This window comes from Lissotriton helveticus, chromosome 8 (assembly GCF_964261635.1).
Source record: "Lissotriton helveticus chromosome 8, aLisHel1.1, whole genome shotgun sequence".
NCBI lineage: Eukaryota > Metazoa > Chordata > Amphibia > Caudata > Salamandridae > Lissotriton > Lissotriton helveticus.
In genome coordinates, this window is record NC_136069.1 from 32,203,666 (window position 1) to 32,275,754 (window position 72,089).

Sequence of the window (72,089 nt, forward strand, 5' to 3'; positions counted from 1 at the left end):
TTTTGGGTGAACTTTTCTTAGCTGTGTTCTGCAGGGCTTTAAGTGGGATAAACAAACTGGGGGGGTCTCTTAAAGGGGCGTGGCCAATGTAATTAAGGGCGTGGCTTCAAAACACGTTAACTAAAAATCCGTGCTTAGCATAGTGTGCCGCCCGACTTGTATTTTGCTGTTCCGGTAATTGCGTTCAGATATATGATACAACAAGTCACATCATACCTACAAGTCAGGACTATTGGCTTTGTCAATGGTTGCTAGTTGCATAAGATAAATAAGCAGCAACTTTGGCTTGTATATAATATTGAAAACACTTCCACTTAAAGCCCTGGTAACACCACAACAATGTTGCTGCTCCTGAGTTTCAAAAAGAGAAGGGAAATATAGAGAAATAATGACTCTCTTTAAAGGATTTGCCTTCCCCTACAACACTCACCACGCGCACATCGATGTGCCTGCTGTCAATGCAGTCCGCCTGTGCCAGGGCACAAAACAGAGCCCGATAGAGACCCGTTTTAAGGCCCCCTTTAAAAAAACTGCTGGTGCTCAGACCCGGTGAGACCTGGACCACTTAAAGCCCTGGTGTACGGGATCAAGAATAGTAAGGGTTTACTATGCGGTAATCATAGGGGAAAAGTAAGGGACTAGAGGGTGGACTATTAAAATTGTATTCAGGCAATGTAAACGTTGGTTTGTCCTCTGTTGCTTCTTATAGGCTGTACAACTTAGAGCCTGAAAATAATCCCAAAAGAGTGTTCAGCAGATGCTAACCCCTCTGGGCAAACAGCTCCCTACCCCCTGACTAGTAGTTTGATGCTTCTTGGCATGCACCCCACTTGCTTTTAGGTGAATAATATTCCTCGATATTCGATAAAAAGTGGATATAAGTTAATTGGATATCACCTTATGGCTTGCTTTGTAGTAGACAATGCAAGCCCAAGTTAATGTGAAATATCTGGACCATATGTGCAGCCATCCAATGTACTGTAATTGTAAGCTAAGGTACCCCCAATATAATTTTAGGTCTAGAGGAGGGGGAAAATACTGCTATGTACTGCCATCCTGGGTAGGAGCGATTTCAAAGTGCTCAATCTTATAAGTACTACTATAGAGGCCTGTGCATTGCTGTCCAAACTGAAAAGACTGCTTTGGAATAAGTTGGGAGTTTAGGTTTAAGATTTTTTTTTTATATTAGTCCCAGCTGCTCTCTGTAGCTTATTAGTCTTTACTTCTTCTAAATCAGTGTTATATGTATATAAGTATTCTATGTTCAAGAGAGGAAGATTGTGTGTACAGCACATTAATTTTAATCAAATGTGCAAGGGCGCTTTTATTCCCAGAGGACTTGCACATTTTGAGACTGCCCTTGAAGTTTCCAGATTACACTTACATTTCTTCATCTTTTTTTCATATAAAAGGTCAGTCTGACATGTGTTATATGCGCATGCGCAAATAACACGTTGTCAGTTGCTTAGGAAAGTGCGCGCAGGGATAAGACACTGCTCATTGGTGCATGCGTAGAGAGGCGGTCTGCGCATGCGCATGCGCGGGACACCACACTCTACAGCACGCCTAGTAACAGCATATCATCCACCGAGTCCTGTGTCTGCGCATGCGCCAGTGAGCCTGGTGCCATTGTTGTCCTTCTGTAATGTCTGCATTCATCCCTGCTCTGTCTCAGCTGGAGGATGGTGCAGTCTCTCGTCTGTGCAGCGCCACCAGACATGCTTCTGCAGCTGAGGTACATACGTCTTTATGCTGCTGATGTGACACAGCTGTACGTCCGTAGTGTATAAAAGTGTGGCATGTTTATGCCTTGTGTGCAGGGGTGTAGCTTGGTCAGTAAGTTTCAGGGGGTGAGAGCTTCAGATTTCCCAACAATCACACTGGTTCAAATACATTATATGAGAAGCAGGGTAGGAGGGGGGGGGGGGTTAAGGAGCAGTAGGAAGGAAGAGGAGGGCACTTAAAACAAAAACATTAGTAAAATAAGCATTTTTAAGACCTTTAAAACAAAGGTGACAATGTGTGTGTGTTTTTGTCTGCATGTGTATGTAAAAGTTCCAAGTGAAACACGACAAACCCCTTCGCCATACCCGAGATAAAGCACATTTACCCAACTATTTACTACATAATCCATTTCTTAGGGGGGTGTAATATCCCAAACCCCCCCTGAAACTACTCCCCTGTATATCTCAGGGACATAAAAAGATTCTATGGTAGTGAAGAAGGACGAAAGAGGTTGGCGAGGCCCAGACACCTCTGGCTTTTGGTAAAATAACACAGTTTTATCATGTCAGCAAAACGATGTCATTCGTAGGAAAGGAGGGAGGGAAGAGGCCGAGGACAATTCACTAAATTGCCTGGGGTACCGGAAGTGACATCACACACCCTCTGACATCATATGAAGTAGTATATGATCTTCGACCCTGTATCCTAGGAAGTATGCCACCTGATCTTGACCCTCAAGACATAACACAAACTGACATCACTGAAGCTTAATGTTAACCTAACAGAAAAAAATATTGTTAAATCACAGGAAGATGCACAAAATTTAGATTTAGGAAACATTAGGGTCAGGTACACCTGTGAAAGTTTATATTGATTATAGATCTTGAGTGTGATTTTTTTTTTGGGGGGGGCTTTGTTTACACGTCATCATTGTTTATAGGTTGTGATGTATGGTCACTTGTACAATCTGAGATCGAGGTTTTGTTAAAATGCATCCTTTTACATGCTTTCATAATAGGGTAATATGGATATTATTAAAAATGTGCATTTCTTTAACTTGGTTTCCCTTTAAAGGCACATTTTAGTGCACATTTGGATGTTAGCGCAGTATAGCTCACTGAGAGTTATACGTGTGCACCTCTTCCTGCTCCAGTGTGTGACTTCCAATGTACATGTGTACAGTTCTGCTGTCTCCAGAGTGCAGGATTTCTCCAGGGTTGGTTGTTCCTTCATGTACCAGAAGCTGCTACGGGTTGAGTCACTGGACCTCTCTGGGGCCCTTGAACCAATCTGTCGGGTGCATTAAATAACATTAAAAAGAGCCTGCTGGGCCAAGGGGTCGGGGGGGGGGGCTCGGGTCAATCATGTAGGATCTCGCAGGATGAGGGGCGCCAAGTCTTCTGCAGACCAGAGACTTTTATGGGGTCTTAGCTCGAGCCACCAGTGGTCTGACAGCCGGGCAGATATCCACTTGCACTAGTATGTCGAGGGCATTACTCCTGCGGGCTGCCAGCCTTCAGAGGGTAGAGGCATGAACGGCAACCCATTTTCTAAAAACAAGCCAACACAGCCTTGTAACTGTTGTGTTAGGGGCATTTTATATTTCTGAGAGGCAGGAAACCGCCCATTGTGAAAGGGGAGACCAGTAGCATCCAGAGCTGCCAGAGAATACACATCATGAAAAGGAACATTAGCCACACTGTAGCATTCTGAGCTGCCAGAGATCACACATCATGAAAAGGAACATTAGCCACACTGTAGCATTCAGAGCTACCAGAGATCACACATCATGAAAAGGGACATCAGCAACACTGTAACATTCTCCCACATCGTGAACGGGACATCAGTAACATTTAGAGCTGCCAGAAATCACACATTGTGAAAGGCTCATCAGTAACATTTAGAGCTGCCAGAAATCACACATTGTGAAAGGCTCATCAGTAACATTTAGAGCTGCCAGAGATCACACATTGTCAAAGGGACATCAGGAACAGTAATATTCTGAGCTGCCAGGGGTCACACTTCATGAAAAGGGCGAGCAGTAACACTGTAACATTCTGAGCCTGTTCAAGCACTGCGGCTGACCCTGAAGCAGAGTGGGTCTCAGTGCGTGCTTATCCCGCACCCAATGAAGGCCTAAACCCCCTCCCTCCCTCCTGACTATTAAGCCTCCTGGGGCTCCCCTGCTGCTGCCCCCTGCTCCGAGGGGGTCTGGAGCCTGGTGTGGGCCCGCTTCCTGAATCGCGGGATCCCCGGATGCAGAGGTGCTCACCCTAGGCCTGGAGGACTGGTGAGACCTAGGAGGGGAGAGCAGAGCTTTGACTCCACTGAAGAAAGTAAACCAAATTCACCATCCTACTGAGCAGCAACGCGGGACGACACCTGAACGCCTACAGGTAGAAAGATCGGTTGCAAATTCGCGCAGTGGTGGGTTTCTGTCCCCCCTCCCTTCCCAGCTGGGCCCCCAGGATTCTGCTCTCTGGCCTCCTCACTGAGCTACGGGGTGCACTCGCTATCCCACCCAGTTACTCCATCGGAAAACCCCAAGTGGACTCTGGACGCCTGAGGGAGACCGAGTGCATCACTTCTGCGCCACACAGGTGGTGGACCTTAATCCTGCCACCCTACATACTACGGGCAAAAACCACCAAGGAAAACGGAATACAGGGTGATCACCTGACTTAGCCCCACTACCCTACCAACCTGATCTGCCCTGCACATGACGTATCAGGGAGTTGAACGAACTTCGAGCTGAAGTGGCCGTGTCCCAGGGACTTGCCTACCCTTGTCACTATTGTGGCTCTGACGCATCGACGGTGGAGCCATGCTCTGCCTGAAGTCGAAACCTATCTCGACACAACTAAGCGACCTGGCCAGAGAGATACCGAGACTCCCCCGTGCCGACCCAAGGAATCAACAAAGACACACATGAACCTGTGGAATGTCTGGATAAAGCCGACCACAGGAATCCTGGTAAATCCTCTATTTCAGAGAAAGAGACTTGATCCTACGACAGGCCCGCATTCAGAAAACCCTACCCTGCCAAAACCACACTATTATGATATTCCCGGACTACTCAAGGGGTGGAGAAGTGTGGCTCACTGGTTAGAGGAGGCAGACCTGGAAGCAGAGGTCAGCCCGGGACCAGGGTTCAATTCCCGGCTCGGCGGGGTCTTGAGTCCTAAAAAATGTCCATGGACTCGACAATTCTCGCTCCGGTGCCTACTCGATTCACAGGTTCACACTCTGCGACTCTGGGCAATAGCTTGCTTAATCTCCACAACGGCCCCTCGCGGCGGGATGCCTGGCTTTCACCTTGCGGATACCCTGCTGGGGTTATCTCACAGGGAATACCAGGACGGGTTCCCTAAGCAAGCGCTTAGAAACCGCTCGGTGATTTGCGCTATATAAATTCCTGTACATTTACATTTACATGTCCAGACCCAAAGACGTTCATACACGGAAGTCCTCACACCTTACACCAGCATGGCCTTACACTCAAACTACATACCAACAGGTGAGGCCTCCATCCAACACTAACCATCACCCAAACACTCCCACCACATGGAGGGTTCCCGGGATTCCGTGGGCTTCTCACACCGACCATGACACAGACAATACATAGAGGAGACTTTCTCCGGGTAATGTCTTTGAATGTCAATGGCCTGCTGGACAGAATCAAGCGCACCGCTGTTCTGCGGCATGCCCAAAGATACACCCTGACATACTCCTGCTCCAAGAAACCCATCTTATGGGTAATCTCTGTCCATTCCGCGGAAGATACAGGTTCGACAGATCCTGGCACTCAGGCTTCACACGGGGATCACGCGGAGTGGAGATCCTACTGAAGTGCAACTTGCCCTTCGTACCTACTCAAATCACCAGGGATCCCCACGGTCGCTTTGTTGCTCTCTCCGGAACAATGGGCGACAACGCCCTCTCCAATTATACTCCTGGTGCCATGCATACACAGACTATAGGCAGCATTGGGGAGGTGATTAGCTCCTTACCGCTGGGAACAACGGTGGTGGGAGGAGACTTCAATGCTCTCATGCAACCCTCTCGACTCTCCTTTTTGCCCTGGCAATGGAGCCCCTGGCCACCCTCATTCGTGCTGATGACTGGGTCCAGGACTGGAAGTGGAAAGGCTCTCATGAGGACAAAATTGCCTTATACGCACACGATGTCCTACTCTTCCTCGCAGAGCAGACCCAATCCGGCCCCAGATGCCTACAAATACTCCGTACCTTCGAGCGAGTCTCCAGCTTATGCTGAAACGCCGCAAAATCAACCCTGGTGCCCCTGCATCTATCTAGAGAGTGCTTTGATTGGCAGTCTACCATCCCCATCAGACGACAATCGTTTAAATACTTGGGAATCTGGGTCGCTCTGCTCCCTGAGCTGGCCTGGGCATATAATATCACCCCACTAGTCACAAAAGCCAAAAAGACCTCCAGAAGGGGCAAGCCCTGCCGCTCAACCCATTAGGTAGAGTAGCACTTTTTAAAATGATGATTCTTCCCTGATTTCTCTACATCATTCAAAATACTCTATCCTATATTCCCCGGCGTTGGTTCAGGGGGTTGGGCAGTTTAATCGCGAGGTTCCTCTGGAGTGGTTCACGGCAACGCATAGCCCTCTGCCGCTGACAAATTTCGCCCTTCGACGGAGGCATGGGTATGACAAACTTGTATCTATACTACTTAGCAATATGCCTCCTAGTACTGCACGATTGGTTCAATGGAGGCTAGTCTGACCTCGCCTATAGGACCGGGTTGCGGGATCTGGGACTCTCTCAGGTCCAGACTATGATGTACGGGGACCCCTCCGTACGGGGACCCATACCCAAGACCTTACCTACAGTAACCCACGCAGATCTGCTAGCCTGGCGTGCCTCCCTGCATCATACCCAATGGGGGAATAGGCTGACCCAGCAAACACCCCTCTGGCAAGGCACATGGCTACATGAAGTGGGGGGCCTAGAGGGTTTCCGGGGCAGGAATCTTATTGGTATCTCGCAACCCGTGACATTTGGATCAGCGTCCATATATGTTCCTTCTCGGGCTTTCAAACCAGACACTCACTCCACCCGTCACAGTTTTATAACTACTTACAAATCCGCCACACACTCAACGTACATCTAGTAACAGCCATGTTGCTACCAGAGCACAGCCCCTTAGAAGCTCAAATCACAATGGGGGACTTGGGGAGAGGGGGTATCACCCATTTATCGCTCCTTAACTAACAATGGTCCCACCTCCCTTGACCCACTGAGAACTAGATGGGAGGCCTGGCTAGGTGCTCTGGAAGACGATGACTGGAGAGATGCCTTGATGGCCCCCAAGACCATCACTGTCTCAGCCACACTCCGCTTGGTCAAACTATACTACCTACATACCTATTATCTCACCTATCTCACCCTATCCGCGTACATAGTGCAGGCCTAATGCCACACCCATCTTGTACACGATGTGGGGCTGAGCCCACTGATTTTTTCCCATGTGGTATGGTCTTGCCCCCTCATAGCTTCCTACTGGGACGTACCTCACAACCCCTTGAATATACTGCTAGGGGTCACAGACGGGCTGTATGGACCTAAAGCAGACAAGATATTCTTAGGCACAGCCCTTGTGGTGGCCAAGCGATACATTGCAATGGCATGGAAGAATCCCCTCCCGCCTTACATAACCAAATGGCGCAAAGGTGTAGACTGGTGCCCACACAAGAACTGCCACTGTACGAGGCCAGTGGATGCCCGGCCGAGCATCAGAAAATTTGGGGCAAATGGTTGGGAATGGTGGGTTAATCAGTCCCCCCGTCTTTTATGGATCCATTCTTATGTATCATACGGAGGGCAGAGATACGGCAATGTCTACCAGCATAATAATCTTTTACTCGCCTAATGTCATCTGTAAATATGCTGGTGGAAATGCTGTGCTGTTTATACTCTGGTTCTATTATTGTCTTTTCACAAAATCGATAAAATTGACTATCAAAAGAAAAACCGGCAAAGGGACTCCAGGGCTTATCATAGCCAGGTTACGAAGAATTGTGCCTTTGTATTGGTTTAAAAAGTACCATTGCTAAATGGTTATATACTCCAGTGCATATGTAAGAACCGGAGGGATATTTACTCTGTAAATTCTACTAAGTGTTTAAAATGTCTCCCTCCAGAAAATTTATACACAGATTTAATGCTGCCATATACCCTAAGACCTTGTTTCCTAAATGTTTAAAATGAATATTATTGAGGCTCTGGGAGTCTTTTCCTGAATACATGTATGATTTTACCATTTCAATTGGTGTTCTACCTATGTACCAACTTTCTTCCCTTAAAATCCCTTATTTTGGCCTTAGTGATGTTAATTTGTAAACAGTTTTTTCCTGCATATTCATTCAAAGCTTTACATTTATTTTTAAGCCTGCTGATGTAAGATCAAATAAAACCTCATCACCTGCATACAGTAATACTAGTAGATCATAAAATGTAACCCGTGGAGGAAAATTCCTAATATTTACAAATTGAGTGGGGAGATCATGAAGGTATATCGAAAAAAGAATTGGAGGCCAACAGACAGCTCTATTTTCGGCGGTTATTTGTCTGAATTGTTCGTGTTAGTCCCTTACTCCTTCCCATTAATGCCCTGGAGTAGTGGAGGAATGCAATCCTAAAAATAGTTTTAATAAATCCGACGGTATGCTCGGTGAGATCTGTTTCTCCCAAAGGGTCGGCGTGTCCACTTTGCAAAAAACGTTCAAGAAGTCAATGAAAGCGCTATAGAATTTCCGATTTTCTAACCACATATAGTATATATTAAGGTCTGTATAATTGCGATGGTAACCATTGCAGAGTGGTTTGGTCGGAATACAGCCTGTTCACATGGTCTAATTCCTTTAGAGAAAGCCCAGTCCCAAAGATGTTTCTAATTTGCTGGCTGCGAAGATCCTTCCTGATGCATCCAGAAGAGTAATATGGCGATAGTTGATCAAGAATAACTGAGAATCTTTCTTTTGGAGAGGTATTGCAGTCCATGATCCAAAGATAACTTTTACGAATGCTTATGTAGAGATGAAAATGTTGAAAGATTCAGATTCCACAGATAGAACAGTAGACTCTGCTCTAAATAATTATACACAACTAAGGAGTATCTATATATGCAATTTTAACAATCATCAGTCATTTGTAGACATAGTTCATGCAACAAAAGGGACAACTCTTTATAGCAGGCTTGATTCTTCTTTTGTATTTTATTGCCTTTGTTCACTACAAGCGTGATTGTTCAAATGATATTTCTAAAGGAAGATTTAAAAGAATGTATCCCATTCAATTGCCGGTTAAATACATCACAAAACAGCCTACGCGTTTCGTCCACATTTGGACATCATCAGGGCTGTAGAGATAAAAGAAAGAAATGTAACTAACCAATCCGAAAAAAATATATTATAAATTTCTAAATTTGTAAAACAACTAATAAAGTACTTCAATCTGTAGCAAAATGCTAGTCCTACCTATATAACAATCTACAGACAATGCGAAATAAAGCCTGCCTATTTAACATTCTGTGCAAAGTATTTGTCAGAACAACTCATTCTAAGTGTGACAGTGGACTTTTCATCCTTCCATTCTAATTACGAAATAAAAGACTTTTCACCTTGAGTCAAAAACAATCTAAGTTCACATTGACAGTAAATGTTTTAGCCTTCCATTAAGATTTGTAAGATGAAAAACAATTTAACCACACGTCACAATGATCGAAATCAACATTGACCCTGTAATAGATATAGTGACAGTAGTAAAATTCTTTCAATATGGTCAAGTCTCCAATTTTCTCTTAACAATCCATTCTTTAATTCCACTAATCAAAAAGGGGAAAAGATAAACAAATTATAATGAGGTTTAACAAAATGTGAATAGCAACCTACTATGTTTAGAAAAACTGCACCTAGTGGAGCCTATTATTATTGTGTTGCTCCCTGGAGCACTCGATAATTACCCCAGATCAAGTGTTAAGTTATATAGTCTAAACGCTAGGTGAGGTATTTTAACTGTTCTATTCAACAAACACCTTTTTAAATAAAAAAAAAGCGTCCAAAGAAGTCCTAACCTTTTAATCCTGTTTAAACTGTTAGATCAATTAATTTTTCAAAATCAGCGATTTGTGCGTCCCAAGCACTATTGTTATAGTGCTAAACGATTCCCTATAAAACAAAAAGGCAGAGGGAGACAAGGAGACAGAGACAAAAACAAGCATTGAAAATGCAATAGGTCTCGCAATAACGCGAGTCTGAACTATTAGCATTGTAAATGATTATGCCCTTTATTTTTGCGTTCTGGTTTTTGGAACATAAATAAAAGGCTTTGCCATTTACAAGGCCTATAGCTTAAATTTGCGTTAAAACGAGACCTATTGCATTGCAATGGTGGTGGTGCTGCTGAGTTTTCTCTGAATCTGCACCCACAATCTGCACCCACAATCTGCACCCACAATCTGCACCCACAATGTGTGAGTGGCATTGCGTGTGTGAGTGGCGTTGCGTGTGTGAGTGGCGTTGCGTGTGTGAGTGGCGTTGCGTGTGTGAGTGGCGTTGCCTGTGTGAGTGGCGTTGCCTGTGTGAGTGGCGTTGCATGTGTGAGTGGCGTTGCGTGTGTCAGTGGCGTTGCATGTGCGAGTGGTGTTGCGTGTGTGTGGCGTTGCGTGTGTGTGGCGTTGCGTGTGCGAGTGGCGTTGCGTGTGCGAGTGGCGTTGCGTGTGCGAGTGGCGTTGCGCGTGTCAGTGGCGTTGCGCGTGTCAGTGGCGTTGCGCGTGTCAGTGGCGTTGCGCGTGTCAGTGGCGTTGCGCGTGTGAGTGGCGTTGCGTGTGTGAGTGGCGTTGCACGTGTGAGTGGCGTTGCGCGTGTGAGTGGCGTTGCGCGTGTGAGTGGCGTTGCGCGTGTGAGTGGCGTTGCGCGTGTGAGTGGAGTTGCAAGTGTGAGTGGCGTTGCGTGTGAGTGGCGTTGCGCGTGTCAGTGGCGTTGCGCGTGTGAGTGGCGTTGCGCGTGTGAGTGGCGTTGCGCGTGTGAGTGGCGTTGCGCGTGTGAGTGGCGTTGCGCGTGTGAGTGGCGTTGCGCGTGTGAGTCGCGTTGCGCGTGTGAGTGGCGTTGCGTGTGTGAGTGGCGTTGCGCGTGAGTGGCGTTGCGTGTGTGAGTGGAGTTGCACGTGTGAGTGGCATTGCGCGTGTGAGTGGCGTTGCGCATGTGAGTGGCGTTGCGCGTGTGAGTGGCGTTGCGTGTGTGAGTGGAGTTGCGTGCGTGAGTGGCGTTGCGTGCGTGAGTGGCGTTGCGTGCGTGAGTGGCGTTGCGTGCGTGAGTGGCGTTGCGCGTGTGAGTGGCGTTGCGCGTGTGAGTGGCGTTGCGCGTGTGAGTGGCGTTGGGTGTGTGAGAGGCGTTGCGTGTGTGAGTGGCGTTGCGTGTGTGAGTGGCGTTGCGTGGGTGAGTGGCATTGCGTGGGTGAGTGGTGTTGCGTGGGTGAGTGGTGTTGAGTGGGTTAGTGGCGTTGCGTGGATGAGTGGCGTTGCGTGGATGAGTGGCGTTGCGTGGATGAGTGGCGTTGCGTGGATGAGTGGCGTTGCGTGGATGAGTGGGGTTGCGTGGGTGAGTGGTGTTGCGTGGGTGAGTGGCGTTGCGTGGGTGAGTGGCATTGCGTGGATGAGTGGCATTGCGTGGATGAGTGGGGTTGCTTAGATGAGTGGGGTTGCGTGGATGAGTGGGGTTGCGTGGATGAGTGGGGTTGCGTGTGTGAGTGGGGTTGCGTGTGTGAGTGGTGTTGCTTGGGTGAGTGGGGTTGCGTGGGTGAGAGGCGTTGCGTGTGTGAGAGGCGTTGCATGTGTGAGTGGCGTTGCGTGCGTGAGAGACGTTGCGTGTGTGAGTGGCGTTGCGTGGGTGAGTGGCGTTGCGTGGGTGAGTGGTGTTGCGTGGGTGAGTGGCGTTGCGTGGATGAGTGGCGTTGCGTGGATGAGTGGCGTTGCATGGATGAGTGGCGTTGCGTGGATGAGTGGCGTTGCGTGGATGAGTGGCGTTGCGTGGATGAGTGGGGTTGCGTGGGTGAGTGGTGTTGCGTGGGTGAGTGGCGTTGCATGTGTGAGTGGCGTTGCGTGGATGAGTGGCGTTGCGTGGATGAGTGGCGTTGCGTGGATGAGTGGGGTTGCTTAGATGAGTGGTGTTGCGTGGATGAGTGGGGTTGCGTGGATGAGTGGGGTTGCGTGTGTGAGTGGTGTTGCTTGGGTGAGTGGCGTTGCGTGGGTGAGTGTGGTGTTGCGTGGATGACAGTGGGCTTGCGTGGGTGTGAGTGGCGTTGCGTGTCTGTAAGTGTTGCTGTGTGGGTGAAAGTGGCACAGAGCCTTTGATGTGGCCTGGCGCAGGAGAAATGCTGCTGCTGCTAATTAAATACAAGAGCGGCCGGGAAGCGGCCAGGAAACACAAGTACGGCCGGCCACATAATTAGGGGAGGAGAAGCCGCACAGCACACGCTGGGAGAAGCCCTTTGATGTGCTGTGCTGCCGCGATGCGCGCTCTGTGCTGGGGGAGGGCCATTAGCCTGATCTCGCGGCAAGATCAAACGAAGGGTGGGAGGGACATTGAGGAACAGGAACAGATGGCCATGAAAGTGTATGGGCCAAAAGCGCGTGCCTGTACGTGCACTCGAAGAAAACGCCACGAAAAAAAGCGGTGGTTTGACAATCAGTTCGAGCACTTGATTTCTCGCCATTTCCCATTCTTTCGGAATGGTAAAGGACGAGACCTAACAATTAGTAGCCTCCTATCCAAATATCCAAGTCATCTCCCATCTGCACGGAACAACTATCTATCGAACGCCTACCTCCATAAACGTGGATTAATTCCTCCCGCGTCTGTCTTCCTCGGCGACTCGCCTGATAAAGAGTCAGCCATTCCCCAAGTCATTCTACTCCCATTTAAATCCTCAACGGGCCAATGAGACTCTATCAAAAAGGCGCGCCAAAAACCCTCATCTTGTTTATGGAATCCAAGTTCCCTCATACGTCCGCTATCCCATGTGACCGGAAAGAAACGGAATAATAACTGTGCGGAGAAAATGCCGCTGAGCCTAAAAGTGTAATTCGAGTAAAATTATAATGATTAGGTGATCAATCAGCTGTATACGCTATCCCGTTCCTTAGTATTAGTCACAGGAAGAAACATATAATTTATCTTAATCACTACCATTCTACGTGTGCTACGTCGTCTCTCCACGGGAATGGTAGAAGTGTTTCCGGTGTGTGTCCCTCTCCACAGTGATTGGTTCAAGATACAGTCGTCTTTGAACCAATCGCAATTCATTATTCAAAACGTGGTCTCGCAGTGTTAGGTCAGAACCTACGTTTCTTGGATCATGTTCCCTCCAAGGTCCGCATAGCGAAAAATGTAGATACCGCACTCCAAAATTTAATGGAGCACGAAATACACTAATTACATCTGGCTGCTTGTTCATTTTATTTGGACCATTTTTAACCAAAGCAATAAGTATTAACGGTACATTTCCCTCTCTATAGAAAATAGTTTAAATAATTCTGTCAACTTAGAGCCAATCACGATTCATCGTTTGAAACATGATATAGCAAAATTAGGCCATACATGTCCAGCCCACGTTTCTTCCTCCCGTTTCCATCGCGGTCCGCATAACAGTGAAAACTCCATACCGTGACTCGTCTTGTCTATAGAGACAGGATATAATTTTTGTGTAAACGAAGCTACTTGTTATTGTTTAGACCGATTTTAGACAAAGCAATATTTAGCTAATGAACGCAACGGTATGTTAATTAAGCACCCGTTGTCTATTCAATGACTTATTAACAGTTACAGTACTAAAGTCATGATTATTCATAAGTACTAACCAACTTGTCAAGAATTTATTTTATACAAAATGATGCGTGATGAAATAAGATAGTGCACTTATTCACTACACACAAATTAAATATTCAATAAAATTAACATAACTTAACTCAAGACTTGGATCCCAACCATAAAAGTTCTGTCTAAGTTGATAAAGATAGCCTTATAAGGGTAGATCAAACTAAAAATAGAGACCGCAGTAATGATGTCATCTAATGAAATAAATCCAGCTTCAACTGCTCCGTGCACCTTTTGTTTTACAGAAAATGATGCATTTCTGAATCGCTATTAAGCCCCTCCTTTACCGTTCTACAACGACTGATCCAGCGTGCTTCCTCCTTCCTAATACTCAGTTCTCAGTCTCCACCTCTCACATGCGGTTCTATTTTCTGGAGACCATGAAACCTGAATTCTTTTGATCCTTCATGTGATCTTTTAATGTGTGCAAATATTGGTGATTTATGGTCCTCATTTAGAATGGCCCTTCTATGTTCTTGCATGCGTATCTTGAGAGCTCTCTTCGTGCTCCCAATATAGACTTTTTTACATGCGCAAATCAATGCATATACCACTCCAGTACTATTGCAATTGATAAACTGTTTAATTTGATAAGTCCTGGTACTATTGTATCTGAATTCCTTGATTTTGTTCACTCCCCAGGGACACATGTTGCATCCGCCGCATGTGAAAAACCCATTGGGGGTTATGGGCATCCACTCCTTTCTAACTCGTTGAATGGGTTGAATATAGTTACTAGTAACCAGATTACTAATCGTAGGGCTCCGTCTATAAACTATTTTTGGTGTTTCTCCAATTAGTCCTGCCAGACTCGGTACACCCATCAGTAAATGCCAGTTTCTTTTAAGAATTTTGAAAATCTTGTCTTTATCTGTGTTATATGTTGTTATGAACGCTAAAGGCCTATTTGACACTTCGCTATTTCTCTTTGTTGATTTTGGTGTCAAAGTTGTGTGTCTAGCTATCTGATTAACTTTTCCTCGTGCTGCCTTCAATAGTTTGTCAGAATATCCACGATTCTTTAGCCTGTGGCACAACTTATCAATCTCTTCTTTGAAATCCACATCCTTAGGACAATTTCTTCTAATTCTAACCATTTCACCAAATGGAATGCCCTTGATCACTGATGTTGGGTGTGAGCTTTCTGCTCTCAAAATAGAATTAGTTGCGGTCTCTTTCCTGAATAATTTACTCTTTATCGAAACTCCCTCTACAAATAACTCCACATCCAGATATTCTATTCTTTGCAGTTGAAAATTCATGGTCAAAGTTACGTTGAACGAATTATTATTCAAAAACAGTAGATATTCCTCCATTTGTTCCCTCGAACCTCTCCAAAGAATTAGGATGTCGTCTATAAAACGACCCCAAAACAGTATATGATCTGTCCAATTTGCTGCTCTTCGACTCCAGGCATACTCCCTTTCATACCAGCCCATGAATAGGTTGGCATAAGAGGGGGCAAACCTGGAGCCCATTGCAGTACCCCTGATCTGATGGTACCATTCATTTTGAAAGAGGAACTAATTATTGTTTAGAATGAGAGAGCTCATGGCTACAATCATTTCTGAGTGTTCCACCAGACTGGCACTTCTCTTGCCTAAAAAATGTTTCAAAGCTGTTTCTCCTATATCATGATTGATGAATGTATATATTCCTACAACATCCAAAGTTACAAAGCTCATGCCATCTTCCCAAACCACATTCTCCAATTTATTTAGTATATCCATGGTGTCCCTAACGTGGGACGGTAAGTTTACTACTAGCGGTTTTAGAAAACCGTCAACAAATTCAGACAGGTGTTCTGTCAAACTGCCAATGCTTGAAACAATTGGTCTTCCTGGCGGATTTGTTCTTGATTTATGTATTTTTGGCAGAGTATAAATAAAAGGTAGGTGGGATTCAAAATTCTCAAATATTTATACTCCGCCTCGTCCAATAACCCTGCTTCTTTCCATGTAAAAAGACGTTCTGCAATAAATTGCCCTGCCTGTGATGTGGGATTCTGACTCAGCTTGCAGATGTATCAGATGATGTGGACTTACCTTAGTAGCCCCACCTACTTGAGAAGCCCCTGAATTGCCCCGTGTTGATGATGAGGATCAACTCCGTAAGCCCAATAGGACAGTCATGAATACCTGATCTCTTCCATGCTGAATGTCTCTCTCTACCCTGTTTGTGGAAATCTATATGTCAACTGTAGATACCTGTGATCAACTAGGCTTGTCTTCTGAAGTGGTGCCTCGTGCACGTATAAGGAAACTGTGCTACTTATCACCCGGGGATTCTAGGATCTTTGTTTCCTCATGTTATTGTACACAATGTCTGCACAAAAGGAAACAGAGGTATGTTGTATGCATAACATGCCACTAATACAATAGGTGGTCATGCAAAATACCGAACAACCATTAGCAGATCAATCACCTAATATCTCACGAAGTTCCACTTGTTCATTGAGGAATGTCTGTGATATTTGTACACAAATAGACCGTTAAGCACACTGGTGCACAAAGAAGTAAGTGGTATTATTAGTCACTGGTAGCAGCTGGAAGCAGTGTTGTCTCTATTAGCAGCGTTAGCCTCTGGTAGCGGAATATGTTTTTGGTGACAGAAAAACATGAAAATACGAAGAAACACTGTCCTTGATGTGACACTGGCTATCATCTTGATGATATGCTTGCTTTTATAGTTTTTTGCAACTTAACTTAGTGTGCATGTATGCGCGGAGCGTGGTACCTTACCTGACTTTAATTGGTTGTCTCTTTATCTTTCAGATTGTAGCAAAATAGTTGTCTGGATTCTGTGGGATGAACGATGCATTTCCATGTTCAGGTAAGTGTAGTGTCTTGTGCATAACAGAACGCGGGACACTTATTGTTACAAAGGGACTCCTTAGCTCAATGACGTAAGTGTTTGGGTGGGGTTGATAAATTCATGACGCATTACGTTTCAGTTTACCGTTACACTCAGAAGAATGAAGACGTGTAATAACCAGCTCTCTGTGTGGTGTGATTCATTGCATGCTACCAGGCTAGGGGGGATGCTACAGTAATGATGATACTTGTTCTCTGGTAGGCTTGGGCTCAGTGCTTAATTTGAGCAGGTGCTTTCAGGTGCTCAGCACCTGCACTTATTTTTTTACAAATTAAGCACTGCTTGGGCTCCAGCGTTGAGTTCAGCTCAGGCGGGTGCCCTTGAGGTAAAACATCCTCCTTGTGAGAATGCGAACCCCAGGGACAGCACCCAGCCACACTCAACATGGCCACCAAGATCTCGCAAGATCTCAGCTTGATCGTTACATAAAGCGGCATGTAAACAAAGGAAGCATCCAGTGCTCTGCAATACCAGAAAGAGCATGTTACCGAAACATACAGAAGGTACAAAAAAAATAAAACAATGGAGCACCCCCACACCTCTTACATTGTTAGCGAAGTGTGCATTCACGCCGTGCTCGGGGGTATTCGGTAGTGCTTTGAGGGGATATTATCTAGCACTTAGCGAAAAGAGTGTTTAGGGGCAGAAGCAACATTGTACTGGGGTGAGATGTGAGTCTATGTTCAGAGGCTCATGATCAGGGGCATGATGCACACAGCGTTCAGGGGTATCATCGGGGGCATTATGCACACTGTGTTCAGAGGCATGATGAAGGACTTGACTGCATGAGCCAGAGTTATACATCAGGCTTTAACCCGTTGGCTGCTGCCGTCGGCCAACGGTCGCCGCGAACACTACCTTGGGAGTGTTGCGCCTGTCCGTTGGCCGACACGGCCCACCCGTTTCTTCAAGCGTTCAACTGGTGCAGAACGTTCGAAGCAGCCAATGGGTTAAAGAACTGTTCAAGGGGATCTGAAAGTACAGCTGTTTTAGAAAACCTGGAAGGACCGTATGATTTTCTTTTGGACATCTCCTTCCATGTGGTTAGAGCAGCTGCTCTCTGATGGAGCTATGGTAGTGCCAGTAGAAACATATTTCTGAGAGACTGGCAAACTGTTTAAGCACAAAAGAATACAGCCGTGCATCTACCTTTCGAAGAAAACAAGATTTTTGGTCTTGAGCTTGAAGAAAGACTTGTTGTAGACGAATCTAGGACTCTAGTTAAATATTCCCGATGTATGCCCTTATGTGGTTATATCAAATCATATCCTTATATTCTGTGAATACCAAAAGTAGCATGTTTAGGATTTTGTCTTAAGTTAGTTCTGTGAATCGGCCCCTCAGCTTGATCGTTACATAGAGTGGCATGTACACAAAGGAAGCATCCAGTGCTCTGCAATAACAGAAGGAGCATGTTACCAAATCATACCGAAGGTACAAAAAATATAAAACAATGGAGCACCCTCACACCGCACCCAAAGGCGTACTTACATTGTTAGCGAAGTGTGCATTCACGCCGTGCTCGGGGGTATTCGGTAGTGCTTTGAGGGGATATTATCTAGCACTTAGTGAAGAGAGTGTTTTGGGGAGCAGAAGCAACATTGTACTGGGGTGAGATGTGAGTCTCTATGTTCAGAGGAACATGATCAGGGGCATGATACACACAGCGTTCAGGGGTATCATCGGGGGCATTATACACACTGTGTTCAGGGACATGATGCAGGACTTGACTGCATGAGCCAGAGTTATACATCAGGCTTTAAAGAACTGTTCAAGACGGATGTGAATATACAGCTGTTTTAGAAATCCTGGAAGGACCGTATGATTTTCTTTTGGATATCTTTCTTCCATGTGGTTAGAGCAGCTGCTCTATCTGATAGAGCTATGGTAGTGCCAGTAGAAACATATTTCTGAGAGACTGGCACACTGTTTAAGCACAAAAGAATACAGCCCTGCATCTACCTTTCAAAGAAAACAAGATGGTTGGTCTTGAGCTTGAAGAAAGACTACATAAAATATTCAAGGAAAAGAACACTCTTCTTCCACCCATCAGTCTCATTCCTCTTCTTTTTAGGCAAAGTCGGTCTAAATCTTCATTTAGACAACCACCTATTAGGGAATCTAATTACAACTCAAAGAAACTAAAAGGAAGAAGATTTAAGTTTCAAACCATACAGAAGGCCTGCTTCCCTAAAGAATTCTCAGCACTCCAGATTATGCTGAAATTGGCCCAAAGCAGCCAGTTGGAGGAAGGATAAAGCATTTCAACAATGGGAGGAATCTACGTGAGATTCTTGGATTCTGGAAGTAGTAGAGGAAGGCTGCAAATGTTGAAATCTCTTTTCTCCTCCATCTAAGAGATTCATTCTCAAGATCGCTTTTATGTTACAGCCATCAAGACAGCAATTCATGCCCTTGTTTTAAAAGAAAGCAAACACAAGGAGATGATGGACGTAATCTAGTGGCAAAGTGAGCAAGGGACCCATGTCTGGGCATACCCTGGCAACTTAGTGCGAACAAAGCAAACACAAGGAGATGATGGACGGAGCGCTGAAACTTTTCAAACACTCACCCCCAGTCACAGATCTGGGTTGAATCCATCATCGTTCTTTAGGTCACTTCGCCACCCCAGTTCAGACCCAGCTATATGCAAATCAGTCTTGACCCTGTGCCTCATCGGAACAGTTTAGCCCGAACTGCCAAGCCAGGTCTTCCCTGGCCTGAAAACAAGCATCCTGAGACAGGTTTCAGGGCAACACTCCTCATCAGCCGTGCTAGCTTGAATCCAGTGGCACAGTAAGCCGGGGCCCATGTCTGGGTATACCCGGTACACTTAGGGCGAGAAAGCAAAAGACATACAGATGGTGGACGGAATGCTGAGAAAATCAAACATTCTCCCCAGTCAATAGATCTGGGTAAAATCAGTCTTGACCCTGTGCCCAATGGGACCAGTCCAGCCCAAACTGCCAGGCCAGGTCCTCCCTGGACTGGAAACAATAATCCTAGGACCGGTTTTTGGCTTTCATCCCTCATCAACCAGGATAGCACGGGACCCACGTCTGGGCATACACGTCCCATTTGGGGTGACAAATGCAAAAAGAACAATTGATGGACAGATGCGGAACAATGTCAAATATTCACCTTCAGTACCGAGATCTTGGCCTGAAGCCATAGTTTTTCGCTCACCATGCCATTCCAGTTTGGACCCAGCCATATGCAAATCAGTCTTGTCCCTGCACCACAAGCATCCTGGGACCGGTTTCAGGGTATCACCCATCATCAGCCAGATTAGCCACTCAGAAAACCAGCATGCTTGTTTCCCCACCAGGGATGGCCTGACTGACAACCTTCAATGATGCACAGTCGTATCGCTTGTTTTTTGTCAAACGTGTCGAATCCGCAATAGATTACTAGTTTCCACAGTCTGGTTGCGAAATTGTCGAGGGACTCCTATGCTAGGTGACATGTGGTGTTGAACGTGCACCTTTCGAAATCTACGTTTGTCTGTGAGACATTTTATTATTCCCTTGTATGCTGCTGTTTGATCGCGGGGAAATGTAATTAGCAGGTCCTCAACCTCATCACCTACAAAGTTTAGGAACAAGTCTATGTTCTGGTCATCTGTGTATGCCTTGCATTTGGCACGCATGTATCGTTTGAATTGCCTTATCCATATTTCCCACCGAATGCCTATTTGTGGTTCTTACAAGCAGATCGGTAGTGGTCTGCTGAAAATTGTTTTTGCGCTATTCTTGTTGCTTACGTCTTCTGTCATTTTGTTGTTGTGCAGACCTTCTTCTCCTTACTCTGTGAGCAGTTTCTTCTTTTGCTGTACTTGATTTCCTTTCTTTCTTGTAATTTCTCTTTATTTCTCCTTTATTCTTCCTTTTTGGGCCTTTTTTTGTGTTGCATGACTTCAAAATGGCCGCCTGGCCTTCTCTAGCTCCTTATGACCCTGGGGCTGATTCAAGGCCGACCCTGAGCTGGGGCTGATTCAAGGCCGACCCTGGGGCTGATTCAAGGCCGACCCTGAGCAGGGGCTGATTCAAGGCCGACCCTGTGCTGGGGCTGATTCAAGGACCATGAGCTGGGGCTGATTCAAGGACCCTGAGCTGGGGTTGATTCAAGGCCGACCCTGAGCTGGGGCTGATTTAGGACCCTGAGCTGCTTCAAATCGTGACATAAAAGATTAATCTTCAAAATGTTATCCCCTGTACAACTCATCATATGATTCTCTGGACTCAATTATGTGATCTAAAACAAGCCTCTGAAGAATGCTCTGCACTTGCAGTGGCAAAGATTGAACGCTGGGTCACTGGCAGCCTCTGGCCGGCTGTATATATTATGCTCTCTCCTACGGCAACCCCCAACAATAAAACATTCTATAAGAGCGCGGTATTACTGGAACATTCTATAAGAGCGCGTATTACTGGAACATTCCATAAGAGCGCGTATTACTGGCTGAGTATTATCCCCAGTGTTGCCTCTTGGTTGGAGATTATCCACCCACTCGCTTGTAGGTGAATAATATTCCTCAATATTCTATTGAAAGCGGCTATAAATTCATTGGATATCACATTAGGGCTTGCTGTGTATGAGACCATGGCAAGCCCAAGTTTGTGTGAAATATCTGGACCATATGTGGAACATCCAATGTACTGCCATACTGTGTAGGAGCTGTTTCAAATAGCTCAATCATATATGCACTATGACGGAGGCCAGTGCATTGCTGCCCAAACTCAGAGAGACTGCTTTGGAATAGGTTGGGAGATTAACCTTTTAACGTTAGATCCAACGGTTCTCTGTAGCTTATTAGACTTTTTTTAAATCATTGTTTTAAGTATCTAAATATTCTATGTTCACTGGTGGAAGATTGTTTGTACAGCGCATTATTATTATAATCAAATGTGCAAGGGTGCTTTTGTTCTCAAACAGAGGACATTCACAACTTGAGACTTGCCCTTGAAGTTTCCTTTCTTCAATTTAATGCTTTCATTGTTTTTCGTTTAGCAGGTTCAAAAGCGTGTGAGCTCAGGACTGGGATAGCAAACCTGCATACCCGGCAAATGTGTCACAATAATAATGGTAAATTTTAAAGGCTGAAAATGAGGATTAATATGTACACCACTTTCAGCTGTAACCACATTATTCTCAGTTAAGCTTATCCACAATACTGGTGCCTAGTTATCAGTGTGGACGTGTTCTTCTTTCTCATGAAGAACGCCAAATCCATAAGTACAAAACCTACACTTTCAGGCAATGTAGAGAGTGTTTTAATTAGGGGAAACATCCTTTACAACAAAACTTTTACAACGCAGTGCTTTTACAACGCAGGTTTTACAACGAAAACCATTACAACGCATTGCGCTGGGGGGCGCTGTAGGATAGGGAATAGATTTAATTTACTATCCAACACCTTCCCTAGTGTCCACGGGGACTGGAGTTGGAATAGTAAATTAAACTATTCACTATCCAGCACCCCAAAGCGCTATGCGTTGTAAAGGTTTGCGTTGTAAAAACTGCGTTGTAACAGCATGCGTGGTAAAAGCATGCGTTGTAACGTCATACATCCTTTAATTAGAGCTCAAGAGTTGCTCCCCTCTGGTAACTATAACCACTGGCAGAATTGACAATAATATAAACTTTGCAGATGGGCTAATTCCATTCATTAACAGTATTTATTCACAGTAACATTCTCATTCAAAACCTTCATTTTTTATTTTATTATTACATTAAGATTAGAAGATTAATGAGACACCAAAGGCGCATGCTCAACCATTTAGACCTGAAGGTCATGTCAGTTAATTCTCATGTGGAAAGTAAAATAATGAACTTGAAGTCTCATTTAGATGTTGCCGGACAAGGTACTCTACCACAAATGCCCGGGCTGACAGTCTGTTCCCTCTGTTTAGAGTCGGGGGAAGGGGCCATCATGATTTCACAGATTAAAAAAAACCATTTGATTAAATTTAAAGCATCAACTGTCAGATACATCATGCAACTTGCATCAATGTGCTGATACATTGTGATTATACTATACCAACTCGTTTCCCTCCCACTAACCCCCACATGAGGAACTCTGGTATGATAACATATTAGCAACATTTTGGTGTAGCTATAGGTATGTAACAAGGCGGGATCACAGTATACAATGAACAGTTTGCAAAACAACACTTTTTGTGCCTTGAGTGATTCTTAGGCCTCCCAGGATTACAGTGCATATGCCATGTATCTTTGCTATTGGATATTCGACTATGTCATACCGAACTGGTGTACCCTCCCCCTTCAGCAGATCCAAGAGCATCTGTCTACACGCCCTTAGATCATCTTCTAGCTTCTCGTCCCGCCTAACATGCCTCATTCTGATTTCTTCCGCAGTCGCCCACTTCAGCATGTCCCGCAACCATTTCCCATGACTGGGTTGGCATGCATGCAGCCATTTAATAGCAATTTGTTGCTTGGCAAGCACTAGTCCCAGGCTCAGAAATTTACGGCTATGTTTTCTTTTGGCAGGAGCCGGGAGAAGGCCTAACAACACTTCGCGGGGAGTACCTTCAAACTCCCATCCAGTAGCTCTCCCAATTATCCCATTCATCAAACCAATGTACCGCATGCTAGAGGTTTGCTGCCCTATAATAAAACTCTAGATTGGGGTGTTCAATACACTTTCTTTCCCAGGGTTTTTTCAACATATGTAGTCCAATCCTTTTCCGCTTTGTGGGCCATAATAGATCCACGAGGAGGCTGTCCAACTCTCGAAAGTACCGTCAGGGGATCTCATGCGACAAACCCTGCATGACATATAGGCAGCAAAGCAATATCACCATCTTAAATAGGGCCGATCTCCCCATCAGTGTTAGAGGAAGGTCCTTCCAAAGTTGGACCGACGCACGTACTCCTGTCAAGACCCTACCTAAATTCAAATCCAGGAATCTCTACCTCTCTGTGGTTATCCTAACACCCAAATAGTGGACTCCTTCCAGGCGCCACAGCAGTGGAAGTTGCGAGAGTAGTATGGGGTCCATATGTGTTAGGGTCCCTAGCAGCATGAGTTGTGACTTCTGGGCCTTCATCGAGAGGCCGGAGACCGACGCAAAGTCAGACAGTCCTGCCTGCCGTATCGGCAGTGCCTCTGCCGGGTCCTGCAGATACCCCAGGGCGTCATCGGAGTAGAGCGATATTATATGCACAGTTCTCCTCACCTTGATTCCCCATTGCATAAGTCTGTGTCGTAGCAACCTTGCGAGCGGTTCCATTGCCACCGCAAATAATAGCGGCAATAGAGGGCACCCTTGCATCGTTCCGGGCATAGAGGGAAGGACTCCTACACATAGCCACCAGTTCGGCCTCTGGCGGTCGGTGCAGTAGACAGTAGTATTATCTACGCTATAAATTTGGGGCCAAACCCCATTTTCCTCATGACCTGCCAAATGTATGCGCCATTACCAAATCAAAGGCTTGTTCTATATCGAGGAATTCAATCGCATATGGGCCATCTTGTATTTCAGGGGCCTGGAGGACGTTAAAGATTCTGTGAAGATTTAACGTGGTGCTCCTTTTAGGAATGAACCTACATTGATCTTCATGTTTAAGTGTAGGTAGGTAGGGAAGCATTCGGGATGCCAACAGACCACTAAGTATTTTGGTATCCACGTTAAGCATCGAGAGAGCTCTGTAAGATTTTACCTCATCTTCTGGTTTGCCCAGTTTGCGCACTAACCCCGCAAGTGCTTCTCGCATAGTATCCGGGAGGCGCCACACTTGGTAAGCCTCGCTGTATACCTTCAACAGCCTATCTACAATGAAGTCTGCAGATTTATGATAACATTTTGCAGGAAAGCCGTCACCTGCCGGCTTTTGATTTTTCAACAAGGCAAGAATTTCATCCGTAGTCAGGGCTGCCTCGAGTATAGTCCTATCTTCCGGCCTCAGACTAGTCCTGCTAAAAAGTACATCCCACTGGGTTCTGGCGATGTCATTTCCAGTGTATACAAGTCAGTTAGTTGAGGTCATATCAGCTTATTTATACCCCCCTGTGTTGTAAGTAATGTGCCCCCTGGGTCACTTAATGGCATAATGGGAACTCGGGAGTCCTGCCGCCTCACCAATCTGACTAAGAGAGCCCCCATCTTGTTCCCCCCCAGCATGTAGTCTCTGTCCGTGGGCCATATAAGTGTATTTTTCCAGTTTGCGCCAGTCATCGAGTTCGGCGCTACGCAAGCGTCACCACTCTTCTAGCCTGGAAGGTTGAGTCGGGAGCATGTTTTCAATTTGTAATAATATGGATTCATCTCGTTCCAGGTCACCTATCAATTGTTTCCGCACCTCATACATACTCTTCAGAGTACCACTTTCATTGCTTCCCAGTCATGAGCCATACTCGTAGAACTTCCCCAGCTTTTGTGGAAATAATGCCCTATTGCATTCTGGACCGTGGCCAAAACTGGCAGGTCTGCCAGTGCCTCCGCACGTAGGTGCCATTGCGGCACCACTGGGCGCGGTACTTACCAAGCCAGGGAGAGCAAGAGGGGGTATGGTCAGAAAGATACCTCGCCGGATATGTCACCTTGCAAGTCAGAATTGCGAGGCCTGGAGTCGAGTCTGCTATATGTTCCCGCTGCCAGTGTGTAGCAAGAGAATATTCTAGCAGTCCGGTGCCTTTCCCTCCATACACCTTTTAACCCTAAGTCTGGCATCAATGTCTGCAATCATGACATCATGTGGGGTGTTGTGTGTATTCTGGGAGGCTCTCGGTCCAGCGCTGGGTCTAGTATACAATTACAGTCGCCTGCAAGCTATATGTCATTGGTTAGGTATGGAGTTGCTGCTGTTACCAACTCAGTAAAGAACTGCGGGTGATCCGCATTTGGAGCATATACCAAAATTAGACAGAGATCTTGTCCATCTAGCACTCCAGACAAGATCACAGAACGGCGGTCAGTGTCCACTACATGGCCCCTGTGCTGAAACCGCACCCCGGGAGCCACCCAGATTAAGGTACCCCGTGCGAACCGTGAGTACGATGTTGCATACAGCTGACCCCTCCTTTGCTTACGCGGTGGCAGGAGACCGTTCCCCCTGACATGCGTCTCCTGTAGAAAGGTGAACAAGATATGATATCTCTTAAGGTATGCATTCACTCTTTGACTTTTCCTGGGCTGTGCTAATCCCCTGACATCCACGTCAGGAATTTAAATGTCTTATCTACCATTCTAGTTTATCTGCAGAACCTGGTCTATATTTGAACAAAGTTCCAGGTAGCGCCTCGTCACACCCTTACCCTTTTATCCTTCTAAGCTACCCCCACCCTGTGTTGAAACAAGAAAAGAACTTCCCATACCTACAACTGCCCCCACCCTCTGGGTAGTACCACCAAGCCGGTCTGCCTCACTAAAAACTGCTGGTCCCATCCCATACCCAACTCTGTACTCATGAGTATATCAAATCAAACACATGAGATAACTGCTGTGCAATACTAGGGGTCGGTGCCCCACGACCGGCACCAGAGGAAGGAAGGACTAGAAGAAAAACCTCCCCCTCTCGCTACCCTGCCGCAGCCAAACGACTCCTGGTCCCTACATGTGAAAGCTGTGCACCTCAATACAGTGTTATCTAGAAGAAATTCTCGCCCAAGCCCCTCTGCTTACTAGAAAGTACATACACATTTTGGAATAGAAGTATGTGGGGGCCCAGATCCAGATAGCACCTCCTTCCCCAGTTCCACAACAGCAGAAGCATACAAACGGATTCTGCAAGTCCAGGATGTAGTAAAAGAAGTTTAATTAGTGGGGGCCTTGCAGGAGTTCCTGTCTGTGCCACCACCCATCACAGCCTCTGGTCTGTAGAAATGACCATATTTTGTCAGGAGAAAATCATGGATGGCCGTCGTCTGTGCTGTCAGTGTAGTACTCAGGGCCATCCCGTCTATCTAAATGAAGTTTTGGAGTTGCCAGCTGGACATTTATTTCACGCAGTGTTCCATGAGAGCAAACATCTATGCGTCCCTGTCAAGTTTGCGAGCCAAGCCGTACAGTTTTCGCTGCTCGCCGTCTCTGTCATGATGATCTGCATTTAGTCGTTAAGGTATGTGGCCTTGATCTCCCCGAAGACGGAAAAGGGGGCACCAGGAGGGTGTCCACCGAGTATGAAGCTTCAGGCGCTGAGCAGAAGAAACGCACCTTTCCCTGATGTAGGACCCGGAGTTTTGCCTGGAACATAAAACTTATTGTGTAGATTATGGTTGCGGAACTTCCCTTTGACTGCTGGAAAAGTTTGTTGCTGCTCTTGGACCTTCAAGGTGTTATCCGGGAACACAGAGATCGAGGGGGGCGGGGGGGCATCACTCGCATGCACTTCAGTATTGCGTCCCTATCTCTGTACTAAACATCCGGGTGATAATGGCCATTGGCGGCGCACCAGGACTGGGGGGCTGCTCCAGCGCTCTATGTGTTTGTTCCACTGTGAAGAATGTTGATGATGTCTGTGGGTGCTTGATCTTTTTGATCCACTCCCCGAGGACCAGCTCCGCTGACTGCTCTTCTGCCTTTTCAGGAAATCCCACAAAGCGCAGGTTGTTCCTCTGAGACCAGCCCTCTGCATCTTTGACTCGGACTTCCAGGCGGATGGTAAATACCATTTCGCGAAGAGTCACCACCTCTGACTGCTGGTCCGCCACGTCTCCCTCTGCAGTGGTCACTCGGTCCGCCACCCCTGCAGGTCCTCTCAGAGCAAGGTGACATCGATGGCCACAGAGTCTATTTTAGTAACTAGCTTTGTGCGTGTGCTCTGGATGGCTGCCATGAAGTTAGATAATGTGAGCTCCTTTGGTGGGACTGTCACAGTTGAGTGCTCGACAGAGTCAGTATGCACCTCACCAGCGCTTCCCGCCGGTGCAACGACCTGGGTATAATTGTCAATTTTGTTAAATTGTGTAGTCTTGGTGGTCTTATCTTTTCCCATGGTGGCCCTGTCTTTGGCCAAGTTCAGGGCCCCTCTGGGTATTGTCAAATTCACCCTTCAGGCACAATTACAATTACTGACCCACAGTACCCTGCCAGAAGGATGTTGTCTTCAAGTTTTTCAAGTACAAGTTTGAAACTTGAAAAACTTGAAGACAACATCCTTCTGGCAGGGTTCACAGATAGCGTGAAGCAAGGGTAGAGTCTTTTCCACTTGTCCATGAGGCCCAATGTAGCTGGGTCCAGCGGTGGTCAGTATTAGTACACCCCAGGCCAGGCTATGTACAGAGATAGAAGTCTCACCGCCTCATCGCTTGCCTCCAAGCATCTCCACAGTCCGCAGGTGCTCTGGCCAGTGCTTTAAATGGAAAAAAATAAGTGCAGGTACTCACCTGAGATGTGGAGAAGGGGGCGGGGCATCGGGCAGTGCTAAGGGACGGGGCCAGAGGCACACATTTAATTGTTTGAGGTGTAATTGGTCTGTAGATATGCACACTGCAGACAACACGCATACAAGAAGAACATACACAGGGACATAGAAGCACTTGCACGCAGACAAGGTATTTAGTTCATGTGTTTTCGGATCGCATATTCTGATGTCCACATTACAACAGCTTGATTCCCCGACCCTTCCCCCTCCCGCCATCTCCCACCCCCATAGCTGTGCTACAGCGTCATCATCACCACCTATCTCCTCGATCTGGCTCTAATCAAGTGCTGCCTTACTCTGCTATGCCAGCAGGAAGCCTACTCTTAGTTTTGAGTCAGGAGATGTGCCTCTTAGCAGGCATTCTCGCACACCTACAGTGAAATTGTTTCCACGCCCTGCCTGCTCTGATTGAATACATATGCATGTTGCTCAATTAGTAGATTGTAAAAGATTAGCACTCGAGTGCTTTACGAAAACGGACCGACTCATGAGCTGTGTCACGCTTCTTTCTTTTCAAGCCAGATTGCACGGAGTTGGCTTGCTGCCCCATGAGTACCGGTACTCTCTTTGAGACTAGAAAAAGTTCCGGTACTTAGAGGCAGAAAATTTAGAAGTGCCGGTACTCAGTACCGGTGAGTACCGGCCCATTTAAAGCACTGGCTCTGGCAATGGAAAGCCGCATGGGTCTGCCAAGTGTGTTAAGGGGTGGCAGGCAACCACAGTCAGGCCGGGGCCGCCACAGCGCAACCACCACGTTGCCAGAGCCCCGTTAGCTCATAGACACTTCAGGGCAACAGGACCCCCCACCCCACACTTAGCATGCATCCCGCAAATAACACACTAGACACCAGTGTTAGGTTGGGAAGAAACTGCTGCAGGTTTATTTTATTACATACAACATTATGTAATCATAGTGGGTTATCTTACGGGCAATCCAAGGGCAGGCCGCATTCTCGCCACCTGCCCGCCTGATGAGCCAGGCAGCATCGTGGCGAACCACCATGTGCTGCCCCTTATGGTAAACATAATACTCACGCCCCTTGCGGGGCGTACTAGGCAAACCCCCGGTTGCACAGGCCCACAACCGCCCGAAGGACAAATGGGGCGCCGACACGTGTTCCTGGAACCTCCCCTGAGGCCCCAGGTCTTAGGCTCTGGCACCCCTATGTGCCCGCTGAGGTCCAGTGCTGAACTTCTCTGCTTCCGGATTGCCCTGTAACTCCGCCTGCAACGAAAAATTAGAACATTAAAACGTTCAAACTGTCCTCCACAAGCAGACACACAGGGTGAGAGGTCGGGAGGGAAAATGTGTGTCCCCACGAGGACACTCAGACGCGTCCGGTGCGGCAAAGAGGCAGAGAAAATGGCGAGGGGGGCTTAAGTACTCCTCGCCCTGCCTGCCGCACCGGACGTGACCATCAGCTCCTCCTAGCTCCCCTCGGAACTCTGCCTGCCCGGGGGAGGAGAGAGGCTAGAGAGGGGCGGGGGGAAGCCCTCTGCGTCTAAGGGGCCGCTCTCCTGATGGCCACTGCGTGGCCTCGGGCAGCCGCATAGACACTTCAGGGCAACAGGACCCCACACTTAGCATGCATCCCGCAAATAACACACTAGACACCAGTGTTAGGTTGGGAAGAAACTGCTGCAGGTTTATTTTATTACATACAACGTTATGTAATCATAGTGGGTTATCTTACGGGCAATCCAAGGGCAGGCCGCATTCTCGCCACCTGCCCGCCTGATGAGCCAAGCAGCACCGTGGCGAACCACCATGCGCTGCCCCTTATGGTAAACATAATACTCACACCCCTTGCGGGGCGTACTAGGCAAACTCCCGGTTGCACAGGCCCACAACCGCCCGAAGGACAAATGGGGCACCGACATGTGTTCCCACAACCTCCCCTGAGGCCCCAGGTCTTAGGCTCTGGCACCCCTATGTGCCCGCTGAGGTGCTGAACTTCTCTGCTTCCGGATTGCCCTGTAACTCCGCCACAGCCCGGCCGGCGGCAACCGACGCCGGACGGGCCCCCCCTACTTAGCCTCCTTCCTACCTGCAACCTATATACGTATGTCTATCAAATAACCTTTCTCAGTAGCAGTGGATCCAATAACCGGACTGCTTCCTGCCGGACAGAGGAAAAGTCCCTCCTAAAGGAGGGCAGAGAACCTATCCCTGCAAAAATAGGCCAAAGCTGTTACCCAAAACATTCTTGCCGGCCAAGGCCACTCAAGCTGACATAAGACTGTGTAGATCCTACGCTGTGCACACTTTATTTACATAAGACTGAAGGGTTAAAGCTATCCCTCTGTGCTAGGAAGTTGTGCAGCTGAGTTCCATACGGATCATACTCTGACCCCCGCGAGAAGCTTGTAGCACACCCTGTCATCTCTGACATGACTGTGAGATATGCGGCATAACCTACATCTTAAACGTTAATGCCTGCACAGGCATCTCACTTATTCCAAGGAAAACGGCATAGAAAGCCCAAGATATCTGTCCGCCACGAGAGCCGGGGGTGTCCTGTACTCCTGCTGCACTCGAGGCTCGTACACCTAAACAGCCAACATCGCTTGCATGATTCCTGTAAACAGACATTATCGCAGGCCAAGGCCCAGGCACCACTGCTTCAGGGTGAGGCTGGCGTACACTATGCTTTAGTTTAAGCACTTGTGCTTCTATACTCAAAGAATACAGGCGATTATTGTAGGGAAAATACGAGAGTATTATGATAATTAACTAGTGAGGTGTACCTCCATTAGATATAACAGGATCTAAAGGAAAAAACAGCAGGCTCCACATGCTCTCTTGATTTTCGCCTGTAGACTGCTTAGTCCATGCTACCTCTAAGATAGCTTGTCTGAAGTTGACCTAAAACCACCCACGTAAGGGATTGCTTAGACTGGTACAGGGTGCCTCCAGGAATTGGAGACAACAAACATCAGGCCAACAGCTCAAATTGGGAGGAGTACTAACCTCCAGTACCTGTCAAAAGGACATGCCCCAAGACTGCCGGGTGGTCAACTCTTATCCTGCCCTAGTTAGAGGCTCCCAGGACCTGCTGCCCAAAGTGACCTTAGGTGAGGAACCAACCATGCCCCGGATTGCTTGCAGCCGCCAAAATAGCTAGCCCTCCACCAGCGGCGAGTGTGGCAAGGGCATGCCTGAAACAGGGGAGACTGGCAGGCAATGAAATTGCAGTGCCTATGCTATACCATGCCCTACATAACATGCCTGAGACAGTAAAGCAAGGAGCCTGCTAAACATGGGAACCAGCTACTGTCTCTTACATTGAATGCTCCCCGGACTTGCACAAGTGCGACCACTGTTAGCGCTGTGAAAGACAGTCTGCCTGAATGCAGTCTCATACCTCTATTTGTACTTTGACTTTTAGGACCTGCCCACCTGTCACTTTCTCCGTCTGAAAGCACTTTTACCTCCTGCTTGTGATAAGTTGATCGTGCATGTCACTATGATCCCAGTAACTTAGCGTATGCTTTACAAAGGTGTTCAATGGTGCTCCCAAATAACGTTTAGTTCCATAGAACGCGCCTGACACCTGTGGTTAACTGCTGCGGCAACAACTAAATTACAAGAAGATGCAGCGACAATAATGACAAAACTGGGGGCAAGCCTAGCGTGCCGCATACTTGTGGAATCTCTGTCATTACCCCCAGCTAAAAATGACAAACGCACCCTCTGGTCATGACTAATGGCTTAGTCAGAGCTGGTCGCAGCCAGAGATAAATAATCGCATCCATGGCCCTGCTAGTCAGGTACGAAAACTAGATTGTACAAAGTACCTTCTCGAAAGGGTTGGGTGAGGCAAGCAAGCTTACCTCCAGCGCCATGGTCAATAGTGTGGAACGTGTCATGCAACTACGACGATTTTTATCTGCGATCATGAAACACGCATCGTGCTTGCGTCAACCACAGTTTACGAATTTTAGTTCTAGTGGTCAATTTACTGACCTGAAATGCATTTAAACCTCTACATGTACATTGAAGCTTATGTAACTCGCCCCTAAGTCACATATCCTCTTGTAATGGCAAGATAGCTATACCCTGAAACATTTGCCCACGTTTGTCACTTAGCTGGCTGAAACTAGTGTTAGCTCTGTAAGGTGTACACAGTCCACAATAGCAGAGCATAGCTTGTGTAAATTGGAACGCTTCCACTCGCATCCTGTTCCTAAGCAAAATTAGCTGTTTCTATCCATTAACGAAATATGTGGTCCAAAGTCAACGTAATGCAACAGGTTCTATGTAATGCGCTCTGACACCACAGGCAAAGTTCGCGCTATATAAAACGCATTAAAATAAACTGAGCTACAGCTCCTGCCCAGCAAAAGTTGCATCCTCCTCTATGAATCGGCATGAGCGAACAAACCTAAACCCTTTTTCCTGCACACACAGCATCGGAGGCGGTGTAAAGAACTTCATAGGATGACAGAACGGTCAAGTAGGCAGCAAAACCAGGACATGCAGGAGCACGGGCCACAAGCGCCACGCTGGCGAACAAGCAGCTTCCTGCTGTGATAAAGAATCATCGCCGCCACGACCTGCAGACACACTGTATCCTGCAATGGAAATTGCAGCAGGGATGCACTAATCACTTGCCGTATGCCCAGGCCACGGGCCCTAGTTACCGTGGTCACTTGGGACCCAGGAGAGCCCACCCCGCCCCCCAACTCTGAAGGCACCGTCATATAAACTGTTAACCCCCTGCGTGGGTACTGCCCCGGGACAAAGGCCCAACTGACCCCCTCCAACTGCCCTGAACTGAGGGTGTGCTGCCGCCGTGTGACACCTCCACAACCCCAGTGCCCCCAAGAGGAAATGTAACGGCCATGACCTACCATCTCTCTCGCCTGCTACACTGTGCAACAAAAGACCCGGGGTCGCAACATCCGGAATTACCCATTCGAACAAGAACAAGCTCCCCAAACTAGGAGCTTCAACCATAAAGAGATCTACTAAGTTGAATCACATGCCAAGGAGCAGCGCAGTGCATATGCTCTAAGGCACACTCTATGCCCCATGGTAAAACAATTAATGAATGAAGCAGTCCTGTAAAACAAACTTGCCTGAAACAACGGCTCTCCCAATAATGCCTATTGGTGTGTTCTTTCTGAACCAGAGACGTTTTACGGCATGGGCAAGTGGGCTCTGGCCCAGGGCCCCTGCCTTTCAGGGGGGCCCCATGGTATCTGCAGAGTCTTGCCCTGATGTCCTCAAATCATTTAAATAGAATATTTTAAAACCCTTTTCCTTTCATTTACTCATAATGTGAGTTGTATGAGAGTATACTATAGACAGTTTGCTGGGAAATGTTGTGCTTGTGTTCGATGCAACATCCATCAACAAGTTACTTTTAGACGAAACAGGAGTGCATAAATGCGAAATGGGAGTGTGTAGCCAAGAATATTTGCAATAATATTAGTGAGCTGCTGCTGTGTTACCAAATTGAAAACATCACTATCTCTGAATATTGGATGTAAACACATTTAGAAATTTGGACAAGTGTGCCTGTTCACTGTCAGAAGAGCGAATAAAATGCTGACACTGGATCATAAATTCAAAGCTGTTTCGCACAGGGGCCCCCAAAATATGTTTGGCCCAGGGCCCCCAAAACTCTTAAGACTTTAACATAAAAGTTGTGATATGACTGCCTTGAAACCACATCATTTGTGGTCCTCAACCCTGAAAAACAACACGCAATTAATCAATAAAAGAAATGTTTCTACGAAGGAACAGTGGAGCAGCGCCATCCATTGGTGTACAAATTCACGGCGGAATGTTACATGGACCGAAATAACATCCGAACCGGCCAACGGTATGTCCTGACCTTGCCCAATCAAACCCTTCCATTGTCGAATACACTGCATAGTTAGTAGCCTGCAAACACGATACAACATGCACTATCATTTTTGTTAGGCGCGGGTAGAATAAGTGATTTGTCCAGAATCACAGTAAGTTTTCGGCGTCATTACCGAGACTCGAACCCAGATTCCCAAGACCGAGGACGAGCGCCCTAGCCGTTAAGCCAACTCCTCTTCTAGGCATATACTAGCAATTCGAGTTCTCCATATACATAGGGAACGGAATGAATGGATATACTCTGCGAGCACATAGGAATGGTTGATCGAGAGGTCTACTGCATATACCAGTGATTAGAGACAACTCTATATACATAGGGAAGGGATCTTTGGGTAGAAACTCCAAGTGTCACATGTAAAGGTAGGACCCAGATTCCCAAGACCGAGGACGAGCGCCCTAGCCGTTAAGCCAACTCCTCTTCTAGGCATATACTAGCAATTCGAGTTCTCCATATACATAGGGAACGGAATGAATGGATATACTCTGCGAGCACATAGGAATGGTTGATCGAGAGGTCTACTGCATATACCAGTGATTAGAGACAACTCTATATACATAGGGAAGGGATCTTTGGGTAGAAACTCCAAGTGTCACATGTAAAGGTAGGTGGAGCAAAGGCCTGCGCAACTACTATTGATAAGAGTTCTCTCTATACAAAGGGGAGGGATACGGCTGGGTATCCACAAAGAATCAACTAGAACAGAAGAGAGCATCGCGGTCCACTGCATATACAGTGATAGTACCACTAGTATTAGTACCGTGAAACAGGGCGGGAGATAACGAATTGCTACCCATGCCCCAATGCCCTTACCAAATTGGCATGGTCTTTGGAAAAGGGGGGCACAAGAGATAATTATAACCTCGACCTCTGGCAGCGGAAGGTTGTAATGGAACCGGGACCAGAATGTAACTAAATAAAATCAACAGTTAACAGGCGGGCGGGCCACCCTATGGGTGGACGCCTCACTGCGTCCTGAAAATAATTTGGCTGCGCAATTAGGGAACCTGCCCGCCACTGAAACGGTTCTGCAGCTGAAGTCGGACGCCGACGTGCTGAAACCTAAACCAGGGGCAAGGCAGTGTGCCCATGCCCGACTCAACCACGAGCTAAGCAGAAGAGGACAATGCTAAAGCGCGTGACCCAGGAGAAAGACAGGCCGCTCCGATCTAAAGTAGCCTCTCCAGTGAATCAAGGCCAGAGTCCCTCAAATCCAAAACACTCGCGCCCCCACCAGCCCCCCGAAGGACGGAGACCGCGAACCGGAGGACCACCAGGGCTGTACTGCACCGCATGCAATTTACAGGAGATGACTGCAAACTTAAGCTCCCACAACGGTGGAAAGCAGCATCTGCCCCTCAGGGTCCATGAAACCCGGACCAGCGCTCACCCAAGTACCAAACAAAGTTTAAATGGAATGCCCCCATAGATGTGCCACGCCAATGAAAAGATGAGAATGTGATCCACATTATAATAAGCAGAATCAGCAAAACCCCACAAGAAAATGTATTCCATATTAGAAACAGCATCTCACGAGAGTGCCTACCTTACAGCCCGGCCTTGCCCTACCAAACCACGGGGCCCATGGTACACGCTGTTACCCCAGCACCACCCGTCCAAAGGGGGGGGTTGGGGGCATCCCGGGCCCGGAACGTCTGCCCCTCATGCTTAGCAAATGGCGCGACCACAGCGATCCGTAGCCCGTCACAAGTCCACATACCACTAATAACATGATGCGCCTCCAATGCCAAACGTGGATAACCTCCCTCTGCATGTGACGCCTAACATGCAGCTGCGTGTAAACCTTCCTCCGCAAAGTCCAGGTGCATAGCCCCAACAAGGAAAGAGAAGCCAAGATGGCCGCACCCGGGCGCCATTACCCATGTGTGCCGCACCCATATGTCGCCTGTGCAGCAACTGAAGCCAAGATGGCCGCACCCGGGCGCCATTACCCACGTGTGCTGCAACCTATTCGCAAATGCATACAACATGCCTGCAGAGACCCATCACCGTTCCGGGCCCCCGCACTCACACCTACGAGGCCGTTGCACCTGGTTTGAACATCGAACCGGACCCAAGCATGGACAACAAGCATAAATTTGCCCAGAGCAGAAGGCCTAATGCAGAGCACTGCTGATACGGCAAACCAATGCAGGTAAATGATCAGTATAAAGTAATGGAAATAATACTATCTGCAAAAGTGTACATCTTTGTGACGCCGAATCTAAATATTGCAGTCCGTGGCTAGTTTCCCGGTGTTCACATGTAACCGGAGTGCTTTATGTGCCTGCACCAATGCCTCCTAGCATAACTGCCCAGCAGGTTGCTTACCCTCATCCACACGGACGCTGCACTGATAGCACATGCGAGCCTAGTTCAGATACCGCGCAGGCTACCGAAGACTATAGGATGCAGGGAAAGTTGCTACTGTTACCAGATGAAGAATACAGTAACTTCGGCAAACGCCTAATAAAACTAATTGTTTGTCGTTTTTAATTTCCCTCTTTGTACCTTTATCGCCCAAACAAAATCTGTTTGAAACGTCCTACCTTATGACCACTAACTTCCGTATGCACAAATCTGATTAGTCGGACGCAAAGCAAGAAAAACCAGTACAAAGCAGTTAACGACCTAATAAGCATTGTCAATGTTATTGAACTTTCGCTCAGCGTGCCCCGTGACTCTCGCGGCCGCTCAACCGCAGGCTCTCCTGACCGTTGCCCTCTGCCCGTGAAGCGTGGGCCTAACAAGCCTCTTTGCCTACCCCGGCTGCGCGGGATGACCTGAAATCATAGCTGGCCCACACAAGGACCACTCAAGGTACCCCGCACCAATGCCCAGGCAACGAAAATCGGGCAACACACGCGTTTCCACAAGCCCTCGTATTACCAAGGCTGTAACTCGGAGAATGTCCCAGGGCGCATAGCAGCAGCATGCACCCTCGACCCGCGCAGGGGCGAATGCACCACCGCTGCCCCATTACATGAGCACACCGAGACACTCCCAAACGACCCGACTCAACACAAGTGAAAAACGCTGGCGGAAAGCCCAGCACCCGACGCTAGACAGGCCTCCGGACGACCTCCAGAGGACACACCAAAAGGCACCAAGGTGAAGAAAAATGTGTGTCCCCACGAGGACACTCAGATGCATCCGGTGCGGCAAAGAGGCAGAGAAAATGGCAAGGGGGGCTTAAGTACCCCTCGCCCTGCCTGCCACACCGGACGTGACCATCAGCTCCTCCTAGCTCCCCTTGGGACTCCGCCTGCCCGGGGGAGGAGAGAGGCTAGAGAGGGGCGGGGGGAAGCCCTCTGCGTCTAAGGGGCCGCCCTCCTGATGGCCACTGCGTGGCCTCGGGCAGCCGCACACAGCGGACTGTAAACTGAAAGCTCTGCTCTCTGCTTCCCAAACAGCGAGTTGCACCGTACTCAGACCCAGGGAGCATCTAACGGCCCTCAAATGAGCTGCCGCCTCACTATATCAGCAGCCCCCCCCCACCAGGCTCGCACTTTCAAGGGCTCACCGGGATCGGCACCGGGACTCCCAGCCCCCACCGCCAACCTTCCGCCTCTTGTCTACTCAGGCGCCTCGACAGGTCTTTTGGGTGCTCTTCACCGCGGCCTCCGGAGAACTCACTTTGGAGTCTCGCCCTCCGGGCAGGGGCACGCCACACCACAGAGGTAGGCCCAGTCCAGGGTTCCTCGCTATGGCGCCTACAGGATGGGAGCCAAGTCGGTTTTTGGGCTCAACACATATGCCTCAACCTCAGGTTGCATGGGGATTTGCCCAGGCAGTCTGGCAGTGCAGCGCACAGCAGGATTGTGATGGATTAACGCGGCCTGGATCGGAGCTTTTTCAAGGCTGATCCGCCATCTTGGCCGTTCAGGCCCCACCCCTCATGATTTTACTGTTAGTGTCCCTGCTAGTGTTTTACTTAGGGAACACTGTTATTTTGAGGGAAGCTTTGCCCTTTTTTGCAGGTGAAACACCCCTCCAAACTTCCTGTAGCTAGATTAGCATCAATTGGTTTACAAATATGTCTGGCTCGCTATGCGAACTCCAGGACTTGTTGGATAACAGCAACCAGCAACCGATTGTCACCAAGAGAGAAACTGGAAGGTTCTCCAACTGGGGTTGGGTTATTGCAGTGAATGGAGAGTTAGCACACTGGCTGAACTTGTGATTTGCAGCTCCGATGCAGGACTAACTGGCCCACATGCAGGAACCCTGGTGCCTGCCTGCTAGTCTTAGTAGGAACGCCTCTAGGCCTAATTGCATGGCCCAGATGTAATGTGAAACATCTTTTCTGCACCCGAACAAAGACCTCTGGTTGATAGTTATTAGAGATGCTGTCTCAAGCAATCCATGGACGCATCGGTTTTCAATTCACATGTTTCTGTTAAAATTTGGAAAGAGTCATGGTTTTCGATTTGTTGGGCTGCTACACTGCAACAGTGTTTGCTTCAGTTTTTTGTGACTTGCACTATGTTGCCCCATGAGCTGTCAATGTGTTTCCATTCAATACCCAGTGTGTTTTGGACAAATCTCATACCAAGCCTGCAAACAGGGATGAGGCCTATACAGGATGACATCAGGCCTAACAGGGACTTGTATTGTCTTGTCTTGTTTTGTCTTGTATTGTCTTAGTGGGCCAGCTCACACAGATGGACGCAGGGTTATTGACCTGCCTTGTGAAAGCATTTGATTTCCTTGTCCAGCAAGTTGTGCGGAAAGAGAGGGAGGGTGAGGTGAGAGAAATATGAAAGAGAAGTCGAGAATGTGAAGGGATGTCCGGACACATGGGGCTAAGGTGGAGAGAGAGTAGGATGAAATAAAGAGAGAAAGGAGTGGGGTGAGAAGAAGTTGAGGGTGAAGTGAACAGGACAGCAAGGTAAACTGGAGAGAAAGGAGGGTGGAGGCGGAAGAGAGAAGGGTGACATGGAGAGATAAGAGGGCGAGATGCCGAGAGCAGAAGAGATCAAACCTATGGGTTTAAAGCTCTACAAATACTCAGTTAAAACTAGCAGTCAGAACCCGGCTATACATATGGTATGCAGCTCACATCCGTACAAGACCACCCAACATGCACACACCCAGCTCTCGGACACCAAGGAGACACTGGACAAGCCGACTTATCTTTATGGCCCACCCATTCTTCTTCATGGCCTACCCAGATCCCTAATCCTGGAGCAGGGCCTGTTGTGTGCTCTGGGAGGTGCCTGGCTCTTACTAAGTGGGCGCCTTATTGCAAAGGATTCCTTTGCAGTATTTTTATTCAGTCAGTCAGTCAGTAAGTCAGTCAGTAATTCTTTATTCGATAGTTAAAAAATATCATAAAAGTACATATATATATACAGGTTTAAAAAAAAAAGAATTACAGTACAATTAATAAAACTATTGCAGATTTTTAAAAAAGCAGTCATGTAAACAGTATACACTATGAGGGTCCCTTCAAAAGCCCTCCCCTCTTGAGTTTCTTAACTTTACAGCAGTTCTAATGAAATTCATGATACAACAAAGTGACCATGGGTCCTGTGCTCTTTGTAAAAATAATAAGGCCATTTTGGCGTGACGGAACTTCTCTCTTTTTAGAAGCTCTACCAGGAATCTACGTCTAGGATATTTAAAAAAAGGACACAAAAGTACAAAGTGAAGGGTGTCCTGTGGAGACAAATTGTCGCAGCCGCAGGCACCCTTCTGCTCAATCGTCCGTGTAAAACCTGGTGGGTCTGCCAGTATATGGGGTAAAAGATTGAGCCTCAAACGGGTCATTAAAAACCTATCCTGGGTATTATACATCACATAAATATATGGCTCCATACCCTCTGTATTCTTGATGGAACTATAGTCAACTACAGTGTGTTTCAACATCTCCCGATTTGTTCTAGATGTGGAGAATTGGTCCATCAACAACGATTTGATTTTCCATTTATCCGGAGGTACAATAGAGCTAGGATTAGTAAACAGATCCCTCTGGTCAATGCCCTCCAGGGTTACTTTAACGTAATTAAGCCAAGGTATTTGTAGTCCCTTATCCCTGGACAGGCAATCTGTCAAAATTTGCCTAGTTAGATCTGCCTCCTGGTTGACCCAGATTTTTAGCCAGGCCATAATCGGTCTTAACTTGAGTTCGTCCTCTAGAAAGGGTCTCCCCAATTCCCTGTGTGCAATCACAGCTGGGGAACTCTGGGGGACCTTTAAGATCCTGCGCAAAAATGTATTTTCCACCAGCTGTAATTGCTCTGTGTTGACATAACCCCAAATTTCTGAGCCATACGTGGCTTTAGACCAGCAGATCGAACCATATAGGTTCATGACCTGTTCTGGGGACCACCGGCCCAGCCTTCGGCCATGATTCAATATGGCCCCATTTGTGGAGATTAGTTTAGTGCATCGTTCCTCCACTAAGGGTCTAAAATTGAGTGCCCCATCTAGAAGCAACCCCAGATAAGTAAATAAGGGAGTCGTTTCCAGTTGGTGGCTCCCAACTTTATACACAAATCTCTTACAAGGTTTGGGACCTGCCAACATTACAAAGGACTTGTTCAAGTTCACTGCCAATCCCAGTGTATCCATGAATTTCACGAATCCATCTAACAGACTTTGCAAGCCCCTCGGGGTACGGGCAAGCAACACAGCGTCTTTTCCAATCATCTGCATTTAGCTTATACAGGCTTATTACCTCTCTCATGGTCTAATCACTCAGCGATTCTATTTGATTTAGCATCCCCTTCTCGGTATCACGATCGCTTTACCCCCAATAGCCCACTTACCATTCAGGCTCGGAACACAATCAGCTGGTCCCTATCAGAAGAACATCTTTCCACTTCCATGTCACCGCTGCCCAAGGATATAGAGGGATCTACGGCCTAGTATACTGATTGGATCCAATCAGCCTGCAGGATTTTAGCACCTGAAAAACACATCCAAACCTAAGCATTCGTATCCGACCGCATCGTGGTATTCATAGGAACTTAGGGAGCAAGAGCGAATTTGCTAGCACCAAGAACACAATTGGATAAAGAGCTATAATGGCTCAGAAAGAGAAAAATATAAGACAGTGAGAAGGAAAGATCTCAAGTTTCGAGGTCCAATATCCAGCCAAAGGGGTTTACTTTGTATTCTGGACTTGAAGTCAAGTCGCGGTTAACTCCTCATAAAAATCAAGACTACCTGTCCCAGAATCCAAAGCAGAAACTCTAGATGAGCTACTCTTGCGTATACATGAGAAACTCGAGGGCTCTGAGAATGACTGTACCCTAAACACAGCTACACGTAGGCAACCACAAGGACATACTTAGTATGTATGACCTTTTTTTCACTCGAAACTGTTACTACCAATTGATCACTCGTCCAAAATACATTAAAAAATCGCGGATCCTTCCCCAAAATCCATTAGATAAGACTTTTACATCAGTTAACACGACCACGCCATGAACACGACCACGTTTCTCCGAGGCGAGGCAGAACACACGGTCATTTTGGGATTCGGGGGCGTGTTTTTAGGTTTGAGTGACTGAAGACATCACAGAGAGAAAGAACCTAAAAAACACACCCCCGAGTCCCAAAAAGACGGGGCTTAAACGGAGTGACGCCCCTCTCCTCCAATGGCTGGCCAGCATTTACGAGGCCAGCCAATGGAGAAGAGGGGCGGGTTTTAGCCCCCAATACTGTAAACATTAAATCTCGGCTGCGCGAACACTGCTGCGCAGTGTAACGCTAGGCCGAGACCTAAAAAACAACACTAGACTTCTTTTTATCTGTTAAATCAGGATCTCCTCTTGATCCCTGTCTGGTAGTAGTGATTAGATTGACTCCTGAACCAATAGTTGAAATACTTACCACACTGTTCAATGCTATGTTCAAATCAGGGCTCCTTCTTAATGCATGGAAGGAGTCATCTACTCTCCCACTTCTGAAAAAACAAAACCTTGACCCAATGGAGCTCAATCTATTTTTGAACCATCTCACAGCTTCCTTTCTCGACAATACTGGTAGAAAAGGCCATGAATTCCCAGCTAACCAGATTCATACAGGATAACAACTCGTTCGATCCAACACATTATAGCTTCAGAGGAGTCCGCAGCACAGAATCCGCCCTTATCAAGTCTGTTGAAGAAATCAAGAGAGGCTTTGGATGTCGGGGACAACGCTGCTTTAATAATGCTAGATCTCTCAGCAGCCTTCGAAAGGATCCACCATGACTTGATAATGGACCAATTGAATGCTCGTGGTATTCAGGGCAGGGCCTAGAAACTTCTACACTCCTTTCTCGTGGAAAGGAAGCAAGCGGTGGCCTTAGACACTTTTGTCTCCAAACCCTTCTCTTTTCCTTGCGGAGTACCTCATCGCTTAGCCCTACTCTATTTAATGTGTATGTGTCATCTCTGGTGCAATTGATTAGATCATTTGGATTTCAATTAACATCTTGTACAGATGACACAGAAATAGTGATGTCACTTTTGAAAAAAACACAAAACAGATACAGGAGGCAAATTCCATGAATGTATGCAGTCGGTAAAAACTTGGATAAGTGAAAACTGTCTAAAGTTGAATTCGGGTAAAAGCAATGTGGTTATTTTTGGAAATAATGCCAATTTTTGGTCACCTAGATGGTGGCCAGATGAGTTAGATACTCTACCAACTCTAGTTAAGAAAGCAAAAAACCTAGAAGTAGTAATCAATAATAGTAATCTCACCTTTGGGGATCAGGTGAATGCTGTGACTTCTTCCACCTTTCTGACTCTAAGGATGATTAAAAAGATATTACATCTACTACCTCATGACTGTAAAAAAATAGTAATAACCTCCTTCATCCTGTAAAAACTTGATAACTGCAATGGTTTATATATGAACATGTGGCAGCAACATTTGAATAAATTGCAATTATTGCAAAATGCGGCAGCTAGGCTGCTAACAGGCACACCTAAGTTTAAGACTGTACAATGAAATCAGAAAGCTCCACTGGCTGCCAATCAGGCACAGTGTTAGATTTACAGCCCTTTGTTCTGCCTTCAAGGCTCTTCATGTTTGCGGACCATGCGATCTCAGGCAGTGTGTTAGATCGTATATCCCTACTGGAACTCTCCGCTCCCTATGAACAAAGATGATGGAAGTGCCCAAATTCAGAAGAGCTAACTGGGGTGGAAGAAGTTTTGTTACCCGCACGACCAGGGCATGGAATGGACTTCCTTTCCATATATGTTCCTCTCCAGGCAAGGCTAAACACTGCAGGAATACTTGTAATATATTCTGAGGTTAAATCTGTTACCTTAATCATGTGAGGAAAGCAGTCTGCAGTCTGCGTGCAGAGCATGGGATAACCACAGGTCAGCTTGTGTGTTGTGCCTCCCTCACAGGAACTACAGCTTCTTACAGACGCAGGAAGGGAAGCGCCGGAGGAAGAGGAGCCACGCGTGGGGGAAATAAGCACTTATCAAAACAAATGAAGAGGCGCATGTATTCAAGGGTTTTTAGGTTCTTTCTGTGGAGGCTTGTTGAAGTAATTAGGATCATGAAGTGCAGCAAATTACTCACAAAGACAGTTGAAAGGTGGCAAATATGCGTCCTGAAGGCCCAAGGATGCCATGTAGTCTGCTTCGTGGGCTTGGGTTGTCTTAGTGGGACTGCCCACTTTGCAGACTCTGCCATGGCTTTGAGGTTTATTGCTATTTCCATAGATGGAAACACTTCTCCCAACTGAGTATCAGAGGATCAGTTTCAATACATGAGTACATCAGTCACCCTGCACCAGCAAAGAGTGGCTCAGAGGAGTAAGTAGGAAAAGCCAACTCCCCTCATAGGAAAGAGGCAGCATTTGAGGCGGTGACCAGGGGCATACAAGTGCAGGCAAGCTTGCCTTTTGCACGCCGGAGGTACTCCCTAGCAGCTGATGCCCTTATATGTGTTGAGGCCCTTCTGCACATGCTCAGTATATGGTTCAGCTCCCTTTAGTAATGTTGCTGGGATATTAGAGGAATTGAAGAGGAGTCGTTCCTGGTTGTATCATGAGCAACATGACATCTTAGAGTGTAAAGAGTGACCCCTTCAAAAATACTAAGCATATTTCACCAAACTCAAGTAAGGAATATGACTTTAGAACCAGCAAAGGGCTGCAGTAGATGATAAAAGCTTCTGTAAGGGCAACGACTAAGGATATGCTTTTTTTTTAACAATTTGTACATTGTTACTGAATGTGTTTATGATGGACTTCAATTTGCGCTAGTCTGTTCATGGCATGTATGTTATAGCATTCAATCAAATACTTTTTTATGTTGAAACCATAAAGGCATAGTTATAGCATTCATATAAACATTAAAACATCTTAGTTGAATTCAGTTTCTGTGCCACTAAGTCATGAAATTCTCAGGTTAAGAGTACTTTCCGTTGCCACAGTGATTCCATTGCGGATATCTTGGTTTCTCTGTAATTCAATTCTGTGAACATTTGATCACAGGTATCTTAGGGCCCGATTTAGAGTTTGGTGGAGAAGTGGGTATTTAGTTACAAAAGTGGTGGCGAACGCACAAACCAACGTACCTCCCACCCTATTTAGAATCAGTAGAAGTGACATCCCCCTTTGGCTCTGTTGACGGAAGGTACCCTCAGGCAGCACAAAAGAGTAGGGGCTGTCTGATGAAAGGCATAGCACCGCCCACCCTATTTTAGGTAAATAGCATGAGGTCTTTTCTTCTCTCTGTTACCTGGCAGTACGATCTGGCAATAGGATGACGAAAAAAACACATAGGGACACTTCCTGGATGTCGCTGTGTATAGTTCTTTGTTTCCAAAATTAAACGCACACTTTTTGAAAAACAAAAACTGTTGTTAATTTTTGTGAACAACTATCAAAAACAACAGCGGCTGTCCACCAAACCTTAAGTACCTTGACAGCAACTGTGTGGCCTGCAGTGAGCTCTAAATTTGGTGGATGGTAGTCCGTCTGTCAAACACTAAATCTTAGCTTCTGTGTTAATTAAAGCTCTGATCAATGAATTAGAAGGTATCTTTGTTTTTGGCATATCCTTTCTGTGTTGATTCTATCCCATGTATCATTGTTGGAGTTTTAAACTGCGTCTCCAGTAGGGTTGGGCATGAGCTCCGCTCCCCCATCGCAGTTTGCAAAGTTTTGCCCTCTCTGCTTGGAGCACCGCAAAACTCCGCCAACCACTTGCGTGTCAGAGCTTACAAGCGTGCGCTCACAAGAATGAAGGATACTGTGTCCCTTTCGGGGAGACAAAAGGGTTGTCTGGCATGTGGCCACCATTGAGACATTGAGGACTGCAGTTGGCTTCCACTTTGCCCCGTACCCTGCTCACTTCCTGCTCCTCCTTGTGGGCGCTGCCTGGATGAAGCACCGCCGGAGTATAGGAGTCACTCCGTAGCCCGCACCATGTGAACTGCGAAGGAGGCACAGAGTACCGGCCGACACCCGTCCCCTACTCTGCTTCACCTTGCTCTGGGTGCAGGGTAGCTTGCTGGACATCACTGTACTCGGGGGTCGCACAGTAAGAAAGAAAGAAATACCAACAGCTTATACATACTGGTACACTCACCGGTCAAAAACAACTGGGACTGTGATGGAGCGGAACTGCTGTCATTCCCTTAGAGTGCTATGCGAGCACTGGTGCCAGACATGCTTGGTGCCTTCAAGTAGTCGATGCTGTACATGCACCGGTGTCAGGCGTGTGTTTGATGCCGTCGAAGTACCCGATGCTGCACGTGCACCGGTGCCAGGTATTTGTTCAGTCCAGTACAAGCAAGTACTTGATAGTGCACGTGCTCCTGGTGCCATTCATGTACACTACTTTCAGTCACATAGTGCAAGCCGAAAACATGATGGTGCACATGCGCTACATTGCTGAACACATACTTATTGCAGTGCAGCAGTACGCAATTGCAGATTAGAGGTCCGCAAGTTCCGTCCAATTCTACCGATAACCTTATTTGTACAAAGCTTTTGAAAATGTGGCTATTGGTTCAATAAAACCTTAACCTCTGGCCGCAGCTTCCTCTGCTTTAGCACCAGAAAACTGTAATTGGTATTGCTGTGCTCCTCAAATAACTGAACTAAGTAAATAAATGTCTTAGAAGCTTTCTTATTTAGCCCAATACATGCTGTGGATATTACCATTAAATGATAGATGTCTTTGTGTCAGCGTCAATTCATGCTGTAATCATTGGATTACTCTTCCAGGTTTTTGTTTTAATCCATGTTGTCAGCAGGGTATGTTTGCCACTTTTTCCTATGTTTGTTGCGATGTGTTTGGTCTTTGGATTGCAGATTTCTCAGTGTCCAGTATAATTTGTGTTGTGAACATTATTAGTGGATGACTAACAATGTGCTCTGGATATCGTTACTAGGTTGCAAGTGTTTTGGTTCATACATGAATAACATACTATGGTCATCAGATTATGTTTATACCACTTCTATGCTAATGTTCAATTGCCTACCTGGCTTTTGTTACTTCATTTCCGTATAAGAAAACAAATTGATTTTTTTTATTCTGATATTTGTTTTTTTGGCTCATGAAATGCTAATGCTTAGATTGTTTTTGTCCTTTTAGTGAAAGAAATCCTGAATAAAAGCAACAGTCAGAGGAATATCATGGACACCAGGAATTGCAATTTACAACTTTTGAGACACTAACCTCCTGAAAAGTACGAAACAGTCTTCAGAGATTATTTTCCACTGAAGAAGCCCTACAATTGTTACCGATGTGCGATCCTTAGACAAACAGCCTTTTTCTGTGCAGAATTGGTAGCAGACCCCAATAGAATGATGAATGGGACATAGTACCTCAGTACAAAGGAGTAAGGAGTATCTCTTGAGTATGTCTACATATTAACATTACAAGGAACTCAATCAAGTGACCTACAAAGGAGAAAGGCCACACAAATGTATAGAATGTAATAAATCTTTCCAGGCTAAAGTAGCTTGGATAACAACATAAAATGTATACATTTACACGGGACACCTACCACAGACACATCTACTTATCGCTGTCTTCTGCGTAAAAGGCAACTCTAGCAACACATCAGAATATCCCTTCGTGAGAGGCTAGCACGAGCATTGCCATGTAAATAAACACTGAATATGAGAACAGAAATGGCTATCAAATGTGCCCGCTAATGCCATAATTTTGACTTTGTACCAGCGAGAAAGGAAATAGGAGAGAGATAGAATGCAGAAATTATGCCTACACAATATTAACTTAGCTGAATACCTGTACACAGTGGGACTATCAGTAGAAATTATTTACTTAATTTGTCATGGCAAAGACAAAGGTGCACCTCATTTAAGTTCACAGCTTTGCAGTTGTAACATTAGTACCAAGAATTTAGAGTATAGAGAGGTTATTTTTCATATATATGTGTTAGTAAAATGTAGCTAACTTGAAAGTACTAACCTGGACAGATACAGTAGAAGCTACATGCATTTACTCAGTGTCTCCAGGATTTCATTACAACTATGTAATTATTCAAACATGTGTTCCAGTGGGGGAGGTGCACAAATGCACTAAATGTGACAGTTATTTCTATATAAATACCCATCTGGAAAAACATCAAGGAGATCTCAGCATATTAAGACAAAATAAATCTGCAGTGTTTACCAAGACTTTTATTATAAAAAGCCTGCGATGGTAGGCAAACAAAACCATACTGAAAAAAAACTTTTCAATGTCTCAAAGGTAAAGGCTGTATCACAAATGGCTCTCATTGGACAAAAGTCAGGCTACACTGAACGAAGACCTTATAAATGCACTAAATGTGGCCAGATATTCATTACAAAGGCGCAGCTGCTGATAGATCAACAAACTCATACTGATGAGAAACCATGTGAATGCTTTGAATTCAAAAAGATTTTCAGTCAAAAAGATGGACTAGTTCTACCTCACACAAATCACACTGGAAAGAAACCATATAAATGTTCTAAATGTGCCAAGACTTTCAAGCAAAAGAGTAAATCGTCATCACATGAGAGAATTCACATGGGGGGAAAACGATATCGATGTTCTGAGTGTAATAAGGCTTTCACACAAAAGAGTAATTTAACAGTTCATGAGAGAATTCACACTGGCGAGAAACCATATAAATGTTCTGAATGTCAAAAAGCTTTTACCATAAGAGGTAATCTAACCCTTCACCAGAGAACACACACTGGCGAGAAACCATATAAATGTTTTGAATGTCAAAAATCTTTTACTGGAATAGGTGGACTAACCAGTCACCAGAAAACTCACACCGGTGAGAAACCATATAAATGTTCTGAATGTGAGAAGGCTTTCAGTACAAAGGCCCAGCTGATATTACATCAGAGAGTTCACACTGGGATAAAACCTTATGGATGTTCTGAATGTGAGAAGGCTTTCACTACAAAAAGACAGTTAAAAATACATCACTTGTCTCACACGGGAGAGAAACCGTATAAGTGTACTGACTGTGACAAGGCATTCAAAGAAAAATATATACTGTCATTACACCAGAGATATCACACTGGAGAGAAACCCTACAAATGTTCTGAATGTGACAAGTCATACATTGATAAGAAAAGGCTGACCAAACATCAGAGAACTCACACTGGTGTGAAACCTTATAAATGTTCTGAATGTGATATGGCTTTCAAGCTAAATGCAAATCTTTACGTACATCAAAGAATCCACACAGGGGAGACACCATATAAATGTACCGAATGTGACAAGGCTTTCAAGCAAAAGAGTCATCTTTCAGTTCATCAGAAAATCCACACGGGGGAGAAACCATATAAATGTTCTGAATGTGATATGGCATTCAGGCGAACTGCTAGTTTTTACATACATCAGAGAATCCACACGGGGGAGACACCATATAAATGTACGGAATGTGACAAGGCTTTCAAGCGAAAGAGTCATCTTTCAGTTCATCAGAAAATCCACACAGGAGAGAAACCATATAAATGTACCGAATGTGACAAGGCTTTCAAGCGAAAGAGTAATCTTTCAGTTCATCAGAAAATCCACACAGGGGAGAAACCATATAAATGTTCTGAATGTGAGAAGGCTTTTATTACAAAGAGAACACTGATGATACATCAGAGGATTCACAGTGGAGAGAAACCATATAAATGCTCTGTATGTTATAAAGCTTTCAATCAAAAAGGTAATCTGTCGAGTCATCTGAGAAGCCACACACCTTCACTACCTGTGTAGATCCAGTGACAAATAAGAATATTTACAACAGAGAAACCAAGTACATTTACTTAACGTGACAACGCTTTCCTGGGAAAAAATGACCTATCACTCTATCTGGAAGAGATAAAGGAAACAAATCATATTAATGTCCTAAGGGCCTGAGTACAAGTAGTTATTGCCCCTAATAAATAATGATACCACAGGGTATGGTATTTATCTGGTGCGATAAGTAACTCCTATTATGAGTTTATAGGGAACGACTTGCGGATTTAGATGTTTAATGCCCCAAAATATGCATGATATGGTAAATACTGCCCGTTTTCTGTGGTTAAATATCGTCCGGTTTAGCCTAACGAAATTTAACAAAGGTTGAGTAATTCAACACGTCTGATAATTATTGGATGCGTTAAATACCTTTAAACTTGTAATTTTGACCTATGAGTAAACAGGGGTTAAAACATGGGTCAGAAAGTTAGAAGCAAATCATAATCAGGCCCAAACTGTAAAAAGTCTTTCACTACATAGTGTGATCATATGACAGTCACTGCACGGGCGTAACAAACGCCCCCGCAGTTCGGGGGGCCCGAGCTCCAGGGGCCCCTGCAGGGCACAGTACCCTAAGGGTCCGTCGCTGGGGCCTAATTTTAATGTTATGCTTGTCGCTATTATATGGTGTATTCTGCACATGCACTTCAGTGCTGTCTTGAGCCTCAGGGTAGGAGCATAGGGTGGGCAGAGCTGCGCTGGTGTGACTGAATTGTCATACGCAGACTAGTCAGTGTACTACACATGCGAGGGTTGATAGGGCCATTTCGGACATTGGGACCAAGGCAAAATGTAATTTCCAGCTGCGGTCTCCTGCCGTCGGCCCATGCATGACACCGAAGTGGCAGGTCTCAGGCGAGTGGGTGAGAGAGAGTGAGGCGATGGCATGACTGGTAGTAGTACTCCAGTCGCTCCCTATGTTGTTAAGTTCTGCTGCGTTCTTTCTTCACTTCTCTGCATTCGGGGCTGCTTTTACTCAGGGCCCCAGGCAAGGTTGCTTGGTACCGTTGCAAGGCTTGAGCAACACATAATAATAAGCTTTTAGTCCTTACGTGAAATATTGTTGAAAGCGACCCTGCAGCCCTGCGAGGGCATTGTTGGAGTTATTGATGGTTTTTTATTACAGGGCGGGTAACACTCCAGTAGCTGCAAGGGGGAGAGGGGTGGGACGCATACCTAAATAAAAACCTGGTAAATGACAACTTATGCAGATGCTGCAGCCATTCTTAAGGATTTTAGGCAGCAATTCCATTGCACCTTGGTGGAAACTATGAAAGCGGACAATTGACAAGTCTAAATTGTTTTCTATGATTGCATGCTTCCTCTGGAGGAGCGGTGTGGTGTTCTGTTGATATGGCAATGTTCATTTTTCATTTTGCTAAAAATACCCAATCGTGCTTCGCATCCAGACATTCAAAGTAAATTACGCATGCCCCATTCCTGTTTTTTTCTGTAACCGTGTGAAAATTAGACAATATTTGAAGTGATTATGTTCTGCAGAGATGACGTTCGGCAACCACTTGCTTGCTTTATTTTCAATTTGGGTGATATGTGAGTGTCTATTACAGACATTTTGTAGAGAAATGTTGTGTTTATGTTACATGCAACAGCCATACAAAAAGTTTCTTTAAGCTCAAATTAGTACCTCACATATGAGAAATGTCTGTGTCACAGAGATTATTTGGAGTTAATATTAGTGAGATGCTGCTGTGTTACTGTATTAAAAACACACATCCCCTATCCCTGAATGTTACATGTGAACATAATTTGAATTTGGACCAGTGTGCCTGTGCGCTGTCTCTGACATGGCCAACGAGAACATGAAAGAGCTGAAACTGGATCATGAATTTAAAACTGTTCCTAACAGGGGCCCCCAAAATATGCTTGGCCCAGGGCCCCCAAAAACCTTAAGATATCCCTGGGGCCCTCTGTGAACATGATGGTCATAGTTACCATGTGTGCTGGCATGGTTAGGCCCATTATGGAAAAATACATTTCCATTTCTCTTTGCATTACAAGTGTGCTCACGTCCCATTTCCTCAACATGAAAAAATGACCTTACTGAAAGAGTATAATGCTGCAGAAATAAACAATACATCTAGAGATATATTTCATCCATTCATCTCTGGGTAAATTAAGATGGCCAAATTCTGAATTGGCCGAAATTCACAAAATTGGGAGCTGGTTGAACCCACAACGCATTTTTCAACTGCGAGCTTGTGGTTTGTGGGTTTGTGCGATGCATAGTGGGCAGTCAGGCATTTATTTTAATGAGCGCTACGCTACACCAACATGTAAGAGAAATTAGTAGTAGTCAGAAGCAACACACATGATTGCAACAACCGCCTCTTCCGTAGACTGCCTAGTGTCAAAATAGCAAATCTCTCTTTATGTCATCAAGAATGGTACAACAAGATGAGTAGCATAACAAAGCCTACATTTTAATCAAATGCATGTATTTTTAAAACATATTATTCATTCACATGGGAGGTAATAATGCCTGTCTCCTATGTTATTTACCACAAAACTCATGAAAAATATGTTGAATGAACTTGGGAACTCCTGCAGTGGGTAACAGAATGCAAATAATGTCATCCTAGCACAGCGGCCTGGAATCCTGAAGTCTATTACGTGGTAATGATGGAACACAATACTGCCTGGCTTCCTTGAATTTGAAATACACTCCTGGCATTTTTATCAACAGTTGGCATTAATGATGACTATCACTTCGGTGGGGCTGCTGGGGGTTGACAGTGATGTGTGGGTTTCAGAGCTGCCTCACTCATGGTACCCTCGAGATAGAGAGGGTCAGCCTGAATCACGCTGTGTGCTTTTGTCCTCCATTCGCCATTATTTTAGCTTTTAATGAGACATTAAAGAGTTCCTAATTCCATCAATGTGTCTCCTACCTGCAAAATATTAAAGAGGGAAACTTATTTTCTATTAGAAAGTCTGAGCTATCTTCATTTTTTTCCTACAGTTTGTAATCCAGAAATTTCTCATGAAGGAAGTGTTAAGAACAACTTGCACTTTGTGATACTTTGTGTCAAGGGGGTGTACTATAGGTGGTCCATGGGCTGTCCCATGCAACCAGTGCTTAAAATGGGCAGGTGAAGTCTGGTACTGAGTGCCTGCACTTCTAAAATTTGACAGGGAGAGTACCTGCACTTCTCAGCACTGATGCACTACATTAATTGAGAGATTACCTGCACTTCTCAGCACTTGTGCATTACGTTTAATGAGACAGTGCCAGCACTCCTCATTTGAAAACAGGTACACCAGATGATAGAGTACTCACACTTTTATATTTGCTTTTCAAGCATTACAAGCAAACAGCCATGTTTTTGTCGCATATCACTATATACTAACCTATATGTGGATGGGTATTTGCACCAAAAATGTATATACCTCCTCAAGGCATCACTCACACACTCATCTTGAACTCACGCATCTTTCACAGTGCAGCACTCCCATACTCCTCATTCATCCTCACTTTGAGTAATCTCAGGGGCAGTCAGCTGAACCTGCTGCAGACGTGTGATGCAGCACAGCACAGAGACAATTCTGTTCTGATCCAACTACCTACATACTACCACTGGCGACTACTTCTTGGCACCTCACAATGGCAATGAGATATGCGATGCTTTTAACAAAGTCTATTCCAGCAGAGATCTCCACAAATCCCTACTCTTTAATCTATTCCTGCTCAGAACCATTAACTTTAAACAGTAGACACAGCATCTCAGAAGGGACGACTCAGTGCTGTAACCATCAAAGTGGGATTATGAACAATAGAAATAGCATAAATGGACCTGCAGAGCGATGAAAACCAAAATAGCGTGCATATCTCTCACACCTAATCCATCAGATTGCTTAGCACTGTGCACTATTGCACAATAAACTGCACACACCCCGCTCAGTGGTCCTCGAACACAACATGGAAACACTTCCCACATAGCATCAAAACAAATACCACACCCTTCCAACCACACACCCTACACATAGTATAGCTTGCTACTCATGTAGGCACGAGGTAAGCGCTTTAGTGCTCCACATAGGGGTAGTAAGCCCTCTGTAAATATAACAATACAATACATTCAAGATAGCTCCAGCCTCTTATCTTCTGTCTTCTTGGCTCTGTCCCTTTAGCTCCTGCCTCCTTGCAGCCGTCCATTTAGTTCATGCTTTCTTGCAGCTATCCCTTTAACTCCTGGCTTGTATCGTCTTCATCCAACTGTTGAGTGATTACCTCCCAATCCCATCCCTTCTGCTACTTCCTGTTTTGTATCTTTCCCTTGAATACTCGCCTTCTTGCATCTATTCCTTGATGCAAGAAGAAAGAGGGATTGTTTTACAAGACGTGCTTGAGTTTTGTATATCATTGGACTGTTGATTGTATTATTTTGCACTTTGAAAGTATTTGCACTTTTTCTTTTGCTTTAACAACTACTTGCTGATATGGTCTGTAAAATGTGTGCCTTAAATCTTGCAATTAGCATTGTTTACAATTCAGAAATGATAAATTCAAACGGACAAACATCTGCAACAATGTTCTGAAGCATCCAAGCAGTTTTCATTACCAGCCTCGTTTGCCTGCCTGTTTTTGTCCTGTTTACTAATACAGGCATGATGGTAGAAAGTAAAATTGCTTCTTCTGTTCAATTTTTTTTCATGTACACCCTTGACAATCGCAAGTGTGTGGCATGCAGATAATTCACTAGTTTATCTCTCTTGGAGCTTGCAGTATACTGAGTTATAGCTTATGTACTCCTCAAGTATTTTGTCAGGCGAGTCTGTGAAATTGCAAGTTTGGGTTTGTCTTTCAAAGTTTCAGGTTATTGTCTATCAAAATAGTTGTTCTTTGTTCTTCAGCGATAGGCAGTTCCTAAGACAATAGGACCACTCCTTGGCATTGTTCTGATTGTTTTCTCAGTTAAATAATCTGCTCTTGACAATAATGTTACAAATGGCCTAGTTTATATATTAAGAGTGTTTCCCACTTTCTTATTAAAACATTGAACTAGACACTATAGAAGCATTTCATTAAATGTTGGAGGTTTCAAATCAAAATATACCAGATTTATGGGTGGTGAGGCAAAGTAGAAGGTGGTGGGCTGTGCCGCTAGGAGGGGCCCCCCATGTATTTTTCAGGGGGGCCCCTCAAGTTTCGTTATGCCACTGAGTCACTGTAGACTGAAATAATTTAAATATTCTGAATGTACATTACAGAAATATGAATTATAGTACAAAAGAGAACTCACACTAGTCTGTTACCGGATGCATGTTCTGAATGTGGCAAGACTTTCAAGTAAAAAAGTCCTCTCTCATGACATCAGATAGTCCACACCAGGGAAATCAGGAAACCCTCTAAATATTTTGCTTTTTAACAATGAAAACGTATACCTGATACAGAGCAGACAGAGGATCGGGCATAAAGGAATCATGCATGGCTACAGGAAACCATCGTTCATCTACAGAGGTATGGCAATACCAGTGACCTAAATGTTCAGAATACTGTACAGCTTGGGGAGATGAGAGTAAGTGTGGATTTCATTATTAGATGTGGCCTGCCAATGTACATTTCAAAACTGTTACAGAAGACGCCCACTACAAGAAGAAAAACCACGAATACACACAGAATAAATGAATAACCATTTAAGCAACAGAGCAAGCAGAAGGAAACTAGACAATTAAGCATCACTTAACATATAGTAAAAAGTACACCATACTACAGAAACCTCATTCTGATTAAAATAGGGGAAGTACTCAAGGTTGGTGGCAGCACCTGAGGTTCTCTGCGGGAACCGATTGGAATACCCAGCGCCATATCGCGCATACTTACTTGCAGAAAGCCTTAGACAGCGCTGGCATGAGTTAGATGTCGGCGCTGCATTGCCTTATTTTAACAGAACTTTTTTAAACCACTTATCATTTATGTACACTGTGTAGCTGCTAAGCTGTAATTTGAACTGTACCTCGCCCCGTTCCACCGCGGCTGACTGTGCCGTTTGCGTGGAGGGCGAGGCGCCATCTTTGATTGTGCTGGACCGGAGCTAGCAGTCTAGCTCTTCTGGGAGGCAGGGCTTAAAACGACCGAAAGCCCAGGGCCCCCCGAGGACTCAAGGTTGGTGGCAGCACCTGAGGTTCTCTGCTGGAACCGATTGGAATACCCAGCGCCATATCGCGCATACTTACTTGCAGAAAGCCTTAGACAGCGCTGGCATGAGTTACATGTCGGCGCTGCATTGCCTTATTTTAACAGAACTTTTTAAACCACTTATCATTTATGTACACTGTGTAACTGCTAAACTGTAATTTGAACTGTACCTCGTCCCGTTCCACCACGGCTGACTGTGCCGTTTGCATGGAGGGCGAGGCGCCATCTTTGATCGGGCTGGACCGGAGCTAGCGGTCTAGCTCTTCTAGGAGGCAGGGCTTAAAACGCCATATGCATCCGGGAGCGCAGCGGACGAGCGCAGCCGGCGCGACGATGGTGCGCCAAAGGTAAGCCCGTCTGCGCCCGTCCGAGGCCGGCTGGGGCCACGGGCCAAAAATTATGGGCAAACTTACACTTACTCCTCTAATGACTTACTTACTTTAAGACCCCATGAACACCTCTGGCCGCCATTACCCCTGTATGTACTAAAACGCACCTCTTCTTATGGTATTTCTAAAATCAAGTATACAGCTGGTAATTTTAGTTTTAATCCATGTTCACGCATTGGCCCTCAGCCCTTATTAAAACCACAGACTAAACTTCGCTGCATTTATCTTTTATTCTATTAACACGCGTTCTATGGTTAAACACCAAATGGATATATTTCTTTTGTTGACATCTGAGAAACCTGATACCGTGCTTCTTACTGAAACTTGGCTTAACCAGGACTCATTGCCAGATATCTTGGCCTCTGTTCCATCTGACTATTATATTTTAAACGTGAACCGATCAGCTGGCAAAAAAGGTGGAGGAGTGGCTGCCATCATTCACAATACTCACAAGTTCATTACACTCCCTTCTCTTGTCCTGACCGGCACGGAGAATATTGTTTTTAAGACTGACACCGACAGTGGAGCATTATTATTAGTTCTGATTTATCGACCCCCCCAATCTATGCCTACTTTTTATGCATTACTGGCCGAACAAATGGCCTCTCTTGTAACAAATTATTCTAAAATTGTTCTAATTGGGGATTTTAATTTCTGGTTTGATGACACTGAGGTAGACCCACAGGCAGCAGAACTCGGGGACCTACTTTTAGACTTGAATTTAACCCAACAGATTCACTCTCCTACTCATGAGAAAGGCCATAGCTTGGATCAAATCTGGTCCCACAATCTTTCTCTAGCCGTCTCCTCTATAACTCCTTGTATCTGGTCTTACCACTTCCTTATACATTTTACACTTACAATCGATAGAGGCACAAAACAGTCAACTCAGGTGGGTGGAAAAACTAGGAAATGGAAGGGTATTAATACATCGGCTTTTTTGGACACCTTGGCCACTACCCTTCCTCCAATGACTAAAGACATCGAGGTCATTGAAGAAGCCTTCTCACACTGGATCCAATGGGCAGCTGATATCCATGCACCCTGCGTGAATTTCCACCGCTCACGCCCTAATGATGCACATAAATGGTTTACCCCACAACTGAAGACCCTAAAACTCGAAGTGCGTCAAAAAGAGAGGATGTGGAGGACCAGGTATCTACCACAAGACAAAGCAAATTAACTGTATGGCCCGGAAAATCTATCAAAAATCTATTCTAAGACAGAAAACAGATTATTTTTTCTGAAAAAATTCTGAATTCATAGAATAAGACAAAAGACTTGTTCAACATAGTCAACGATCTCTGTAATAGCGATAGGACTACCCCTTTGGTTAATCCTACTCAAGAGCTTTGGGACTCTCTGAATGCATTCTTCTTAAATAAAATCATCACTATAAAGCAGAGCATTTTAAATTCCCCGCTCCCTGCCCCTCTGGATGATGTCTATCATAATCCTTTTATTTTAGAAACCTTTCCTTCCATTGATGCTAAAGTCCTGCTTGACCTCCTTGCACCTGTCAAGTCTGGTTCACCTGATGACATTTGTCCCCCACATATTTTCAGAGAGGTGGGGTCGGCTATTCCACAGGGCGTTCTTTCGCTGCTAAATGAATCACTTTTAAAGGGTAAAGTGCCCAGCAGCGTTAAGAAAGCCTTGCTCATTCCACTGATAAAAAAGACCGGAGCAGACCCACATGACCCAATAAACTACAGGCCAATATCTCTTCTACCTTACGCATCAAAAATTCTGGAAGCCCATGTCTCCTCGTGTGTGTCCAAATTTATTGAAAAATCTGAATACCTGGAACCCAACCAGGCTGGCTTCCGTCCCTGTCACTCGACGGAAGCCGTGATCCTTGCTATCCAAAACACTCTAAGACACAATGCCGATAGAGGCATTCACCAGGCCCTTGTGCTCCTTGACTTGTCGGCAGCGTTCGACACGGTTGATTACACCATTCTTATCAACCGTGTCGAACAATCAGTGAGACTTGGCACCTTCACAGCTCCTACAATTTCCCACTACATGTGGGGTGCCCCAAGGATCATCATTATCACCCCTATTATTCAACCTTTATCTCCGCCCATTATTATACTCCCTAAGGAACGCCAAAGTCACCATCTATAACTATGCGGATGATCTCCAACTTGTCTTTCCTCTTAACACTACAGACTCTGTGGTGGAATTTCAGAACACCATGACACACATACAGAGGTGGATGAACCTCAACCACTTGAAGCTTAACCCTGGCAAGACAGAATTAATCTTGCCTGGGAAAAGTGAATTAAGTTGGAGCCCATGCTTTTGGCCATATAGTATGGGGGTCCCACCAATGAGATCTCTCTTGGTTAAAAGTCTGGGAGATACACTCAGCGCAGATCTTTCTTTGAAAGGACAAGTTGGCACAGTGGTCTCTGCCAGCTTTTTTCAACTTAAGAAAATAAAAAAAATAGCTCAGTTCCTGACGCAATCCGCTCTTACTCAGGTTATCATTGCCCTCGTTCTGTCCCGACTGGACTTCTCAAATAGTCTTTATTTAGGACTTCCAGCGGGCCTGCTAAAAAGACTCCAACTTGTTCAGAATCAAGCTGCCAGGCTTATTTTGAAACAATCAAAGGGGCAGTCTATTAGACCCGGCCTAAAACAACTTCACTGGCTGCCTGTGACACAGCGGATTGCGTTTAAAACCGGATGTATTATTTTTAAAACCTTACAAAATACAGGTCCACAATTTATAAAAAACCTCGTTTCCAGATACAATCGTTCTTTAAATCTTCGTTCTGCTCATAAAGCTTTATTGGTTGTCCCGACCTTGGTGGCTGCTGCTTTGACCATCTTGCAGCCACACTTTGGAACTCCCTACCATTTCATTTAAGAACGAGTCCAGATCTTCTCACCTTTAGACAGTCTCTTAAAACATGGCTTTTTAATCAGGCTTATTTCTGAGTATTTACTGTGTGTTATGTTCCCTTCGATAGCGCCATGAACCCTTCGGGCGTACGAGTGCTTAATAAATAAATATTAACATAACATAACATATGAAAGACTAAATGAAGTCCAGAAATGATCGATAACTCCTATCATACAAGGTTAGTTGACATTCTACTAAATGATTTACCAAATGTGTAGAGAAAAACTGAACAATCGGAATCATGCAGATTCTGCAATACATGAAAGATACAGGAGATGGTGGTCACTTTATCAGATTCCAGTATCATCCCATAATCTAGATTGCAGTATGGCAGAAACACTGGGACTGCCAGCTAGATGAAATTATGAAATTACAAATATTTTTAAACTGCTGTTTCACCACCGCATTCTGCAGTTGAGCGGAATCAAATATATCACGTAAAATGCATCGCTGGACCTTAAGAATGCTTGAAACTGAGCTTTTCACTTCAAGGTGCTACATATATATTTGTGAACATGAATCAATTTTGGAGACATTATTGGATTAACATAAACCTTTAACTGGATCTGAAAACCAGTTAATGCATTGATGAAATGACTCCCTTCTTTGCATTCCTTCGTTTGCTTGGCCACTTCAGGGTCTGAGGCACACGAGAAAAGATATCCGGGTCAAAGACATCAAACAATGGGACAGAGCCGTTCCTGGTATTGTTTTTGAGATGAGTAATTCCCTCCGTTCACCAGTTCTGAGTGTGCTGGTTGCTATTTATTGCAATTGCATCACTGCATTTTGACAATTGTTTCTCTTAAGATCTGCCATTTACACAATTGCACACAGACCAGATCTCCCTGAATATTTATTAGTTATTGCCTTTAGATGTAGTTAGTGTAATAAAATCGAAGAGCCCATCTCAAGGAGCGTGATGAAGTGGCAGTAATACTTAAAGCAGCCTCAGATGCCCAATATATTTTGTACTTTGTACATGCCTCCGCCTTGGAAGCGGAGTGTAGGTCCTAGTTTACAGAGAAGGAGCTAAAGCGATACTGAAAACTACAGAACTGTTGTATGGTTATTTACTGGGTAGGAGGAGGTTTGTAATGGTATAGGATTGTGACTCGGACACACGCAGATTGTCCTCACCAGCTCCACCAGGATCCAGATTTGACCTGGACTCGCTATTGGACCGCATGCCTTACTAACGACCGGCCCCCGGACTCCTCAATCTTGACTCTGTCTCATCGCGTTTTTCCCAGCTTGGACCACCGCATTACCCTCAGCCCCTGGATGCACAACCCGCGCGACCGCAGCTGAAGCCCTCCACACCCACAGGACTTCTGTTGGTCATCATCCTTCCTCCCATTCCTTGGGACGGTTTTTTGTTTCAAATAGGCATTCTTACTCCTGTGTACTCCGGCTGGCAGTACACCAAGCTCACTGGGCCCTGCATCCATCACCAGAGATCGATTTCTCCTGGTTTACCCCCCCCCCCCATCAGCTCCTACGCTACGGTAACCTGGTCCTAAAGATGACCCTGACTCACTAAGGGTCGAAAAGTCGTTGACTCCCAGTGCAGCTTCCGGCGCTTGCCTCTGGTTCACATAGTGCTAATTTCTGTGCAATCTCATGTAAATAATTTATTGTGAACCTAAAGCTCTTTGGAAATATTTCACCACTGTGCACTCTGCGCCGTTTATCGCTGTGTCATTTGTCACTTGCGCCTTTTACCTTATGTGTCATGAGCACGTATGTGCACAAAGTGTTTTCTGTTTATACTTACATTCAGTGTAAACAATGCTGATACTATTGTTTTCCTACACTTTTTTCAAAATACATAGTGCCATTGGCACATTCTTCTACTTTAGAATCTCTTGTCTTTTCCTTTTGCTATTATATGTGCATACTAATGTTATCTGTTGAGATATTGTTCATGTTACGTTCATCGCCCAGTTCTCAACTGGGTATATGGGTGTTCTCCTGTTGTTTGTTCTCTAAATTCTACATAGTAGCACAAAGGGAATTCTGGATTGAGACCAGTATCCATACATGTACATGACAAATACATGATGAGTTGTCCCTTAGCTAGATGCTTTTTTATGGGGAGAGTGTTACTATGTACCATTATGGTGGCTCGATATACTAAACTGCCTTTTAATGGCATTGATGGGCTGTGCATTTGCGTCATTCGGTGGACGCATACCTGAGATCTTTTTCTAACTCAGCATTTGCTGTTGATTGGAGGAAGCCAATTATTTTATTCCACACTCTCCTCTTTAGTTGACGTAATGCTGACAGGCTAATATCAATCTTGAAACATGTTTCTGGGCTTTTTGGCTCTGTGTTGTGTCTCTTTGCAGCTTGTAGATTTCCTTTAGCTGTTCCTCTTCTAGGGCCTTAGCCACATGATTGCTTAAGATAACTGGGTGGATATTATACAGCCAGGTATTTAAAAGTCTTTGTTGTGTTGTAATCTATAGTTACCTAATTTAAACAAGGTGTCCTCTTGGATCTTAGTTTCCTGATCATGATTTCAGAATTTCGATGTACTGAAATAAGGAAAGTTGTTGGAGCTTCTGCATACAAAAGCAGCGGAATGCTTGTGTTGCTTCTTCTTATGGACATCGGGAAATGCTGTAAGTAGTTTGTTATGCATGTCATTTTGTCATTCATATAGAAATTGAACAGAAGAGGGTCAAGATGCAACCTTGCTTGAATACTCTTGTCTGTGGCAAATGTTGTGCGTCTTGTTCCATTTAGGCCTTTCCTGGTGCTTTAAAATCTGTTTAGAAATTAGTTATCTGTTTGGATCTCACCTATGCAGCGCTTGTGCTGGCTCTTCGAGACATGCTGTATTCAGATATGGACTTTAAGTTCTGCCTATTTTCCACCCATCTTTTCAATTGGCTCCTGTTACTGTCCTTTGTAAATGGTGGCTTTTGATTAGGCAATAGGCTTAGTAGTTCCTCCTTAGTACCTCCTTTTCACCTGTTGTAACCTCCCCCGGGGACACCCCCTGTTACATGTGTTGTTACTTACAGCCTGTCAGCACTATTTTCTTAAATCTGCTCTGCTCCAACGCTTTCCCAGTTCACTTAATCTTCATTTCCTTCCCAGAACAACACCTCCCGCCCCTGTCCTGTGTGTAAAGAGCACGAGTACTCAATGTTTTCAGTTGCCCTGAGCTCCAGTGTCAGGCAGCTGCTTATTTCCAGTTCATGGGGGTGAGGGGTCAATATGAACTTCTCTAAATTAAAACATTTTATGGTGGATGGCTTTACCATGTTTTTGCATTTGTGCAAGTGTTGTGTGCTAAATTACATTCAGTTGTGCAGACGCTGGCTGCCTCGCTGTATCGAAGACACAGAGAAGAGACAGGTGCTTGCAATGGAGCTCATAGAGCTGAAAACATGGAATGAACTAACACCACGTTTGATGAGGTCTTTCTTGATTTCTTTCCTTTCTAGTTTAGAAACACACACAGCATTTGATTGCCTTTGGTCATGTTTTCAAAATATTATTTTTATTGTCTTTCCGAAAAAATTCCAATCAGACGACAGTACTTTCAGTTTCCAAACACACACGGCATTCAATGATAGAGGTTGGCATTTTTAGTTTAGAAACACACACAACTATGATTGCTTCAGTTCATGTTTTCAGATTGCATTTTTTCCAGAAAGACAAACAAAAGAACAATCAGATGACTCTGTGTTTCGTTTCTAAACACACACGGCATTCGCGCACAGATGTTTATTTTTTTGGGTGGAAACACATGGCATTCGCGTGCCTTGGCTCGTCTTTTCAGAATGCCTCAAAAAACGCGAACAGATAACTTGCTTTTGATGTTATCTTCATACAGCAAATAATAAATTATTTGGCACATTCTGCAAATCCATAATTATGTAGAAAATATTGTGGCCACAAAATAGTATAATTCCAGTGTTCCTGCCTACGGATGAGCTCTTTTGTTAAACTTCGGAATGGCAACATAAAGGCTGGCTCTCCCTGAAAAGTGAATATATGAAACAGTCTCTGGTGCCATCTACTGATAACACTATTATTTGGGAGTTGATAGAAAGACAAAGCCGATGTGTAATTTATGGTACCTACACAAGTCAGTGTTGACAGAATACAAGAGAGCACCCTCACGCGCCGATGGTGTCGTAAACCACTATATAAAGCAAAAGCAGTAATACACAAACATTTACATAACCCTCAAGTTCCGTAAACATGGTGAGGCAGGCGCAACACTTCAGGAAACAAGCCTCTGAATGCCTTTCTGCCTCATCTTGGGTCTTAAACGCAGGCGTGACGAGTTTCTAGACAGGACCTTTTAGTGAAACCTGGTTATTTTATCCCGTTTGTAAATATAGCCGATGGTAAGCTAAGCAGTGGTGCTAATGAAATATATGTGTGGGGTGCTCCAGGAGAGGATTACATCTTGCGATCCTTACTCTCTCCCTGTGTCTGTTTATGCATCCACTTTGTTTAGTTGTGAGCGATTTATCACTATTAGTTTAGTGTTTTTACCTCCTCCCTGGATTGTGGTTTTATTGGTGGTCGTATTTTCTCAGTCTTTTTCTCCTGATAGCTACGGCTGGTTACTGCTTATTATTATAGGGGTGACTGGTCTTGGGACTTATCACGAACTGTGCAATTGAGTTGGATAAGGGATGCATGTTATGACCTTGGTTTCATTGCTGGAGTGAAGTCTGTGCAGGTTCTGATTATCAAACAAAAGAACAGGTGTGTGTGTCTCAGATGCCAGGATGGTACTGATCCAGCGGTTCAGCATCAACAGACACTCCACTACCACATACTCACCTGGGCCCATAAATTCACACAATATCTAAAACACTGGGGATCAAGTTTATACATTTTCACTAACCATTTAGGATTGGTTTTATTCAATTTTCTCTGTTCATTTCTTAAGCTAACCCCTCACAGATCAAAAATCTCTTTCGTCTGGTCGATGGACCATTAGTTGAGCTAGTTGATGGTGATATTAACTTAAATACTTAGTAAGTTTGAAATAACCTTATAATCAAATATCCACAGACTCTGAATAGTTTTAAAATGTTATCTTATGTAAAAAATGCATGTGAACAATCTCAATACAGCGTAGACACCAAATCCTTATGAGAGAAAAATTCAATTAGGTGATACAATGCATCATTCTCGAACCCTTGCAATAATAAAAATGCCTTAATTAGAGAGGATAGAAGAAAGAGACAAAAGAACATTTAGCAATTAACGGAAAAATATAATTAACCAGGATGGTCTGGAAGACCAACCCTCTGGCCAAAGGGCTTGTGGGGGTCCATTGGGATAGGGTCAGGAGACAAAGACTTCAGTACAGGAAACAGGACAGGACAGCTGGACCTCTCTAAAATACCGACGGTTGCACTGCACCCTTCTCTGGCACTCTCTCCCTCCTTGAGTTGCTTCAGAATCTTCAGAAGTAACCCAATTGGATCAGGATAGGATGATCTTCTTCAGGTTCTGCATTCAGCTCCCTCCACCCGCTTAGGCATCTGCTCCAGCAGCGAATCACTCCAACACGCTCTTCCCTTCCATTCAAAGGTTCCGCACTTGTTCCTCTAACAAACTAACTAAACTACTTCAATTATTCCTTTCATTTCACCAGGTTCCACCCACTAATGTTTCAATATCGGGAAAATTCTGAGTTTGATTGGACAAGGCAAAGAGTGGTCTTCATCACACCATGCTTATATGACAGATATTCAATTCATTCATTGTTAAATAACCTGTCCCCTTACTTTTTAATCATAAATCTCAGTCCCATACATCACTTGTATCTTTATTGGTAACAAGTAAACTTTATTAAATGCGACAATTCATATTCCAGCGCTGGACAGTTCCTTTCCCACGAAACGTTCTCTTTGTGCTTGGCATCCATCCCTAGCACACCGTCACCGGTTCAGGGTTGCGCTTTAATGGACATTCGCAGGATAAACATCACTCAGTTCAGTCCAGCCATATGAGAGGCCCAAATGTTCACTAGTAATAAAAGTCAGAAGACAAGTATTAATTTCGCAAATAAATGATTACACTGTATACCACCCACCTCTACTCTATCCCATTATTATTGTATTCCTCTTCCCCGCATTAGCATTAGTAAATAAAATGCCTACTTTCTTAAGCAAGCAGGTGCCATGCACCAGTTTTCAAAACGCCATTTTAAAGCTTCTACTCATGCGCAGGATTTTTCCTTGCTGGTAGGTCGCTCCCACTCCGCACAGCTCCGCCTGTGTGTCCTGACCTTGCCCCAGCTGCCGCTGCTGTAGAAGTTGAGGCCCTCCTCCACCCACAGGCTACCACCTGCGCCTTATCCCTGGTGGCCAGTGGGAGACCTTAGGTTCGTATCACTATCGCTGTCTGTCTGTCTTCCCTGTACTCCCCATACTGCCTTCTGTGACCGCTGTTGCCTGTCTCCCCCTGTGCCTGCATTCTTATCTGTGCCTGTTTTGTTGCCTCTGCCCCGCTGATTGTGCTCGTTTTTCTTGCCTATGCTCCCTGATTGTGATCGTTTTTCTTGCCTTCTGCCCCCGATTGTGCTCGTTTTTCTTGCCTCTGCTCCCTGATTATGATCGTTTTTCTTGCCTCTGCCCCCCTGATTGTGCTCGTTTTTCTTGCCTCTGCCCCGCTGTTTGTGCTCGTTTTTCTTGCCTTCTGCCCCCCTGATTGTGCTTGTTTTTCTTGCCTCTGTCCCCCCTTATTGTGCTTGTTTTTCTTGCCTTCGGCCCCCTGATTGTGATCATTTTTCTTGCTCTCTGCTCCCCTGATAGAGCTCGTTTTTCTTGCCTCTGCCCCCCTGATTGTGCTTGTTTTTCTTGCCTCTGCCCCCCTGATTGTGCCCGTTTTCTTGCCTTCTGCCCCCTGATTGTGCTTGTTTTTTTGCCTCTGCTCCCCTGATTGTGCCCGTTTTCTCGCCTTCTGCCCCCCTGATTGTGCTCGTTTGTCTTGCCTCTGCCCCGATTGTGCTCGTTTTTCTTGCCTCTGTTCCCTGATTGTGCTCATTTTTCTTGCCTCTGCCCCCCTGATTGTGCCTGTTTTCTTGCCTTCTGCCCCCTGATTGTGCTTGTTTTTTTTGCCTCTGCTCCCCTGATTGTGCCCGTTTTCTCGCCTTCTGCCCCCCTGATTGTGCTCGTTTGTCTTGCCTCTGCCCCGATTGTGCTAGTTTTTCTTGCCTCTGCTCCCTGATTGTGCTAATTTTTCTTGCCTCTGCCCCCCTGATTGTGCTTGTTTTTCTTGCCTCTGCCCCCCTGATTGTGCTTGTTTTTCTTGCCTCTGCCCCCCTGATTGTGCTTGTTTTTCTTGCCTCTGCCCCCTGATTGTGATCGTTTTTCTTGCCTCTGCCCCGCTGATTGTGATCGTTTTTCTTGCCTCTGCCCCCCTGATTGTGATCGTTTTCTTGCCTTCTGCTCCCCTGATTGTGCTTGTTTTCTTGCCTCTGCCCCCTGATTGTGCTCGTTTTTCTTGCCTTGTGCGCCCCTGATTGTGCCCGTGTTTCTTGCCTTCTGCTCTCCTGATTGTGCTTGTTTTTCTTGCCTTCTGCCCCCCTGATTGTGCTCGCTTTTCTTGCCTCTGCCCCCCTGATTGTGCTTGTTTTTCTTGCCTTCTGCTCCCCTGACTGTGCTCGTTTTCTTGCCTTCTGTTCCCCCTCGCTGCCCCTGATTGTGCCCAGCTATCTTGGTGCCCTCACCGCTCCCGTTCCTGCTGCTGCGTCCCCTGCAGCCCCGCACCCTCACTGCCCATTCGCTGCTCCTGCCTCCCGCCTCCCAACTGCTACTCCTTCCCACATCCCCATTTATGGCGGCCACTGCGCGGTGAGGAGAGCGACCCTTGACCTTGCTGGTAGGTCGCTATCCCTCCGCACAGCTCCGCCTGTGTGTCCTAACCCTGCACCAGTTGCCGCTGCTGTAGAAGTTGAGGCCCTCCTCCACCCGCAGGCTACCTCCTGTGCCTCATCCTTGGTGGTCAGTGGTAGGCCTTAGGTTTGTATCACTGTCGCTGGCTGGCTGTCTTCCCTGTACTGCCCATACTGCCCAGTGCCTGCATTCTTATCTGTGCCTGTTTTCTTGCTTTCTGCTCCCTGATTGTGCTAGTTTTCTTGCCTTCTGCTCCCCTGATTTGTGGTTGTTTCCCGCCTTCTGCTCCTCCTTGCTGCCCCTGATTTATGCCCGTTTTCTTGCCTTCTGCTCCCCTGATTGTGATTGTTCTCTTGCCTTCTGCTCCCCTGATTGTGCTCGTTTTCTTGCCTTCTGTTCCCCCGCGCTGCCCCTGATTGTGCCCAGCTGCCTGGGTTCCCTCGCCGCTCCCGTTCCCACTGCTGCGTCCCCTGTGGCCCCGCCCCCCTCACTTCCCTTTCGCTGCTCCTGCCTCCCGCCTCCCAGCTGCTCCTCCCTCCCACATCCCAATTTATGGCGGCTGCTGCACGGCCTAAGGCAAGCCCGTCTGCTCCAGTCTGCGCACGGGCCGCACCCAGCTCCAGAACCCCTGTCCCCCGTACCCGCCACGATGACCACCACCGCTACGATGCCAGCACACTCTATACTCTCAACCCTGGATGGACACACACCTGCTTCAAGGCCACCCCGAAACGCATGCATGGCCCCTCCACCTGCCGGAACTGCAGATACACCAGCCTCAGAGGAGCCAAACAACCTGCCAAGAAAGACCTCAACCACCTCCGATGCATCCTACTGAACACCCGCTCCGCACGCAAACACGCCGTCGAGCTCTGGGACCTGCTTAACACATCATCCCCGGACGTCGCCTTCCTGACAGAGATGTGGATGAACGACTCCTCCGCACCCGACATCGCCATAGCCATCCCAGGCGGCTACAAGGTCACCCGCAGAGACCACACCAACGGAGTCTGAGGAGGAATCGTCCACAAGAACGGCATCAGGGTCTCAACTGGCACAGAGGACACTCTCAGTACTGCCGAACACATACATTTCCAGATCTACACAGACCCCAACTCCACCCTCAGAGGCACCCTCGTCTACAGACCCCCAGACCCCGACCCCAGTTCAGCGACTCCATCGCTGACTTCGTCAGCACGCACGCCCTGACCTCCACTGACTACATCCTCCTCGGAGACCTGAACTTTCACCTTGAGAACAACTTGAGAACAATGACAACAACTTGACAACCCTGATCGATAACCTCGCCAACATCGGACTGAGGCAACTTGTCACAACACCTACCCACTCCGCTGGCCATACGCTGGACCCCATTTTCTCCGCTAGCCCCCACATCTCCTTCAGCCACACCACCGAACTCCTCTGGACCGACCACCGCTGCATCCACTTCTCCTTCCAGAAACCCACCACCGCACCCAACAGATCCCTCGCCGCAACTGGAGAAGAATCACCGAAGACCAACATACATCAAACCCTCCAACACTGAAAATGCTGCCCATAGCCTCACATGCTGGATCGACGACTGCGCCCAACACCCTGGCCCCTCTGAAGAAAACTCCCCCACAGAGACACCAGCAAGAGGGCCTGCTGGTTCACCCCAGAACTCCTAGCCTCCAAGCGGCCTGCCGAAAACTAGAGAAGAAATGGCACAGCGAACAGACTCTGGACAGCCACGCAGCCCAGAAGGACGCTGCCCGCAACCACCATCACCTTATCAGGACAAGACTGCCTCGTCAACAACGCACACGACAGCAAGGAGCTCTTCAACATCGTGAAAGAACTCTCCAACCCCAGCTCCAACACCAACGACCTCCCGCGGTTGCAAGCCCTGTGCGACTCCCTCGCCACTTTTTTCCATCGCAAGATAGCAGACATCCACGACGGCATCATCACCCAGACAGCCACAACAGACAGCAACACAACAGACCCTACGACCATCGACCACGACCCCCTGCTGGCCTGGGCCAGCATGAGCATCGATGACACCATCAAAACCATGAGCACAGTCCACTCCGGCTCCCCGTCAGACCCATTCCCGTACCACATCTTCAACAAAGCTAGCAGCTCCATCGCACCCCACATGTGCAACGTCATCAATCTCTTCCTCGAGACCGCGACCTTCCCAGAGAGCTGGAAACACACTGAGATCAACGCCCTACTCAAAAAATCCAAGGCAGACCCTAGAGACCTCAAGAACTTCCAGCCCATCTCTCTGCTCCCGTTCCTAGCAAGGCCATCGAGAAGATCGTCAACAGACAGCTAACCTGATACCTTGAAGAAAACAGAATCCTGGACCCTTCCCAGTCAGGGTTCCGCAGCAACCTCAGCACCGAAACCGCCCTCATCGCCGCCACTGACGACATCAGGACCATGCTGGACAATGGTGAGACTGTAGCCCTCATCCTCCTGAACCTCTCCGCCGCCTTCGACACCGTCTGCCACTGCACACAACGCGCACGCCTCCACGCCGTAGGGATCCAAGACAAAGCCCTGGAATGGACCACCTCCTTTCTCTCCAGCAGAACCCAGAGCATCCGCCGCCTCCTTTTTGTTCCAAAGCCTCCGAGATCATCTGCGGCATACCCCAGGGATCCTCCCTCAGCCCGACACTGTTCAACATTTACATGGCCCCGCTTGCACACGTCGCCCGACAGCACAATCTCAGCATAATTTTCTATGCCGACGACACTCAACTGATCCTCTCCCTCGCCAAGGACCCCATAACCGCAAAAGCCAACCTCCACGAAGGAATGAAGGCCGTTGCTGACTGAATGAAGATCAGCTGACTCAAGCTGAACTCGGACAAAACGGAGGTCCTCATCCTCGGCTCCAACCCATCAGCCTGGGATCACTCCTTGTGGCCAACAGCACTGGGGGCAGCTCCGACACCCACCGACCACGCACACAACCTGGGAATCATCCTCGACTCAATGCTCTCCATGACCAAGCAAGTCAATGCTGTCTCCTCCTCCTGCTTCAACACCCTCCGCATGCTCCACAAGATCTACGGGTGGATCCCAACAGATACAAGAAGAACAGTCACCCAGGCCCTCGTCAGCAGCAGACTCGACTACGGAAACGCCCTCTACGCAGGAGCCCCGACCAAGCTCAACAAACGACTGCAATGCATCCAAATCGTCTCGGCACGACTGATCCTCGATGTTCCACGCCACAGCCACATCACGCCCCACCTGAGAAACCTGCACTGGCTGCCCGTCAACAAGAGGATATCCTTCAAACTCCTCATCTATGCATAGAAGGCACTCCACGAGACCGGCTCAGCCTACCTCAACAGATGACTTTCCTTCTACATCCCTAACCGCCAGCTTCGCTGCGCCGACCTCACACTCGCCACCGCCCGCGCATCCGAAGAACAACCACTGGCGGAGGATCCTTCTCCCACCTCGCCCCCAAGATCTGGAACACCATCCCACTGAGCCTACGACTGACCGAAGACCTGCTGACCTCCAGGAGTCTTCTCAAGACCTGGCTGTTCGATCAGTAGAGGCCCCCCTTCCCCTCCGCAGCGCCTTGAGACCCTCACGAGTATGTAGGGCGCTCTACAAATGGTTGATTGTTTTATTGATTGATTGATACTACCCAGATGTAGTTGACGCATGCCCGAAACAGATTCCCAGATTTAAAGCGGTATTAGTCTTATTTCAGAGTTATTCGCATTAGGAATGCATACGCAAGCTTCACTACCCCACGTTGTTGTAATGCGTATTCATTTTCACAAAACTTTATTAATAACTTGTTAGTGAATTAAATGAGCAGATTGCTTCTGAGCAAGTCTCTAGTTTTCGCGAGACCTTTCTCCATCAATCCCTATTTTAGAGCTATCATGAAATAACCATTCTTTCCCAATTGCCAACTTCAATTGATCTCAGTTTCTTCTTCCTCCCTCATAATTTCATAATTTATGTCTTTTCTTTCCAACTCTTTCATCTTTTTATACAGTTTTCCTTTCACCTCCTCTAATTCAATATCTTCTATTTCTCTCTTTCTTTTCTTTACTTTCCCAGTTATTCCTGTATTTATTCACTAGGGGATGGTATGTCCTACCCGAAATTAAGAAGTATCACTGGGAGGCACAACTGACCACTATAAATAACTTGGGGACCTATTACTTTGTCCGCCTGCCATCGTAACGGAGCGCGGAGCCACCCACCGATGCTGCGGGGGTCCCGCCATGCACATTAGGATTCTGTGACTTTTCCATTGCGGGTGCATCTGCTGGCTGCAGACCCGCCCGCAATGGAAAAGGGCTGTGCATGGCACTGCCATGTACTACATGACAGGCACCAGGTGGTGCCTACCACGTAGTGCATGGCAATGAGGGCGGTACCATAGGTACCCCCCATGTGCACCCCTCACCCCCTCCTTCACCCTGGGGGCCCGCAATGGGCCCCCAATGCAAGGACCGTATGCCTTTCCACTGCGGCAATGCCGCTGTGGAAAGGCCATTGACCGCCACCATCCTAATATGGATGGCGGTGTCTTGCAGACACCGCCACCATATGCAGGCAATTTTTCCGCCGGTCGACGTTTGAGTTTGATGGGGTAAAGGTACCAGTCTAGGAGCATCTTATAGCGTGCTTCTCTAAGGGCTACTGAATGATAATGTTTGGTGAGATCCCCCCAAATGTGCTTCCACTCGTCAGTAATGTCTCTCCCTACCGCCTGTTCCCAGAAAGACATGTACATGCCCTTGGAGCGTGTATATTGGCAAGCAGTATGGCATATAATGCGGAAATTGCCCCCTTCATGGTACCCGCTCGTCTGACCAATCTCTCCATGGCAGTGTATTCCTTGATGGCCGCGTCTCTTATGGGCGGTTGAGAGACCCAGTGCTTCAGCTGGAGGTAGTGGTAGTGCTCGCTATGTGCCGTTTGCAGTTCTCAAACGTCAGCACGTCCTAGTTATGAAATAAGTCGGAAACCGTTAAACACATCCCCTCTCTCCAACAATCAAAGGCACATCGCGCATTGCTGGTGGAAAGGCAGTGTTCAAATGGATTGGGGTATAGGGAGAAGGGAAAAATATCCACCCCTCCCTCCACGTAATATTGTCCCAGACTTTGAGCGTGGTGTGGATCTGTGTGCTAAGGTAAGCGTTTGCGGGTTTGTCCTTCCTCTGCTTCCACAGAAGATCCCAGATGGATCTGCCCGCTATCGACCTGTCCATATGGAGCCAGTGTTTATCAGATTCTCTCAAGGACCATTCCAGAACCACCCGCAGTTGTACTGCCTAATAGTAAATTGCAAAGTCTGGCAACGCCACTCCTCCCATGTTTTCGGGCGGTACATGAAACAGAAGTTGTCCCCTCCCTTCCTCCCTGCCAAATGAAATTAATGACAAGAGAACGTAAGTGTGGAAGGAAGTCGCACTCAAGACTGATTGGAAGCGCCTGGAATAGATATAAAAGTTTAGGGACCCCCATCATTTTGACGGCGTTTATCCGATCAAGCCAGGAGATGTACAAAGGCCTCCATCTCTTAAAATCTTACTGAAGCTGTGTCATTAGCGGGGGAAAGTTGGCTCTAAGGAGACCGTCAATTCTAGGGTAGAGGTGGATACCAAAATACAGGAGCGGGTGTTTAGCCCATTGAGGCGGTGTCTGGCCTCTTAGTCTTGCGGCATTGGCTTCGGGGAGTGTAAGGTTTAGAATGGAAGATTTGGAGAAGTTGACCTTGAAGCCCAC

The 72,089-nt window shown here is 46.2% G+C and overlaps 1 protein-coding gene across 1 annotated transcript; it reads left to right on the forward strand.

Annotated features, from left to right (window-relative positions):
* Window positions 1-1,625: 1,625 nt before the first annotated feature.
* On the forward strand, window positions 1,626-52,264 carry LOC144772277 (uncharacterized). Its single transcript, XM_078656508.1, has 3 exons — window positions 1,626-1,735; window positions 16,404-16,461; window positions 46,331-52,264. Exon 3 carries the CDS (start codon window positions 47,405-47,407, stop codon window positions 48,950-48,952), a length of 1,548 nt encoding a protein of 515 aa, XP_078512634.1. The 5' UTR covers window positions 1,626-1,735; window positions 16,404-16,461; window positions 46,331-47,404; the 3' UTR covers window positions 48,953-52,264.
* Window positions 52,265-72,089: the final 19,825 nt, after the last annotated feature.

Excerpts from the sequence above, each read along its gene's own strand:
- LOC144772277 (XM_078656508.1), top strand. The coding sequence starts at position 47,405 with ATGGTAGGCAAACAAAACCATACTGAAAAAAAACTTTTCAATGTCTCA.